General features: G+C 42.7%; 1 protein-coding gene across 1 annotated transcript; it reads left to right on the forward strand.

Annotated features, from left to right (window-relative positions):
* The first annotated feature begins 2,410 nt into the window (after positions 1 to 2,410).
* On the forward strand, positions 2,411 to 26,962 carry HSPH1 (heat shock protein family H (Hsp110) member 1). Its single transcript, XM_064441062.1, has 18 exons — positions 2,411 to 2,689; positions 3,408 to 3,465; positions 6,739 to 6,879; positions 8,270 to 8,392; positions 9,557 to 9,656; positions 13,697 to 13,830; positions 14,328 to 14,572; positions 15,463 to 15,691; positions 16,613 to 16,719; positions 18,034 to 18,167; positions 20,862 to 21,067; positions 21,871 to 21,999; positions 22,753 to 22,890; positions 23,310 to 23,435; positions 23,965 to 24,072; positions 24,169 to 24,288; positions 25,433 to 25,594; positions 26,094 to 26,962. The coding sequence occupies exons 1-18, from the start codon at positions 2,583 to 2,585 to the stop codon at positions 26,289 to 26,291; spliced, it is 2,565 nt and encodes an 854-aa protein (XP_064297132.1). The 5' UTR covers positions 2,411 to 2,582; the 3' UTR covers positions 26,292 to 26,962.
* The last annotated feature ends 45,127 nt before the right edge of the window (positions 26,963 to 72,089 follow it).

Below are 72,089 nucleotides of genomic sequence, written 5' to 3' on the forward strand. Positions count from 1 at the left end.
TCCACGCTGGCAATGTGCAGCACTGGCTACCCTTTCAGAGCAGCCCTCACCTCTGTTTCGGCTGCCCCAGGCCCAGCCTTAGGGACCATCTCGAGCAAGCATCTTACCACTATTACAGACCTCAGCGGTTCTTATCTTCCCTCTACTCCTCCCCTCACCCTCAACACCACTTAAAAGTTTCACGCTGGGAATCCACCTCACAGATGATGCAAGTCACTATCAATATGTCATTCTGCTCTAGTCCAAGCAAGAAAAACTTTATTCCTATACTGGGATCCCAGTTCACTGAAGCCACAGCTCAACCACTACACTACACAACCCTGAACTGCACCATCAGGCAGATGGTGCCAGCAGAGTAATTTCCAAATTCACTGCTGAGCTTAACATTTTTCTCCCTTTAGAGACCAGCTGCAAATCTGGGCAAACGGTCAAGTTTTTCTTATTTCTATTCATGGATAAACAATTTACAGCAATGAGAAAAAGCAAAAGGAATGTTTGGTATCTACTTTTATAATCTATGGTGATACTTAGACTAGGGGGTATGCTGTATTTTTATCATTTGCCACAACAGGATTTTCTAAACAATAGCTGAAAATACTAAGCACCCAGCTTCTTGTCAGATAGGGTGAAGGCTGGCATGCAGATGAACTGGTAATAAAGGGACTGGATTTTCACTTTCAAGCTCTTGGGAAGTATTACCCAGGATGCAAGGACTTTAGACACTCACAAAGGTGGTGGAAGTATTTAGAGCATTTCTGTATCACCCAAGAAAAAGCAGGATATTTAAGCACTTAGGTACTTTGAAGAAATCTACCTCCTCATTTAAAATTGGAAGTGCATGATCAGGAATATTTACCATGTGAAGTAGGGACAGGAAACCTCCTCAACATATATCTTAGCGTTTGGCCAAGCTGTCAGCTCATTCTGAAGGTGTAAGTTACATCCTCAGCAACAGTCACACAGCAGTCTCAAAGGATGTGTCAGCTATGTCGCTCCTTTGAAACAGGCAAGCATTATTTTAGGGGACCAACTCCTCCCCACGTATACTCAGGAGGGGTCAAGATCCCACAGAGAATGTTTCTCAACTCTGAAGCGTAGCTTTAGCAGAGACAGATTGCTACAGCAGAGTATTTATAAAGGGAGGAGGGGCAGAATACTGACATTTCGCCTGTTCCACAGAGGGACACGCAGGACTCTGCATGCAACCATCTCTCCCTGCCCTTCATAACAGCCGGGACCAGAGGGCAGCATGTAACAGATGTACTGCTGACAAGTGAAATCACCACCTGCATACCTGCCGTGCCTCCATATGGAATGCGGGAGGTTAAGTCCTGTCTGTAGCAGGGTATGAGATCCTGAACAGTTAGAGCTAAACAGCTAGGAGGCAACAGGACATTTGTTTTACAGTGGGTTGTGGCATTGGACACAGAGATAAAGGTCCTCTTAAGGACAGCAAGTGATATGTAGCGTTAATATATTTAACCTGCTCAGTTACTTTTTGCTAGCCCTAAGATCACCCAACAGCACAGTGGGAAAACACCTATAACAATGTGATAGTCGACTCTACAAAGGTTTCCCAGTGTATCAGCGAGGATATTGTCACAGAGAGCTGCTTGTCTTCCATTCTCCCACGCGTACAGGCTCAGCAAAATACAAGTTCCTTGAACAGCCGAGCCGAGTTAACACACTGGGACAGCAGAGCACCGCTGCCCTTCACCTGTGCCCCAGCGGATCCCTCCCGCAGCCGCCGGCACCGAGCGCCCTCCGCGCCGCCCCACCCCACCCCGCCGCCATGGCTGGAGCCCTTCCCCCCGCCGGTAAGGCACACGCCACCTAGGCGTACCGCCATTTGCGGCACTTCAAGGAAGCCCCAGCGCCCACAGCGCCATCCCCCCGGCCTTCCAAACGCTTTTTATCGGTCAGGGAGCAACAGCAGAGCTCTGCGCCCGGGAAAGAGGAAACCCCCCGGTTTTCCTGTGGGGAGAACCCCGCTGCCGCCCCTCAGGAGCGCCCAACCAATGCGCAAAGGGGTAGCTGCGGGGGAACGGGCTGGCTGACTGGGGGAGGAAGGCGAGGGGACCCGGGAAGTACGGCCATGAGGTAGCACCAGTACTCGCTGCACAGAGAACCCGTTTAACTGCCGCCAAGAGGCCGCCCGCGCTCGCGCTTCCCGCCCCCGCCCGTTCCCCTCTCAGTCCCGCCCCTTCCCGCCTGGCCCCGCCCCTCCCCCGCCGGCTCTGACAGAGGCAGGCCCAGCCGCGCCCCGCCCCCTCCCCGCGCGGAGCCGGCGGCGTCCGCCGTCGCCATGAGAACGGCTCGCGTCACCGGTCCCCGGCGCCGCTGATTGGTGGGAATTGTTCGAGAATGCCGTCGAAGGCGGAAGCGGAAGCCGCACGTGGAGCCGGTGAGTGGTTGCCGCAGTTTCTGGAAACTTCGTCTCATTGTCATATTTAAAGCGGCGGTGCCGGCTCCGCTCCCCTCCTTCCCCTCCCTCCCGCCTGCGCGCTGAGCCGCCGCGCGGAGCCGTACCGGGGCCGAGCCGAGCCGGGGCAGGGTGGGGGCCTCCCGCTGGCGGCGGGGCCATGGCCGTGGTGGGCTTTGACCTCGGCTTTCAGAGCTGTTACGTCGCCGTGGCGCGAGCCGGCGGCATCGAGACGGTCGCCAACGAGTTCAGCGACCGGTGCACACCGTGAGTGAGGAGGGGGGTGCGGGGGTGCGGGAGCCGGTCAGGGAACTCCGCCGGCGCTGGAAGCTTCCAGGCGGGTGTTGGGAGGGCTGTGCGGGGGCAGCTCGGCCCCCGCTGCCCGCTGCCGCCTCACGGGCCCCCCAGGAGGCTGCTAAGGGGTGCGGGGGGCCGTTGTGGGGCGGCGGGCACCGGCTCGGAAGGGGAGGGCAGCCCACGGTGGAGCGGGTGCTCGGTGGAGGGTGCGGCGGGCTGGGAAAGCCGGGGGTTGGGGGGGGGGGAGGAATCCCCGCCGGGACGGCCGGACTGAGATGGGACGTGGGACACAAACACGCACGGGGGGTCTCTGCGGTCGGGTGAGCTCAGAACGGCCCCAGAGCAGCTCCTCTTTAGCCTTAGGCTGGGTGCAGAGAGCCTCGGGCTCAGAGCAGCAGTTAGTCCTGAAGTTAGGAACAGCCAAACGCAGGATTTAGCCTGGGTGCGAGCTCTGAATTGCGCCCGTGGTGTTTAACCGTTTGGATGAACCATTATGAAAAGCCCTGGATTCGAGCCAAGGCGTTGAGACCGATCAGCCTTATCGTAGCGTCTTAGCACAAGCTGGAAGAGCCGCACTTTCAACAGAAAGGCTTTGGTGTTTTATTTGTAATCGTAGGAAACGCATCCGTGGTAGTCCTCAGCCGCCTTTATCCTCAGCACTGAGTTAATTAGCCGTTTTTCTTTACAGATCAGTGGTTTCGTTTGGATCCAAAAACAGAGCTATTGGTGTCTCGGCTAAAAACCAGGTGGGTCCTTTCCTGACATTTGTGCATAACAGTAAATCGGCCAGTGCCCACTCCTCGAGTACCGGTGGGTGTGGAGAGAGTTGGCTCTCCATAATTAAAACCAAACAACTTCATTTTCCTCGTCAAGCCTTTTATTTTAGAAATGCTGCGCTATGCTGCCATGCTTCTATCAGAGAAATGCAGGATCTTTTTGCTAGAACGTTACTGCTCTCTCTTTCATTAATGGTAGTATTTTCCAGTTGAACACGTTCCTTTTCTGGCAATGTAAGGTCATTGGGTTTCTTTTCCTGATGGCTGTATGTAAGGTTTTCCTTACACTTGAAGGAAAACATTTAAAATGCTGTGTATAGTTTCTCAAAATTAGATGCAAAGGGAGAGTCTTGGCTCAGATTCTTAAAGCTATTTAGGTACTTACTACCTTTGGTTTCACTGAAAGGTAAAATTCCTGTGTCTTTCGGGGGTGTAAGTCCTTAGGGTTGATCTTGTTTTTTGATTGAGGTGCTCTGAAAGATTGAATGTTTTCTTTGTTAAAGTAGCATGTTCAGTTTAAAAGGAGAGCTTAATTCCGACAAATCTTAGAATAACTAAATGTAACTGTTAAATAAACCTTCAGGTATTGGATTGTAGGTTGTTACGTAACTGCTGCTGGTGGAGACAAGCGAGCAGCTTTCGCTGGCCTGTGCACATCTCTGGGTTTCCACGGAGAGAGCACTAAAGGAGACTTTTTTTTCTCGCTGTATTAGCTTGTCTCTTAATTTTGCACAGCCAAGGAAATATTAATAGGTTACATGTTCACAAACACACACACACTTTCAGTTACAGGATAGCATTTGGAGTAAAGTGTATATGCTTGTGGTTTTTTCCTTAAACTTCATTTTACTATTGCTTTTGTTTATATGACTGCTTTTAGTGTTTCAAGTTGGAAACTAGTGTGATTCATCAGTATGCAAAAATGAGTTGTTACTCAAAACAGCAAGTGATCTGAATCCTGTGTGCTCTCGAGTGTGTTTCAGCATTGTTAGATCATTCCAGTAAATGCTTTTGAAAATGTGAAGTAGATTCTGTCTCTCGAATTGCATGTAAAAGCATGTGTGTGCAGTGATGAACACCTGTGACTTCAGTTGCCTTCAGACTAACCTTTATAAAATGTTACTATATTGAGTCTTTTGAGCTTGGCTGTCCTAGCATTTGAAACTGCATTTATTTGCTAGAAGAAAAGAATGTGATACTTAAAATGAAAAAAGATTTCAGAGCACTTATTTCTCTTGCTGTAAGTGGTCCAGTTCGGCTGACCACCTGAGATATATCTAGTGTTTCTTCTGTAAATGTAGGAGTTTCTTGACATGGGCAGCTGAGTGTGATATTTTCGGTGTAGTAGCTACTTAAGGAGTAAAATGATCCCTTTTGCTTGAATGAGTTTTAGTTAAAAAGAAAAAAGAAAAAGCAACAACAAACCACCACGATCAAAGAACCCCAAACAAAAAACCCCACAAAACAATGGATGGGGGGTGGGGGGGAGGGAACCAGACCAGTTTTTGACTGGTGACTTCAACAACGTGATTATAGTTGAGTGCTCATAATACTCAGAGGTGCTCTCTTTAACACTTGAGCAGCTGCTGTTGGATCAAATTTTCAGGGAATTGCTGTTTCTTTTAGGTAAGTCTGGTAGCATTGGAGATGAGAGCAATGTGTTACTTAACAGCCCATAATTCTCAGCTTTCTTAATTGTGACTAAGCAGGAAGATATTAAAACACGCTACAGACCTAATAGCATACAATTACTCTAAAAATATCTTAAGATTGTTCTCTTAGAAAAGGTTCTGAGCGTAATTCTAAATTAGGCTATAAAAACTACCAGAATGTTTGTGCTTTTCTGCTCACTGCATGGTAATTATTTTTACTTCTAGGTTCTTCAGCAATACAGCTGTCAATTACATAGCATTCAAGTACTTTGAAGTTATGGCTATACAAATAAATGAAACCATGCTGGGAAACAATCTCGGACACAGGAACTTAAGTACTCTATTGCATCAAAGTACTGGAGTAGTTCCTGGCGTGTTTTTTTGGCCTGTACCAACTTGTGCTCTTAATTGCTGAGCACTGTTTGGTGATTAAAATAAACCAGGGATGATTCCCAATAAGGACTTTGTGTCTGACATCTTTCTGTCCACACACAGAGCTTTCTGAAATTTATTGTTTAATAGTATGGGTATGGCCTGCTGCTTTGTCAGGGAGCTTTTCTGTTGGAGAATAGTCATAGTTGCATAGTTTTCTAATATAAGGTGTAGCCCAAATTCTTCAATTCCAAGATGGAAAATTTTGCTTGCAATAAGAAATGGATGCTTTCCTTTGAGGGTATTGAATGCTAGAAATCATCCTCTGTGTGCTTATCATATGATGCAGTCTGTTGGTGCCTGTCTAAATCTATTCTGGAGAGAACACACTTCTGTAGTCTCTCTCTAATAGAATGGGATTAATTATACTCTGACATACCTGTGGTATCTCTTTTAGGCCAGTCTAATCTAATTTCTGTTCTGCATTGCATTCCTGATAAAGAATGTTTCTCTAGGTCAGTTGGTTCTGTGGGGAGCTTGCACTGTAGTTCAATATATACTTTTAACTGACCTTGTTTTCAAAAATGAGTCTCATATTCCTTGCTGTTATCTATGCGCTGTATCCTTCTTTAGTCTGGTGCAAGAATTTGAGTGACTGCTAGGTGAACATGAACAGGGAAATGATGTGGGTTGAAAGTAGCTCAGGGGAAAAGAAGTAAGCATTGAAATGTATGAGGAAACTTACTAACTTCAAACTTAGTAACTGTGAAAACAGTTGTTTGCGCTTAATGAAATGTGATTTAAAGCGAAGGTGGTTGGGATTGGAGTGCCAGTTTATGGGCATTGCAAGTACTTGTGAAGCTGGCTCCTATCTTTAATTGTCTGAATTTTGGCTAAATTAAGTGACTAAAATAGTAGGCACTATAGATCCTGTTACTGGTCACCTGATTGCTTCAAGGTTTTAGAGATACTTGTATAGTGCTTATAATACTTTATATATTGTGGTCTGTAAGTATCTGTGTGTCTGACTCATAATCTCCTGTAGTAATGAGCTGATACAAAGTACCAGATAGTAATTACAGGTGTTACAGAAACAGATGTGACAAGTGAGTGAACAGTTGTCTTCAAACTTGGCTGATGCTTGGGGGCATACAGAGTGGCACTGAACATTGCAGGTTGATTAAGAGTGGATTTCTAAATATCCTGTATTTCTTTACAGCAAATTACTCATGCTCACAACACAGTATCTAACTTCAAGAGATTCCATGGCCGTGAGTTTAATGATCCCTTTGTTCAGAAGGAAAAAGAAAAGTTGAGCTATGATTTGGTTCCTATGAAGAATGCTGGAGTTGGAGTAAAGGTAAATTTTCAGTGGACCTTTTTGGGTTTTCTAGCTACATTTAAAAGTGTACTTTTCTGCAGCTAGTCATGGAAGTATGGGTTTCATTTGATTACCCTAAGGGTTTTCTTTAACCTTTCTCTTAAAGAGGAGCTCTTGTATGAATAACAGCTTCATCTTTAAATAGTGGATGTTAACTATGAAATTAAGGTTCGTTTGTGAGTAATTGCTGAAATGTGAGCTTCCCTGTTGGCAAATTGGGCATCCAGCTCAAACATCCCTGCAGAAAAACCGTGAAGATAATGACAAGGTCATATGGTTTTACTTCAAAGTATTAACCTTCCTGTCACTCTTGTGTGGAATGCATTGCAACAGTCTAATAATGTGGCTGCAAATTCCTGATAAAGGAGGAGTTTAGAATAATTGATATGAGTGACATGTTTGTCTTTAGTGGACTGCTGATATAAGTTACTTGCAACAGATGTTCAAAACCAGTTTGTACGACATTGCAGGTTTGACTCTTGCTTATGTTTCAAGGAGTTTGCTGATAAAATGTCAGGTTTCCCTAGAATAGGTGCAGTTAATAACATCATACCCATTTACAGAAGTATATAAAAATATTGATAATGAAGTCCTGCTGGTATAACAGATGATGCAGCTTCACTAATGAAGAGCTGTGCATTTAAGGCTGGGATGCTTAGAGAATGAGAATAATTTTTCTGTTAAAACAAAAATGCTTTATTTTTCCCCAAATTGGACTGATGTAAATAAAAGGTAAGTGCTGTTTTCAAGAATCAGGTGTAACGTGTTCCTTCACTTCATCATTTTTCATTTGTTCTATTACACAAAAATGGTTATTGAAGAATAATTTCTTGGTAAGGGAGCAACAAATAAACTTTTTGCTGAGCATCATCTTAAGCTTTTAGTTGTTTTATGTGCATAGGTGAAGTGTTGTTGCACAGCTCTTCCTTTCAGAGGTTCTTCACATATTTGAGCAGAAGCATAAAAATGTCAGAAGATACTTAGCAAGTAATTCTGGATGACTTTGCTGTTGGCAGCAGTCTGAAAATTGATGGCTATTTTTACTTTTTTTGTCATTATGCTGTGTGACCATATCTAGTTTTAGTCACATTTTAGACTTGTGCCACTTTTAAAATCACTTCCTAGCCATTTTCTTCATCTACAGACTTGATATGGTTCTTGATGTTTTAAGTCTGTGAAAATTGAATTATTGCTTCTGTAGACAGTCAACTGGGAAATTAAATTGTAAAGTGAAGTTCTATAACGAAATAATTAAGCATGTCATGATTGATAGAGTATTACTCAGTAGTGTATCAAAAAAACATTAAATGTAAGTAATTTTTCCTTCAGTTGAAATAATGGATTCATTTTACCTGTTTCTTCTATCCAGGTCATGTACATGGATGAGGAGCATATCTTCAGTGTGGAACAGATTACAGCTATGTTATTGACTAAATTAAAGGAGACTGCAGAGAGTAACCTGAAAAAGCCAGTAGCAGACTGTGTTATTTCTGTAAGTAGTTGTAGTGCGGAGGAACATTATGTCTTTTAACTTCAGCTATTGAGGGCATTTTGTTTCTATTCAAGTAGAGGAGAAAAGAACACTGCGTAAGCAGTTACAAAGGGATTAATTCTAACTAGCTTTAGAGCTTTTGAAAGAAAACCCAGGGCTGCTTCCGTATTCCAGACCCTGACCCACTTTATGAACTCATTCTCATGGAGATGACTGAACTTTAGGACCTAGAACATTTCTGGGATCCAGGTATATACTTTTTTACTGCAGCTTGTTTCCATGACTAAGCATGCTAATTACTCATTAAAGACACCTCTGTCTATCAAAGGTTGCCCTCTGGGAGCTGAAAACCTTAGTTTCTGTCCTTTTCATGTTCATCCTCTCAGTAAGTTAATGTGTTTTTTTCAGTTTATGACTGCACAGAAGATGACCTCAGAGTACAGTGATTCCATTCCAAAGCCTGAGTAGAAAATAACATCTGCCTCTGTTCTCAATGACTCTTAACAAGTCTGTCTCATGTTGCATCTAGAAATGTTTAGTTCTGTTACTATTAGAAGAGCTGCTTTCCAGTACCTGGAAAGTTAGTATCTTCTGATGATGTAGTTTCTGATGCTGAGGACATCAGAGGTTGCCATCCAGTGCCAATACTAGACATCTGTAGCAAATCTTCAACAACATATTGCTTCAGAATCTCTTATCACTTCTGGCCCAAAGCAATTTTGGTCAAAACAGATTCTCTTTAGTTGTTATCCTTTATTTCTTTGCATCTTTCACACCTGTAATATTGCTGTACTTTTTTCCCCCCTCTTTACTTTCTTGGACAGGAATAAATCTACTAATTTCGATTACAGTTATTCCATGTGTCTATCTCCATAATACCCAGTTTCATATTTTGCACAAGTAATTAAGGTTCCGAGCATTTGTAGTGTCTTACTAGTGCGTGCTTATGTAAACTAGCCGATGCTTGTTTAATTCCATCTTGGCTTGACTGCATAGAATATTTGAAGTCTGTTCAGTACAGTAGTTAGATGTTAAAAGACTTGCAGTGAGCCAGTGTACTCAAAGAGGAGGAATAGATACAATTTTTAAATGCATACCTTCAGATAAACAGTGTGATGTCTCATTTTCTGGAAATAACTTGCTATTCTCACCTCTTTTCTTCAGGTTCCATCATTTTTCACAGATGCTGAAAGGAGGTCCGTTCTGGATGCAGCTCAGATTGTTGGATTAAATTGTCTTAGATTAATGAATGACATGACGGCAGGTAAGTAGGGTAAAATAGCATCTTCTGCAAGTGAAAGATGTGATAGAGGGTGCATTTGGTGACTCTTAAGAAGCAGGGCCGACTTGAAAAACCAGACATGAGACATAAATGTTCTAAAAGATTGTTGTTCTTCTGATTTAGTCTTTCATTTTAATGTCTTTTGTGTGAAGGGGTAGAAGAGATGAAGCTTTAATAATAGTTATCTCCCTGAATACTTATTTAGGAGTCTCCACATGTGTCTGGGCAACATGTCCATTTAGTTTACTGTCCACATTTCATGGAAGGTACCTTATGATGCACAGTTGTGGGATTTAGGCACTCTTAAATGTCAACACTTAATAATTTCCAAGGGTTCACACCTTTGCTGATATGTTTGGAACTCTAAAAACACATTGGTGTATTCTTACTTCCTGCATTTTTCTGCTTGCATCTGGTGAGAGAGCATTTGTTCCATGTTTTTAAATGGCATGATAACTAGCGCTTGTTTCCTGGGCATAGAGTTGGGAAGTTGAAGTCTCTACCAGAAGGCAGTTACTGCTTTGCTCCCATTGTCTGCATTAGTTAAGTAACTAGGGAAAAGTTTACTTTGGGAGAATGTTCCAGGTGAGCATTTTTGGTGCATACCAGCTGCATTCATACTTTTGAATTTTATATTTTATTTTTTTAAGGAGTAAAGCAATCTTAAATATGCATTGATGGAGGGGTATCTTAAAATGTTCTTCTGGAATCAGGTTTAGATGAATATCTACATGGTAATGTACAGGATTTCTACTAAATGTAGTTGTTTTATTAGTATTATGATCTTTACATTGAACATCATGTATTTGCACCTAAGGAAAAGCAAATCTGACCCTATCATTACAAAAGCCATAGCTGCATGTTTCTGTCATCTAGCTTTAGCTTAACGCTTTGTTTCTTTAGCAAGAAGTGCCGCAGAGAATGTGTGATAGTGTGAACTCTTGAGCTGGGTGAGTGTGGACCTCACACAGTAGGTAGACTTTGTCCTGTGTGCCTGTATTCTTCTGAATTTCTGGGCTTATACGTCTCCAAGTTGACTGCAGAGAGGAGGAGGAAGGAGGAATATCAACCCTCTAACCTTCAAATTCCATTTTCAAAATGTTTCTGAAGAAACTTTGTATCCATAAAGGAAAAAAAAATTAGTTCAGCACTCAAGAAAAAAAGTTGTTTTTCAACCTTAGCAGTCAAAAACAAAGCCCAACCCCTTTCTATATTGAAGCAGAAGTAATCCTTCACACACAATTCAGAGATGACCTCTCATGATGGGGTGATAGGCCTTGCCGAAAAAGGCACTGTCGCTTCCTTTTTGTTTGGCAGAACAGATCATCCCAGTCTTTGGCCATGCAAGAATTTGAGAGTTTTTGAGAACTTTTTAGTAAGGAACTTTAGAAGCTTTGCCATTGGGATGAACAGTCCTCACAAGAGCAGATAGCTCTTTCATCCCCTCAGCAGCACAAGTAGCCTTTCTTTACTGCGTAGCACACAGCATTTCTAAACTTCTTTTCTTTACCTTGCAAGGCTAATGAGTACTATCTGAGATTTTCTAATTTTTTAAATGTAACAATCTTTGATTATATCTTTGGAGGAGGGGTCCTGAGATACAGTAGGGCAGAGAAGAAAAATAGGTTTGTTTTGTTGTGGGTTTTTTAATGAAAGGCAAATTCTGCTGTGATTTACCAAGTTTTGATCATAAATTTATTTTTAACTTGGAAACAAGGGCAATGTCTTCAGCCTACTAAGAAATACAAACATTATGTGAATGAACAGACCAATAAAAAACTTCAGTCAAATCTAGATCTCAAGGATATAACAGATATATTTTGTGAAATAGAGTTTGTTTTTAATTAATGACTGCTTGTGGGAGGGATTAACAAATGCTGCTATTGGGTTTGTATCATAGAATGTTTAAGGTTGGAAAAGACCCTTAAGATCGAGTCCAACCGCTAACCTGTCACTGCCAAGTCCACCACAGAACCATATCCTCAAGCACCAAGTCTACCCTTCTTTTAAATACCTCCAGGGATGGAGCCTCAACCACTTCCCTGAGCAGCCTGTTCCAGTGTTTGACAACCCTTTCGGTGAAGAAGTTTTTTCTAATGTCCAACGTAAACTTCCCCGGCACAGCTTGAGGCCATTTCCCCTCGTCCTATCGCTTGTTCCTAGGGAGAAGAGACTGACCCCTGCCTTGCTACAACCTCCTTTCAGGTAGTTGTAGAGAGCGATAAGGTCTCCCTGCAGCCTCCTTTTCTCCAGGCTAAACAACCCCAGCTCCCTCAGCCGCTCCTCAAAAGACTTGCTCTCCAGAGCCTCACCAGCCCTTCTCTGGACATGTTCCAGCACCTCGATGTCCTTCTTGTAGTGAGGGGCACAAAACTGAACACAGTATTCAAGGTGTGGCCTCACCAGTGCTGAGTACAGGGGCACGATCAGTTCCTTACTCCTGCTGGCCACACTATTCCTGATACAAGCCAGGATGCTGTTTTGCCGCCTTGGCCGCCTGAGCACACTGCTGGCTCATGTTCAGGCGGCTGTTAACTAATACCCCCAGGTCCTTGTCCGCCAGGCAGCTCTCCAGCCACTCCTCACCAAGCCTGTAGCGCTGCATGGGGTTATTGTGACCAAAGTGCAGGACCCAGCACTTAGCCTTGTTGAATTTCATACCATTGGCTCTGGCCCAATGATCCAGCCTGTCCAGGTCCCTCTGTAGGGCCTTCCTGCCCTCCAGCAGATCGACACTTCCACCCAGCTTGGTGTCATCTGCAAGCTTACAGAGGGTGCACTCAATCCTTTCTTCCAGATCATCAATGAAGATATTAAACAGGACCGTCCCCAACACTGAGCCCTGGGGAACACCACTTGTGACTGGCCACCGACTAGATTTTGACTCCATTCACCACCACTCTGTGCTTGGCCGTCCAGCCAGTTTTTAACCCAGCGCAGAGTGCACTTGTCCAAGCTGTGAGCAGCCCCCAAAGATTCCACACAGATGAGAACAAGCACACTAACTGCAGGGGAAGTTTATTAGACACCAGAATACATAAATCTCAGGTTTCTGACCAGTGGGAAACTTGGCGGTCTTGTTCCAGATGGTCTGCAACTACTACTTTTGCTGTGAGGGAGGGAGTTGGTGTCCCTTTCACCTCAAGTGAGGGGATGTCAGTGTGACTATAAAATATTGCTCTCAGAGCACACATTCCCAGCCTTCCTTACCACCTTCTCTAATGCTCTAATTCTCTTGCCTGATAATCTGTCTAGTTATCTTCATTTGGGGATTTTTTATCCTACACAAATGTACATTCTTGTATATTCTATCTCATGCCAAAATCTTAGCCTTTCCGACATTGCTATGTAGCCAAGACTCACTAGGGTTTTATTTTTTTTTCATTTACTGCATCAGCCTCCTGCCTAGCTTTGACACTGCTATCCATCCAGAATGAATGCTGCTGCAAACTGTTCTGTCCTTTCACTTCATTATCCTGTGTTTATGTGCCCCTCTGGCTTCTGTTTTGCACTTTTGATTCACTTCACAAACTGTCCCTGCCAGATATTCCTTATAGACTGAGGTTCTTCCCTTTTGCAGCCTCTGCTGACCATTTACGCTATTCTCAGACAAAACCTTCATACCTGGGAGATATTCCTTATAAACACAAAACTGAATTTGGGTTTTGTTGTAAAGATGCTCTGTGTTTTTGATTACTATGGATTATTCTGCAAAGCAAAAAGAGTTTTAATAAACAGATCAAAATAGAAAACCCTGAAACAGATCTTGCTTCTTAGTTTTGCACCCTTAAACACTTAAGACAGCACATACATGACTGAGGAGGGATGTTTTGCTTCTCAGAACCTACAACATATGTTAACGAAATAAAGCTTCCATGCGTAGGTAAGACCTTGCATAGATGTATGTCTGGATTTGTCTTGCAGCTCTTGATCCTACAGCTTAATGTTCACAGGGATGTGATGGTATGCGATTGGAGACTTACTAGAGATTGCATTGATAATATCTGGCACTTGTTTTGCAGTGGCTCTGAATTACGGAATTTATAAACAAGACCTTCCAGCTCCTGAAGAGAAGCCACGGATAGTTGTGTTTGTTGATATGGGACATTCTGCATTTCAAGTATCAGCCTGTGCATTCAACAAGAGTAAACTAAAGGTAGTAAGACTAAATGAAAATAAAAAGGTTTGAGGTATTAGAATCAAATAGCCTGTAAACCTGCCTTGTTTTTAAAATTCGAAATAATGTAGTGCATGAGAAGTGGCAACAAATCAAAAGATGAAGATTTTTATCACTGTCCTTCATTTCATTAGGATAGTTTTGAATAGAGGCTGTAAATTCCTTGCAATACACCAATGTATGTTATACGGTACAACTGCTATAATTTAGTTTGTTTTATCTAAACGGCTGTGTGTATGAATTAAAATTGTGAATATTTAGGATTGTTGCTGAGTTAACTTAGTCACTTCCACTGTAAAAGCAAAGAGCAGTTTTTTAGTGATGCCGTTGATTGAAGTACTTAAGCTTGTACATTGGCAGATAGGCTGACTTGTCCCCAACCTCTCTGAAGCAAAGGCCTGCTGATATTGGAAGATTACTATTCTGTTTGATTTTTACTGAGCATAAGACTAAATAACTGTGTTCTTTCAAACCAGGTACTTGGCACAGCATTTGACCCTTTCCTAGGTGGAAGAAACTTTGATGAAAAGCTAGTAGATTACTTTTGTGCAGAAATAAAAGCAAAGTACAAACTGGATCCAAAAGCAAAAGTTCGAGCTCTTCTTCGTCTGTATCAGGAATGTGAGAAGCTGAAGAAACTAATGAGTTCAAATAGCACAGAAATTCCCCTAAATATTGAGTGTTTCATGAATGATACTGATGTATCTGGAAAAATGAACCGGTGAGTTCTGTACAAGACAGGCAGTTGCTTTGGTGGCTGTATTTCTTAAACAAGTGTTTCTTTCCATGTTTGAAAGAAAGTTACTGTGCTAAAATTAAGCACAAGTGCTGAATAACTGTGGTATTTTTTGTAATGCTAGAAAAAATAAGATGTAACATAATGTTTAGCTACCAGAGCAATGTTTCAGTGTAATAATGCATGCATAAGAAGCTTGGATTCTTTTTGTAGAATGACACATTCTTAAAATCATGGATTGATGCATCCAAACCAGACCCAGGGGGGATTGGCTGCATATTTAGGCCTCCTGCATATTTTAGGTAACCTAAATCCTATACTGATAAGATAGCAACAATTGAGGCTTTGTTCCTTTTTTCTGTTCTTATTGTACTGTGGATATTGGCAGAGAAATGGAGGACAGAAATGGGGGATGACTTGGTTATGGCCTGAGTGTAAATGAAGTCTGTGTGTCTGTTTCTTGCACACTCTCACAGGCACAACTTAATTTGTAGTAGCTGTTAGTCCTGTAACTACTGCCAAGAGAGTGGTGGGGTTTTCTTTGTCTTCCCTTCAGTACTTAGGCAACAGTTTTTTCATTGTGAAGGGAATTCAGTTTTCTGTATTCTTATCTGTAACCTCTGCTGAGAGGCAAATACATAGCACCTGCCCAAGCAATATCTTTATCTTATTTAACTACATTGATAGCAGCATAGGAAAATCTCTAAGCAGCTGTTCATGTACTGCCTTTGTATATGGTTGTCACTTCAGCCTAGTCACGGGTTTAGCTTTAAGTCTCTTTGCAGACGTGGTCAGCATCAGTTTGGAAGCAAGAATTCCAGGAAATCTGAGTGGTGATACAGGCGTTCTTTGGTTAATTCAATTTCTTTCCTTAGGTCACAATTTGAAGAATTGTGTGCTGACTTGCTGCAAAGGATAGAGATGCCTCTCCTTTCATTAATGGAACAAACGCAACTGAAAGTAGAAGATGTAACTGCTGTAGAGATTGTGGGAGGAGCAACCCGTATTCCTGCTGTCAAAGAGAGGATTGCTAAATTTTTTGGTAAAGATGTCAGTACAACACTGAATGCAGATGAAGCCATAGCTAGGGGCTGTGCTCTGCAGGTATAGTACTGGCAGCACTTGACAAACATAAAACGTTTGAGCGTGCTTTTTTGCTTGGCTAATTCTTCAGTTATGAGAAATGGCAAAAGTGGTCCATTTTAAAAGGCACAAGGGAACGAACTTACATGTTCACTGGGTGGTCTTATGGGAGTATGCTGTTTAAAAAGTCCAGAGTACTGCTCTGTGGTGCAGTACTTTACTGGAAGTGCTGATGCTGGGTGTATTCTGTAAGTAGTCCACTATTCTTCAAAAGAACAGCATATAGGGATCTTTAATGAGAAAAATGTAAGTTGCTGTCAAGCTGAGGGAAGAGCTATATATCCATAAAGTGTATGAGAAGTATCTATGGAGAGCCCATAACATTGCAAGTTTGCGTTTTCTAGTATTCAACTTTCCATTAATGTGAAACAAACTTATTCTATCTCGCCCCCACTTTTACAGTTTCCAACTAGTGAACTGTATTTTACAAGCAAACCATTCATTCTGCCATTTTCTCCTCCTTTACTTACTCTCTTATTTCACCCTCTCTTCTTTGACTTGTTTCTTTACCCCATCTCACTAAGTGCTAATTGCTTTCCATCACTAGCAACTAGTTGTCTCCAGGGAAAGAAGCAGGACCTGTAAGATAAACACCATTTCTTTTAGTACTAAGTAATGCAGCACTTCCATTCTTTACAGTCATGGTATTTATTTAGTGTTACCTTTTTTCACAAGCTATGGTAAAAACACCACTAATCCAAAGGGTAAATACGCTTCTGTATGAGATTTGTTTTCTTATCATACTCCGCTGAAATCAAGCAACTTGCCTAGCTCTGTTTTAGTAAAGTCAACTCAGTTCTCGTGTTTAAAAATGCTTAGCTGTCTTGGGCAGGTGGAGCAGAGCAGTTAGCCAACTTTAATGCATGTCTGTTTTTTGTTTAGTGTGCAATACTTTCTCCAGCTTTTAAAGTGAGAGAATTCTCTGTGACAGATGCTACACCATTTGCAATATCTCTGTTGTGGAACACAGAAGCAGAGGACACTGAAGGGTAGGTAGCTTAAACTACAGTTCTGTGAAGCTTTTGGCCTTCATAATTCAAGGATGTTCTTGGTTGCATTTAAATAGGAAATTGGCATTCTGATGCAGAAAACCCATAGGCCATGTACCAGAGATGGTTGACAGTGGAGATTGTGTAAAGGCATGCATTGAAATTTTAACCGTAACTCTTCATAGGTTAAGAAATAAAGATTAAAGAAATTGTGATTGAATGAGCTACCAACCAATATCGTGTCTTGCATTGCTCTTACCCAGTTGTCAGGTTTTGGAATACAAAATGAACAACTGCTGGATCCTGATCCCGCTTTCGTTTCCAGCTTTTTTTACTCAAGGTGTTCCTAACACCTGTTTGGATTCATGTTTTAGTAGGAACATTATGCACTATGTAAATATTGTGAGCCTTCATGGATGCTGTTTGTCTGGCTGAAAACAGAAGCAAGAATTTAACTCCTAGAGTTTCATAAGAGAAATTTCTTGCTATTGTATTCTGGCCTTTCTGTTACTAACTCTGCCTGTGGGAAATCCGGTTCTTGTCTAGGATGTAAATGTCTGAGTTTAACTTTTTGGGAAGTTGAGTTCTACAGGGAGCTGTTCATACCTTTGTTATATTCTCTGTAATTCAGCCTTTTCTTTTTTGTCCGTCTTCTGTGGAGATACAGAACCTAGTTGTTCTGTCACATGCTTCTGAGAGAAACCTGTGCGTTCACATTCTAGGTGAAACTCTTATTTTCTCACGTTTAGGTTATTAGATGAGACCCTTCCATAGTTAGGAGACAAAACTTAGTTGGAAATTAGAATCAGACTGGCATAATAGCAGACAGACCTTAGAGGAAGAACATAAAATAAAGCTGGTTGTCTTTCTGTCATATCAAGGAATGAATAATAATCTGGTGTCAGAGCCACAGAAAGTAAATGAGTAGGGAATTAACAGGGCTATAATTAGCCTTAGAGACTGACTGAGGAAGGATGCAAATTATGATTTAAATTATGCTATTCCAAGCTCAGAATAATGTCTTTGCAGGAAACAAATTTTGGAGGTCTGCTGATAGTCTGTCACTGAATTGCCACCTACATCTAAACTTACTTGCTTCTGAGACTCAAAATTAGTGGAATAGGATGATTTCCCATTACAGTACACAACAGTTAACTTTTTTTCTCTTAGAGTAGTGAAGTATCTTTCTTAAAATTGTTCAGAAGGGTAAATGTATCAAAACATGGTGACATTTCTCGAAAGAGTTCTGACCGTAGATCAAAGCCTTTCAGCTCTCATACTCTGCTAAAAGTGATATTTTCCTCTTAATTATAGGGTTCATGAGGTATTCAGCAGAAATCATGCAGCACCCTTTTCCAAGGTTCTTACGTTCTATAGGAAAGGTCCATTTGAGTTAGAAGCTTTTTATTCTGATCCTAATGGAGTCCCATATCCTGAGTCAAAAATTGGTAAGTAAATGTCTGGAAACGGTGTTTTCTCGCATTGTTTGGTCTTAAATCAGTTATGTAACTGTGTTGTGTTACAGTATATTTATATGACATACATTTAGTTTTTTGTGTCTGGAAGACTCAATTTTCAGTTCTCCCATTCCATAGGGAACTGAATTTGGATTTTTTTAAATTTTATTTTTCTAGCTTCTAAAGTTGCTTCAGCCCAATAAAGAAATGAGGGGAAACTATAGGCAAATGCACAGGTCTAGAATAGGGCTATCACTGCAAAAGGTAACTTCTTAATTTTTTGTCATGGTTTAACCCTAGCCAGCAATGAAACCCCACACAGCTGCTCGCTCACTTCCCCCCATCCCCAGTGGGATGGGGAGAAAATCAGAAGAGTAAAAGTGAGAAAACTTGTGTGTTGAGATAAGACCAGTTTAATAATTGAAATATAGTAGTAGTAATAATAAAAATAATATACAAAGCAAATAATGCACAATACAATTGATCACCACCCACTGACTGATGCCCTGTCTGTCCCTGAACAGTATCACTGCCCCCCCCAGCTTTATATACTGAGCATGACGTCATATGGTATGGAATATCCCTTTGGCCAGTTGGGGTCTGCTGTCCCAGCTGTGTCCCCTCCCAGCTTCTTGTGCACCCAGCAGAGCATGGGGAGCTGAAAAAGTCCTTGACTAGTGTAAGCACTACTTAAGACACTGATGTTTTAGTTGTTGCTATCAACATGATTCTTAAAACTAAATCCAAAATGCAGCACTATACCAGCTACTAGGAAGGCAATGAACTCTATCCCAGCTGAAACCAGGACACTTCTAAAGTCTTTTCTGTTTTTTGCTAAAGCAAGCTAGGAATACTTGAAAAACATCTCCTGCTTATAAAAAACAAATGCATCTTGAGTAATTAGTGGTTGTTTTTTCTTATACTTTCTGGGTTTGACATAATGCTGAATAAGTTTTATTCAAGGCAGCCTGAAATAGTGGCAGCTAGAAGACGACAGTATTGATTTGAATTGGCTAGGTAGCATTTATAAGCAGCTCTTTCATCCTTTTTGACAAATTATAATATTAATAGTGTTGACACTTACAAAGAGCTTACGGTGTGGTTAGTTAGAAAAAGATAGTGATAGTAAAGACAGGCCAATTAACTGCTCTTGAGTTCTAAGCATGCAATTAAATGTATGTTTGCATGTAAAATTAAGACAAAGCTATTACTGGCTTTCAAGTAATTGCTTGGTTTTGTTAGAAAGCTCAACTATTTTTTTTCAGAGTGGTAGAAGAAATGACAAATCCTGGTTAAGTATTTGACAATACAGCTGTCCTGCACTTAAAATACAGTATCACCAGAGCTGTAGTGTTAAAGATCAGCTTTACAAATATTCTTAAAATGGGTGGGGAATATATAGGGCAAACACATTTCCATCTGATTTACCAATATTTCAGCTAATACCTAGTTCACTACAAAGTTACCAAAACCTATTATCCTAACAGAAAATGTCAGGTTTTTTCTCTACTTCAAAGTAAATTAGGTGGTTGTTTCACTGAGAGTCACAAAGTTCAAATACCATATGTCATAGAAACCAGCACAATATTTTGTAGCTACAGAAACAACAGACTTCCTTTCATGTTAACTCTTACCAAAAAGACTGATGGTGAGATTTGTGAGTGTTTGGTTTATATGGCTTTAACAGATGGGAAGATATTTAACTGCTCTTCCGCAAACTAGTGAGAACAGAACTGAAAATCAGATGGGTTTCAGCTCACTCATCAATTAACTCTCTGCTCAGAACAGAATTGTTAGTAGTCCTAATGGGTGAGTCAGTAGTTCTGATGAGACTACCAAAAGGGAGGACAGGTCACAACTCCACTATTACAGGATTTATAAGAGAGGGGAGATTATATTCTTTAGCCTGTAAAGCAGGTAAAAGCTTATATGCGTGTGTTTTGGGTCTATTGGTGAAGGAATGGTGTGCGTGAGGATGTGTATATCCAGCCTGTTATTAAATTGGTGACCTTGTACTTTGCAACTATACAAGCATTGTAATCACTAGGTCACTGTTTTGGTGATGTGTATGTAACCATGTAGTAGGCAGGAAAAAGATGTCTGCTCTTAATGTCACGGTGATCTGATTCTTCATATACTCTTAAACTAGTTGCCTGTCTGCTTCTAAGTTTCACAATGTTTGTTTCAAGTATTACAGGAGTTACAGAACAATTACATTCTGCCCTAGAGTAAATGGTAATAGCAGACTTACATGGATGTTAGAAGCTGAAAAGAACACTTTGGCAGTAACTTGTGATAAAAAGACATACCACTTAACACTGGCATTAGACTAAATCTTTGTGCAGTTTTCTTTCATCCCACTATAGCATCACAGATAGCACAAGTAAGGAAAGAGGAGTGGGCTTTTACTTTTTGTATTTACTCTATATCGTGGCAGGAGGACCTACCCTAGAGGATGAAAATAAATGTTCTCCCTTTTTGATTTGTAAGGTAAAGTTGGCTGCAAAGCAGCATACTTCTTGGTTTTTATAGTATTCTTTTCATTTTGGGGACCATGAGATTGGCACAGAGGCTTCATCAAATATTTAGAAAATGTGTCCTCTATGAAAGAGGGAGGTGTTTTCCTGGCTCTGTAATATTACCTATTTAATTCCACTGTGTAAGTATTGATTCTTTTGGTTTCAGGTAGGTATGTTATCCAGAATGTGGCAGCGCAGAAAGATGGAGAGAAGTCTAAAGTCAAAGTCAAAGTCCGTGTCAATACTCATGGCATTTTCAGTGTGTCCACTGCATCCATGGTAGAACCAGTTAAAAGTGAAGAGAGTGAAGATGTCGGTGTTGAGACTGAGGTGGAATCTCAGGACCAGAGACCTGTTGAAAACTCAAGTGATGTAAGTTGTCCTTTCTTGTGTGTGAATGTTCTTACTGATGAAAGTGTGTTCTGCTTTTACATACTCTGGAAGAAAAATACCTTCTTCTAACGAAGTAAAATGACATTAATTTTGAGATGTGTATAGCTGTTGGGATATATAATTTCTTTATAAGAACAGGAGAAAACAAGTGCTATGATGAAAGTGTGTGGACTTCAAAATCAATTACTGGGCAAAGTGCCAAATAGCAGCAGGTGGGTTGCTTGAGGGTGGGGTTGCTTGCAGCTGCCATTGTTAGTGTTCCAAATGGGAAGACTTGGTTTGGATTATTAGTCACCCATGTTCTCTGTGTTTAAAAGGGTTTCTGTGTAATCCTTTGTACAGTTCTGAAACTTCTTGTGGAAAGGAGGGCTGGATTGTTTCCTACAGCATTGAGGCAGAGGGGAACACTGGGGAATAATGCAACGTTGTTATGGTGTATTTGATGTTTTAATAGTTTTCTGAGGGGGAAGAAAACTTCAAAGCTATGACTCAATAAATTAAAAGCCACTTCTTGTAAGAGAAACTGGGTAGCAGGTGCACACATGCACACAAGTGTTATGCTGCAAGCCTGGAACTGGTAGCATTTTCATTAAGTCCTCCTGAACTTTCACCTAGTCTGTATCTCCGTTAGTTAAAGCGTGTGTGTTTCTGCGTGTGCACAGAATGCTTTTTTGTAGGGCACTTTGTGCAGTATGTGCGTCAGAAGTGAAGTGCCCTATAACTTTTATTAAATACAAGTGCACATGCCTTCTACATCCTTTGTGCCTGGGCTTTCATTTCAGAAAAATATCCAGCAAGAGAACAGTGAGGCTGGAACACAGTCCCAGGTACAAACTGATGGTCAGCAAACGTCACAGTCTCCCCCTTCATCAGAACCTCCCTCTGAAGAAAACAAAATCCCAGATGTCAAAGTGAGTGACCCTTTAACTCTGTTGAAAATGTTATGCTATATAATGGGGACTCTAAAATTGGTAACATATTCCAGGATAAAATAAGGAGGTTGGTGCTTGGAACCTTTTTCATTTTTATACCTTTCCTATTGTGAAAAATAATGTATATATCTTGTGATGATTTTCAGACAGTTTGCAAAAGAACTCCTGCAAGAAGTCGTGCTCTACCACATACCTGTCTTTATGCAGTGTTGTACAGCTCATTTGTTTGGGTTGTAGACATTTCAATTTGTTTAACAGCTGTTAGAGGCCAAGCTTATTAGGGCTGCTGAGAGAAGTTGGGATCAGGAATTCATAAACCTAAGAGGAAGTAATCTATGTGAAAAACATATGCCTGCATGGTATTGCTAGCAGTTTGCTCTTTCATCTGTATAAGATGAAAAATGTTTTGGGTTAAAATCTTGCCACTGTCAGCATCACCAATGAAGTGTTAAGCTACAGGTGGGCGCTTTGGAAAACCTGCAAACATACTGTATATCTGAAAAATGTCCTTCCTGTAGCTTGGTACTTACTGTCCATGAAATAAACTGTAAGCAAAGTAGGATAGGAGGTGGAATCCCTGAAGAGAAAGTACCTCACAAGTATATTTTGAAGATTCTGGAAGAACACAGAAAATCTTTGCACATTCTTCCTGTCAATGCTGCTTTTGTCATAGTGCTGATTTATTGGAAGGGAGTCAGGAAAATTATCTTATTTTTCTTCTCTCCAACTCAGACAAATGAGAAGAAGGGTGATCAGCCCCCAGAAGCTAAAAAACCCAAGATAAAAGTGAAGAATGTGGAACTACCTATTGAAGCTAACTTGGTTTGGCAGTTAGGAAAAGATCTCCTCAATATGTATATTGAAACAGAGGTGAGTTAGAGCATGGTTTAGACTGCTTTCTTGATTGCAGTTATTAACCATTCATCTGCTTTTCAAGGCAACCTCTGATCTTTTACTGTAACCCTGGAGTGTGGACTCAAATAATTTACAGTGAGCTAATATATAGTCCAACTCTAACACATAACAAATATTAGTCAGAAATATTGAAGTGTTGTTTATAGTGATAGGATCAGAGCACTGATCCATGGAATGACATCATAGATTAGTTCAAGCTGTTGTAATCTGGAGAAGTGCGTCACATTTCTTCAGCTGAGATCACAGTTCAGCAATGAGAATTCCAGCAGTTACATGAGCCAAGGAAATTGGGAAATTACTGTGTTTTACAGGAGCTGTGCTTTGCAGAATGCTGTTTGTGGTTTTAAATTAAAATATTTTCTGTGATTGTACAGGGTAAGATGATTATGCAAGACAAACTGGAAAAAGAAAGAAATGATGCAAAGAATGCAGTGGAGGAATATGTGTATGAGTTCAGGGACAAGTTGTCTGGACCATATGAAAAGTTTGTTTGTGAAAAGGTAGGTTATGGTTTCAGGAGCTTCTGAAAATACTGATACCAAATACATATTTTGTATTCCTTGGTGAAGCTTTCTCATAGCCATCCTGGAAACAGCTGAACATTGTAACTCGTTTGAATGATGGCTGGGATGGAGCCAGAATTAGGTTCAGGCTTAGCAAATAGTACATATCCCTGAAAATAAGTTTTGTCACAAGTGGAATAAACCTTTGTTTCCAAATAAAGTTGGTGACTAGAAGGGAAAGCTGTGTTGCTGTATCTATAACCAAAAACATGAACTAAAGCCACCCCAAGCATTGGCCTAATCAAACACAAAAGGCTATAAATGCTACCTCTGTTGTAGATGTGTGTGTTCAGAAGCTGGTGTGGTGTAACTGACTTAATTAGGCAAAAGCTGCAGTAGAAATGTAATTTTTATGTAGGAGGCAAAGAATTAAAGTTTATATTTACCAGTGTCCTGTTATTGTGAGACACTGAGTCAAGTGGTGCATATTTTGATGTTTGACATGTTCAATTATATTGATACATAGGATCTGCAGGGATTCTCTGCACTCCTAACAGAGACAGAAGGCTGGCTGTATGAAGAGGGAGAGGATGAAGCTAAGCAGGTGTATGTAGACAAATTAGAGGACTTAAAGGTAGGTCTGTTAGTAGGCCCAAATTGCAAAATTTTCAAATTATCACACAAAACAATGTTAATGAATCCAATAACACACAGGAATTGCTTTTTCTAGAAATTAGGTACTCCAATTGAAATGCGCTATCAAGAAGCAGAAGAACGACCAAAGCTGTTAGAAGAACTGGGACACAGGCTCCAATATTATGCTACAATAGCTGCAGAGTTCAGGAATAAAGTAAGTGGCCTCAAAGTGCCTTTCTTCTACCACATAGTGTTTCAGTGAGGCTCACCAGCTGGCAGAGGCTTAAATTCACTTTCAGATGAGCTGCAATCTGCTCTTATGTAGGTTACAAATTTAACACCGCAAATGTTTCCCAGTACTCAAAAAATCTTGCATAGTGCGTCATATCTTCAGTTGCTTGGTACTTCTGGAAGTTTTCAGGCCAAAAAGGATATTCTTATAAAGAGTGAGGATTAGCCCTTTAAAAGCTAATCTGACTTTTATAGAAGTGTGCTCTTCTAGTTCTTTTGGGAACAAGAATTATGCCATGGTGAGAAGCGTTCACATAAAAGGTACTCAGTATAAACTAAACCATCTAGGTTTTTTAATGTATATCAGTGTTTGGGGTTTTTTGCTATTGATATTTGAAGATTACTTTCTTGATAAGCATTCCTGCCTTTTTGAAAATTTACTCCTTGGGTTTCAACTTCATGAGTTTTAATAGGGCAGCTCACAACACTCAAGCTAATTCAGTTTGAGATTGAGACTTGCATCAGGAACAATTATGTCCTCACAGCTATAGATTACAAACTTGTTATCAAGTGAAGTCCTTCAGTAGTTTTACAGTCTTGAAATAACTAGCATCATTGAAAATAGCGCATTTAAGACCTGAATCCATATTTAGAATTCTTGACTAAAATCATATGTTGTGTTGCTGGGTAGGTCCTTCTCCTGATATCAGTTAATTGTGTAACTGTGGCATTGTAGGGAATGCTCCTAAAATTGAACAACCGATCCTTTCCCTTTCTGTGTACAGCAGAATCGCACTGTCTAAACTACCTTGGGCCCATGTAAGGCCCTCCAGGAAGTGGGTGGTGGCTTTTTTTAGCAATGCTGTTAAGAATGTTATATTTTGTGTGACCTGTTTGTGAAGCCTCTATTACCTTTGCAAATGAGGTTTCTTGTTTGATTATTGGGCAAAGGAAGCTTCATTTTGACATCTGTATTTCTTGTTGCCTCTTGCTGTAACATCTGGCTCGTTGCCAACTTCTATTTATTTTGAAAACCAGTGAAGATTATAAATTGTAAATAATTGGGATGGTGTTGTTGGCATAACTTGACATTAATAACTAATAAAAAATATTTTTTGTTTGGGCAGGATGAGAAATACATCCATATTGATGAAATGGAAATGATGAAAGTAGACAAGTGTGTTAGTGAAGTGGTGGAGTGGATGAATAATGCTGTGAGTGCACAGGCTAAGAAGAGCTTAGATCAGGATCCAGCAGTGCATTCAAGTGAAATTAAGGCAAAACTACAGGTGAGTACCAGAAGAAACTAATTTTAGAGGCTGGTGCTAAAGCTAGATTAATATGTCATCCTCCCTCTCCCACAATTTCATTTTACTGCTCCAGTGTTCTTAAAGGGTAGTTAGAAAGTATGGACAGAAGAAGATTCAGTAGAAAGCAGAGGAGCTATACTATACTGTATGCAATTCTGTGGAGGTTGTTCACGTTTTATGTGTTTTGGTCATGTTAAAGACTCAGGTTATCTTTCAGTGTTACTGGTAGGCACAAAATAATCTTGAAAAAAACCCATTTGAAATCCAGAAGATTAAACTGAAGACCTTTGCCCACAGAACTTCAGAAAGTAGACCAGTTAACTTATTTCAGGGTATAAGAAGTACTTGTCAGTTTGGACTCAGGAAACAAACACAGAAGCAAGTTTTAAATGGTCTTTTGGGCACAGGACTCTTCTCACTAGTGAAGGTAGTGGGTCCTAAATACATGTACTGACCACATCTTTTCCCTTTCTTTTAGGAGTTAAACAACGTGTGTGAGCCTGTTGTTACACAACCAAAACCAAAAGTTGACTCCCCTAAGGAAGAAAACCCATTAAATGAACAAAGTGATTATAAAACTGAAGACGTGGGAGATGACAAAAATTCTGAAATGCCTCAACAAAATGGCGAATGTCATCCGGGTGATCAAAACACCATTAGCATGGACTTGGACTAAACCACTGCACTTGCAGCAAGTTATTTCATCCCATGACAGAAGATATTTTTGCTGTCGTATGTGATGGGGGGTGGGAGTGCTTTGTTTCGGGAACTATTTATATTTTTTTCCTAAGACTTGTCTGGGATATGTTGTATTATGGGAGGAAGAATAGTGATAGTGTTGGTCATGACTATCCTAAAAGGAAAATTGCCTTGGTAACTTTCAGATTCCTGTGGAATTGTGAGTTCATACTAAGCTTCTGTGCAGTATTTAACCATTTGCATCACTAAAGATGAAAAGAAGCCCTTGCTCTGAAATATACTGCTCCTTCAAAAGGTTGTAATTGAAACCTTCGTAGGCATTTGTAGAAGCCAAGGTAGTTTTCTTTCGTCTGGACATCTAATTGGGTATGTCAATAAAAAGCCAGTGTCTGTCCCGTTCATAAGGACTTTCCAGAAGAAATCCTTCAGTTCTAAGGTTTTTGATTATTGCAGTCCAAAGCACTTATCAGATAATAAGATGGTGAAATGTGTTAGTAGCATGCAGAAACACTTACGTTTCATCTCTTGCTAAAAAATACATTTTTCATGTGGGGTACATAAAATGAAGGAAATGCTAATTCTGTTGGTGTTATTGTGAAGCTTTTTAATGAGCTTTAAAATAAAGTTCATTTTACTGATATCACCTGACTTGCTGGGTTTAGCTGTTTTCAGTACTTCTGTTGCCTTTTTCATTTTGTGATGGGCCATGGCATGGAACAGTTGTGAAGTGAGTTGAAAGTAACTCCGCTGCTTAATGAGTTATTTTCTTTGCCCAAAGGGTTGTACACACCTGAAAGAACCTGGAAACTTCAGAGGTGTTAAGGCATAGGACAAAATTCGTAACACACATAGCCCCATAAACTTAGAGACAGTAATCTGCAGTTCGGAATAAGATGCTAACACCTGATTGAACTTAGGCTAGGCTCTGCTGCCTTTTGTTACAGACTGAACTGAAATGGTAGAATCAGATTTCAGCCCATTCTGCCAAGCAAGTGGCTCTGGTTGGACCTTGGTAAGGGTTTTAAGAATTCGTCTCAAATAAATCTCAGTAGTCTATCGAAGAAGCTTATATTTAGGTGCTTGGAGCAGGGGAGGATGCTGAAAGAGATTGTTTGTAGCCTCTGCTTTAGACATCAAATTACACTAGGGAATCAGGCACCTGAAGTACTGAGGGAAGTATTTTTCCTGGAAGCATATTCCAAGGGTGTTCTGTCTACTGGTGTATTGAAGCATAGATGCCATATATAGCATGTGACACCAGATGCTGGAAGACCAGTGTCGCCAAACGCAAGGGTGTTTTGTTTGTGTTTTTTCTTTGGCGGGGGGGGTGTTGGGGTTTTTTGTTGTTTGTAGGTTGTTTGTTTGGTTTTGGTGTTGGGTGTTTTGGGGTTTTTTTTGTTTTGTTTAGTTTTTTCCAGGAGAGTTACTGTGGCTCCAGCAGTGTTTTGTCTGTGACAACAAAACCAAAAGGAGAAAAGAGAAATTAGTCCTCCTGGAGCTACATAAGAGGGGAGTACAGATGAGAGAGAGGACTGGTGCTTTCTAGGGCCAAGTAATCCTTCCTACTCATGGCAAGTGGTTTTTTTCTGGCTGGTGCTTTTTGTAGCACCCTAAGTCTTCTCACAGCCAGGGGCAGGAACAATACTAAATAGGGTGTGTGCAGCTTCCCACAGTAGTGCCCAATTTTCTGCACTGACTATAAGCAACTGGATTATCAAAATGCAGATCCCTGTTACTGCCTGGTCTTTTCCTCTGCTGATCTGTTAGAAAATTGTGTACAGTAGGTAACACTAAGAATACTTCATTCTCCATCCTTTTCCTAGAGCTAAAGAATCAGACCAGACTTCATGTTTGGAGTGTGGAAGAGTGCTTCTGTGTTGGTAACAGTACAGTGGTAGCACCAAGGGTTAAGTTTTTGTAACAAACTACTGCTTGCTTAGATTGTTGCTGAAATGGAAAGTATGGTTCTAGCACCACAAAAGGGGTGAACTTACACTGCAAAATCAGTAGGATGCCATAGCAGGAAGCTGAGTCTGATTAGAGGAAATCTTTGTAGAGACATTTAAGGTAGAATTCTGTCAGAACACCTAGTCATGGATCTACACAAGGCAGCTCTGCTGGCCCTGGAGTGATGGGTTGTCATGTGTTCAGTTATCTCTATGGCAGGTACTGCTCTAGTTTTCCTCTAAAGAACCTTCATAAAAGTATGCACCAAGAACAGATGAATCTGGGTTTTGTTCAGGTTTCTGGAACATTAACTGTTTTGTAATGGTGTGGTAAGTGATCCCTCATGATTAAGTGGCTTATTTAAATTCTTACAGTACTTGTGCTTTAACCTGAGGTAGGGGGCAAAATGAAAGAAATCAGTGATTTAACTTTTCCTCCTCTTCCCTCCCCACAACTTAATGAATTTCTTCTAATTTACCTTTTAACAGACCTGAAAATCACATGTGTGTGTGTTTCCACTTTGATCTCAGCATCAGTCATAGGGAGGTGAAGATGTTCGGGATGGCAGTTTCCTTCATGCTGCAGCATACCAGAACAACACCCAGCAGTGCAAGGCATAGATTGCTGGCCAGTTTAATCTTGCTGCCACAGGCGTGTAGTGGCCTTAGTGTGTCTTAAACTTTTGTGCAACATTTAGTTGGTATCTCTTTTTTTTTCTTCCAAAAGAAAATAACTTAATTACTCTAAACGAAGCTTTTGAAATTCTTTTGGAGTATTTTGGATAGTGTGCATAAAGCCATTACATTTCCTTACAATGTTGTTCTCTAAGTTCATGACTTTACCTAAGTCTTTACAACTGTTTTGCTATAGTGGCATAACTAATAGGGAGAATTTACATCAGTATTCAATGTATTTTTATTTTTGGAGTATGGTTTTATCAAGCTGTGTTCTGAGACTCCCTGGACTCCACTTCTTTCAAAGGTCCCAGAAAAGTGTCCAATAAATACAAACATTTATTTCTTTTTTAGAAATCTCTGCGAAGTATACAAGGAGGTCAGATGCTCACTAAAAATGTGTAACGATGTGAGTGGAAAACACTCAAAAAGTATTTAGATTACCTTATTGGGTCACTATTAACCTCAGTTATGTATATAAATATTCCTTAACTGCCGTTATCTTCCTGACACAAGACTTGTGAATTAATTCTGTCTTTAACGTTTATAAGTTAACACACATCAAATTGCCTGAAATTCAATCTTTCTGTAATTCTGAGTCTTAAATTATTTGATCTTACATTAAAATACATGAGACTTACCAGAATTGTTGTATTTTATTTTGCCATTATGGTTTTTTTGAAAGGTTTAGTGGAACTAAAAATTGTAAAATGATGCACAGTCTGAGAAACTATTTTCTAAAGCCAAATTTTTAGGTATTTTAAGCCACTAAGGGCCTAGCACCACAGAAGGATAAGGACAAAATAAATAATAGAAGCAAATTTAAGATTTTACTTTTTATCTAGTGTATAACCTCTCTCATAAAGATTTGATCTATAATGTTTTGATGGACCAGCAGTGCATTGACTGACTACTCTTACAGTTCAAATGACAGGTATCTTGCCCCTCAGTGAAATGTTCCTTTTATTATTTATTTCTCCTCCCATTTTTGTGATAGGTTTTACTTTCTTTGTGGATGTACGTCATGAAAATGATGGAGCCAAAATAAGATAATATCTCTGGAATACTAAACACTTGCTGCATATATAATGAAATTTTCATTTATCAGATGGTAGTCTAATACATCTCACGCTGAATTTCATCCTTTTGTTCCTTAGCTGTTGTAGGAGATGCAAATACATGCCCTAAGTGCACCGTCTTGTTTCCATTGCTTGTTTCACTGGAGGAGTGTCATGGTTTCAGCTGGGATAGAGTTAATTTTCTTCACTGCAGCTGGCCTAGTGCTGTGCTTTGGACTTAGTATGAAAACAATGTTGAGATAACACACAGATGTTTTGGTTGTTGCTGGGTAGTGCTTGTACTAGTCAAGGACATGTCTAGCCTCCCATGCTCTGCCGGGTGCACAAGAAGCCGGGAGGAGAGGGGGCACAGCTAAGAGTGCGGGTTCAAACTGGTCAAAGGCATATTCCATATCATGTAATGTCGTGCCCAGTATGTTAACTGGGGGTGGGGTGACAGCAATTGTGGCTCAGGGATGGGCAGCGTCGGTTGGTGGGTGGTGAGCGGTTGTATCGTTTGTGTTTCTGTTTTTTTCTTTTTTTTGCTTTTCCATTTTATTATATTATCATTATTATTATTATCATAATAATTATAATTTTATTGTAATTATTAAACTGTGCTTATCTCAACCCACAAGTTCTTTTGCTCCTCTGATTCTCTCCCCTGTCCCAGAGGGGTGGGGGGAGTGAGCGAGTGGCTGCGTGGTGGTTAGTTGCCGACCGAGGCTGAACCACGACAAGGAGGCAAAGTGCAAGCACTGGAGAGCTTGCTGGCTGCATAAAGAAAAGCTGCTGCCTGTGCACAAACATCAGGCTCAGGCGTCCCTGGAGCTTTGGGTTGCTGATCTGAGTTGAGGACTTGCAGGACAGCAGATCCTTCTAGCACCAGGTGAATGGGCAGGGGCTGTAGGTCTACCAGTACTTCATAGGGAACCCAGGGCTGTTTCCAGGAGGCATGCGTGGAAACCTCCGAAGGCTCAGTCTGGACTAAAGGTCCTGGAGCACGGGGGGAACATAGCCATGGGAGGAAGTGCACAAGGAGGACTCATCTCAAAGCTTAGGGTAATACAAGCTGTAAAGCTGGTAGGAAGACTTCAGTTAACTTCTGGGGGGAGGAGGAGCAGGAAGCAGGATCACAACATACACATAACAGAAAGCTCAAACAGGGAAAAAATTGTCACTCTCCTAAACGGGCTGTAAAGGAAGGAAGGACTTCTGAAGGACATTGTCATCTGTGACTGATCTTTGGCTCCAGGCTCTTTATTAATGTGAATTAGGGCTACTGGTTCTCTTAACTCTGTAGACGAGGATACTGGACTGCCAGGTGAGTTACTAAATTTGAGTGGAGGTTTTAACTTCTCTGTTACAGCTGAGCACTTGTTTACCAGGGTATCTACTGCTCTGGTACAGAAATGTATGTGTAGAATGCAAACATTAGCTGTATTTTGTATTTCCCTGTGATTAAGCTACAGCACAGTTCTTTGAAAAATATTCCAAAAATAGATACATGTTTATGTAATCTTCCAAGTCAGATGTTGTTTATTCCATGGACCTTGATCAGTCCCCCAAACTGGTATTGACTTCAGTGGATGTTACTTCAGATAGTTTTCAGCTGACTTTCAAAAGTTGAAAAGGAAACAAAACTGCATAGAAGAAAAAAGGATTTATGCATAAAATTTCCACAGTTTTGGGGCATAATAAAATCTCTTAACATCTACATTTTCAGATTGTGAAGTGTCTTAAAAGCTGACCTCTAGTTCTTCTGGTTGAAGGAAGTAAATTTCAAGTATTGTTTGACCATGTTCTTCCTCCTCAGAATGTAGGATGCATATGCGAAAATAGAAAAAGCCCCAAGGTATTCCCTGTGGAATGAAGAAACCCCATCCTGTCCCTAGTGATTTAAAATACAGATGAAGACTAAAAGAGAAGATGGAAGATTTAAAAGTATAGGTCTAAACACTTAATGCAGTCCATAAATCTGTGCCATAGAGACTCACCCACCCATGGCTCCAGCAGTAGGGTGATTAGGAAAGGCCACGTTGGCTTCCTGCAGGTATTTCTTCCCTGTGCCTCTGCTGTGTGCCATCTGCATGCTTACCCGTTAGCATTACTCACCCATGTGTTCTCAGCCAGACTCCAGAGATGAGCTGTGCCATCTATAGGTGAGGACAGCAGGACTCTCTTCATCCATCACCTCTGATCTATTGAAGCAGAGGCAGAACATCAGGTAGGTGCACACGTGCCTACAAGGAAACCATTGCTAACTTGCACTGCCTGTTGTTAACCTCTACTGTCTGCAATGGCAGGTAGCTTTAAAGATTGACTTCAATGTACAGATGCTCATCCCTCTTAGGATCCTGCTCCAGAGAATGGGGATGAGAAGGATGCCCCAGAGAGAGATTTAGAAAGGCAATCAAGGGATCAGACTACAGAGGGGCCAGGGGCACCAGCCTTCTCTGACTGAGGAGCCGTGACTCCATGTACGGTGCCTGCGCCCAGTGCTAATGCTGTCACCCAGCTACTTCTTTTGAGGGACTGAGGCTCCAGGGAGGATCAGACACATCCAAATGATGCTGAGGTAGGAATGGCACCATGAAATGGCACTTCATGCAATTTGAGAAGCGATGACTGCCAGCAGCCTCTGGACCAGGGAGAGGGCAGAGCTGAGGTTTCCTGTGCTGCCAGTGGGGATTAGTAACCTAAGGACATTGCCACTGAAGAGCAGCTGGCTATAGGCCTGTGTACTTTGTGGATATTTCCACAGCCCGAACTGAGCTACGTAAGTCCATACTTAAAATACATCTGTGTTTATGCATGATTGGTGAGCACACATATATACAGCAAAATAAAGAATAAATCTGTAATATCCCATAGGAACATCCCACAGATATAGGTCAGTAGAGAAGAATGTGTCACTAAATGATGTTGCAAAGGGGCCATGCTTTGCACAGGGCCAAGCACAAAGCCTAGCAAATGAAAGCTAAGTGCCTCAGTAATGCTGTTTCAATGCAACAAAATGTTAAAATAGTTTTCACGCAGAGCATGAAACAGACCCATGTGGGTAAATAGCTCCCACTAAAATGCAAGGATGTGAGTGTTGCAGGATGCTATGCCAAAGTCCTTGCTGAGATTTTGCTTAGTCCTTGCCTCCTACTGAATTCGAAGTAGGTTTGTCAGCATTTAGCCAATGGGCCATTAAATTGTTTTACGTGAAATGCTACACAGGGGCAAACTTAGCTGTGCTGAAAACAAGCCACTGCACTACCAAGGACAGATTTATGAGAATGTACAAGAGGAGAAAAGAGATTAACATCAGGGAGGAGAGGAGATTTTGATTTGTTTGGTTTGGGTTTTTTTATACAGCCACAAATCATAGGCAGGACTTCGTTCATTTAAATCCTTATTTTCTCTTATCGTGTTTGCTCAGACTCATAGACATACATACAACACCTCAAACAATTTATCCACGTAGGAAACAATCCGTATCACATACATTATAGTGGCTTCTGCTCTGGATACCCAAGAGCATAATCCCTGGTACTGTCAGCCTGCGCGGACCCACCGCCATCGGCCCCACAGAGAACCTGCTTGTGGGGAGTGACAGCTGTGTTGCTAAGATGCCACTGTGCTCCAGACCGAGGCGGATATCCAGGCCAGTTTGTGTGATTAACCAGTAATTTACGGTCTGTGATAAAACAGCTTAGGCTGTTTTAATGGACATACACTGCATTGTGCGGGAGCCTGTAACAAACCCAAAGAGGGGATGCGTGGCTGCAGCAGCTCATGAGAGAGAGCATGCTTTTCCTCCCTCCTCTTCAGGTGTGGTTTGTCCGGAGCTGTACGGACAGTGCCAAGGTCGGCTCTGTGTGGTGCGCACATACCGGCGGGCAGACTAACAGGTGTGAGGCTGAGCAGGTTCCAGGAGTAGAAGGAACCCACAGAAAAACAAATGGTGATGGCAAAAGCATTTCTTAGTAATGGTGGAACATGAGTCTTGTTGGGAGAGTAACACGTAGGGGGTGAAATTAGAGTTAGAAGCAGTGATCCCAAACCTTCCTCCACAGATGATCATGCCTACAAGGTGTTTATTTACTAGTGTTCTGTAGCACACTGGCTTTGTCATTTTTATTATTCACCTCAAGTATTCTCTGGCTAATTGTATTCTAAGCAAATGAGCACTTTAATTCAAAACTTTAACATAAAGAAAGGGAGGGATCAATAAAATATCCACATTTAATGAAAAACCCCACTCCAAAACAGTTAAAAAAGATTAGAGCAAGTCTTGTTATCAGGGAAAATCAGAGCTCTCCCACAGGACCGATCACTGTATCATGCCCAGGCCAGAAGTCCTGCAGATTTTGCCACACAGGAGAGGCGTGTTGTGCCATCATGAATTTAAGGGAGTTGTTTTAAGATGCTGAAATTCAATAATCTGCATGTACATGTTCATAGATTAAAAGCAGAGGGAGAGGGAAGATTAGTTATGATGGCAAGCTGAGAAACAGCTAGTTCATGGTTTTCTAAAAAACCCATGAGCATAGTTTTGTGTTTTGTTTTGGGTTTGTTTTATTTTTAAATCACTGTAGAGATAATTTTAAAAACCACCACATACACCACGGAGCCATGACATGTGCTGGGACATGTACCACGTCCTGGTGTTAACTATTGCTTTGAGGCCCGTTGGAAATGGAAGCTGCTGCACCAGGCCCCAGCCCAGCCGTGTGACCCTGTAGAAATACCTCTTGGGTACTGCTTGTGGCTGCAGCTTGGAAAGCAAAAGGAAGAAAGAAATGTGTATGTTCACTGTAAGCCTGCTTAAATGCAAAAGAATTTAAGAATTACTTAAATTATAGAATTCACAATTAATTTTCTGTAACAAATTATGTTAAATGAGTAAAACACATCGTGTTGACCGAGCAAGGTGTTCCTGTTGTCATGTTGAAGTTATAGTAACAAACACCCCCACCTTTGCCTTTTTCTGAAGCAGTTGTAATGCATTTATTAGAGCTGCCTCTTCACAGCCTCACAAATCCGCTGTTGGTAACAGATATCACCAATGATGGCTTTCAGTAGAGCTGGTCAAAGAAAGGTGGAAACATTTTACACTGGAAAACTTGAATCTACTGAAATGGAAAGCAGTCTGCTGAATGATGGCTTTTACTAAGGTTTCACTTTGGGAAGAAACCTTAGTCAAGTCTAGTAAGTCTCTAAATAAGTCTGTTTTAGCATTTTCAGAACAAAACTAGTTTTGTTTTCCTTTAGAAAAACACTTCAAATTACATTTATAAGTAAGATAGGTTCATGGCAGAAGTAACCCTATAAAAGCCAAAGCCAACCATTTCGATCTGTCTTAAATACTTTTCTGATGTCCCTTTTGCAAAGGTTTTTGAAAGCTGGGGTATATTCATTATTTTTCCAACCTGTACTTTCTTCTTCCACCAGCACAGTTGGTGGGAATCGGTGTGTGAAGTTTGTGGCAGACACAGCTGTAGGGCTTGATCCAAACTATAGTGTCACCTCTGTAACCAGCTGAGGTGAGGCGAGTTGGTGGACAGTGGCCATCACGCAGGATATCTTTTTGTGGCCATGGGGCTGGACGGAAGCAAAGAAAAGCCATGAAGGAAACAGTGTTCATCCTCCCCTTTCATTCAGCAGGTTCTTTGCCTTGATCAGACCATACACATAAGCCTGATCCTGCTGCAAGCTTGGTGGCACCTGGTTTCCACCTCCCATCTCAGTTCACAGCCATGCAGTTTTAACTGCCTAGCCCTCCCCAAGTTCAGATTATTTCTAGACCTTATGAAAACTGGTGACTGAGGACTATGCGATGCTAAGATTAAATTAACAGCTTAACACAAAAATCTCATTTTCCTGAATTAAATCAAGACCAAGTATTTATTTGTTGTGCTATGCTGACTTACCCTATGCCGTAACTTACTGGTCTCATTAAATAATGTATTTCAAGTACAGACTCGAGGTGGTTCCTTACTATGTCATCCTGCTAAAGGGCTGAGGTTTCTGAGCACAATGGAGCTCATCCACCGAGTCCTGGACCAAAGAAACTGACAAGGGAGAGGCTGGTTTGGCCACTGCCAGAAGAGGTTTGTCCTTCTGCGCCCCAGACACGTGCTCCCTGCTCTGCTGACGGGAAGGTCAGCACTACGCAGACTACACGGCCCTGCTGGCAAAAGGAGCTGGCCAGAAAATGGGAAATCCATGTCACAGATGGTAAAGAAGTTTCTAATTTTTCCACCCCCAATTTTGGATAAAATTAACTACTTTTTCTTTTAAAGAGCAAGCAAGCAAGAGGGGTGTCCCAGAACAGCCAGCAGCTAATTACGAGCTTTTTCCTTCCCATGGAGTCCTATGCCCAACATTGCCCAGTTTGTTGAAGCCATTTGGTTTCATAAAATTACTATTTTATGACTAAAACCTCTCTTGTGGGAAGATGCCTGCGGGTGCCTCCCTGGAGCTCCAAAGGGAATCCTGGGCCTTGTAAGGAAGGAGCAGGCCCTTAAGGTCAGCGGAAGTAACAAGCATGCTTCCTCTCTGCATTTTAAATCCAACCTTGGTCATTACCACCACAATTTGGCTAGCCAACAAAAGGCAGCTGGATACTTCTCTGATCACTGGCAAATGCAGCTTTACACAGGTTTTTTTTTTCCCAATGAATGGTCCAAGATTCTGTGTTCAGAGGAAATAAAACCTTGTGGTGCTTCTGTAAAGATGTACAGCTATACATCTGTGCTGATATGTAATGCTGAACTCAATGAAATTGCTCCCAGCTCCCAAAGTCAGCCCACAGCCAAGCAACTGGGTGTTTTCCCAGGGGGGCAGAGGGAGCAGGTGGCTAGTGTAACACCACTTCCACTGTGGAAAGATCCCCAAGGATCTGTGTATCTTGGGCACAGTTTTGGATTCAAGCTCAAACAGCAGGTTCTGATTGTGGTAAAGTGATTTTTGCTCTGTTTTATTTTTACTGAGATCTAAACACCGAGTTTGTGTTTTCCTTTAAAGCAACAGCATATTATTTTATGCTAAATAGATCATCTCTTTTAGATGGAGCCTTTCTTCTTACAAAGCACACATTTATTCTGTTGTCCCACCCATAGCCACAATATACCTAGAAGAACATTCAGGACACTCTTTGATTTATCAACATACTTTTCCAAAATTAGAAAGCGATGTGGTTATTTACACATGGTTAGTTCAAATATTCAAACATGAGCAAATTTACCTACTGGTTTCCAAAAGGATGGAATAGTAATAATTTTCTGCTGTGGAATTACTCTTTCTCTTTGAAGCTACAGAACTTTTCATCAACGTAATTGGTCCTATGCTTAGCGCAATAGGCTCTGACTTGGGTGTAATGCTATATTGAAAGTAGCACCTATGTGTTGTTTATGGTGTAGAAGAGCAAGGGCATAGATAACTTATTTTTTTAGACCACCATCTGACTTGCACACACTCTGCAGATGTGCAGACCCAGCCACAGGCAGCCTGAGCCTCCTTGGCCAGGCTGGGCAGCTCCATCTGCTTGCACTACAGATCTGCTTAGGTTTATTTTTGTTCTTTTCTTTCTAGAAGTTGTAATACACATCTCTTTCGGAGGCATACGAATCTGACTAATCCCTCACGAATGTCTCAGGGGAGGAACTTCCCACAGAAAAGCACGGTAACTTGCAGCATAAACTCCCACCCAATGCATCTGGCCCTGGAATAAGGCTCATGCACAGTCAGGGAAGACCTAACTTGCTCCTGCTCACCTCCGCATAAGTGCAGTCACAGATCTCATCACGCTTTCCTTCTGCAGGAAAAAAAAAAAAAGCCCAATCAACTCTCATTTATATCCTTTAAATGTTTTCCAGTCTTCCAGAAACCTGAAAACCACTTACCCCTCTTCAGAGCGTGCAGGCAACACCAGTTATTGTAACTCCCTGTCCTCAGACACCCATCTCTGCCTCCTGCAGCCTAGCACAGGTCTCAAATGCAGCGCTCTTTGCTGCAGGCACCAGCACTAATGCCTCCAGAGATTGAACCAATATAAAAAGAAATGTAGCTTCTTCCACTGCTATCAATTGTCAAAAAGGTGATTGCTGCCCAGTGACCATTGGTGGACTCAAATAACTGCTTTCCTGTTTCAAAATCCCAAACTTCAGCTGTATTTAAAGGAAAAGAAAAAAAAACAGAACCCTGAAAAGTAGGTCGAACTTTCCACTTAAATTCCTACCCCTCATCCCCACCTTCACGCCCCAGCTTTCTTTTCTGTGAGCAAGTAAAAGGCATGTCCTTCGCTCACCTTTACTGAGATCTGAGATATCTTAGCAATGCTACAGTGGAGACCAGAGGATGTGTTTGCATGGGCTTTAGTACTTAAAGTCCCTTTGAATGAATTTAGGATTATAGAATCATAGAATGTCCTGAGTTGGAAGGGAGCCACAAGGATCATTGAGTCCAACTCCTGTCCCTGCACAGGACAACCCCAAATTCATACCACGTCTTTGAGGGTGTTGTCCAAATGCTTCTTGAATATCATCAGGCTTGGCACCGTGACTGCCTCCCTGGGGAGCCTGTTCCAGGGCTCCACCGCCCTCTGGGTGAAGAACCTTTTCCTAATATCCAACCTAAACCTCCCCTGGCACATTTCCCTGCCATTCCCTCAGGTCCTGTCATTGGTCACCAGAGAGAAGAGATCAGTGCCTGCCCCTCCTCCTCCCCTTGTGAGGAAGCTGTAGACGGCGATGAGGTCTCCCCTCAGTCTCCCCTTCTCCAGGCTGAGCAAACAAAGTGACTTTAGCCAGTCCCTGGATTTTGGATCTGGATGTCTAGTACCTGCATTTAAGCAGCTGCTGCTGGGTGGGCACACAGCTGCCCAGGTCGGGCTGCGTCACCCTACACACTGGTGGGAGTCACGGGAGAAATCAACCACCACCTCATTTGCAGGACCTGCCCTGTGCTCAGAGCACATCCCACCCTCTTCAAACGAGGGATGAGAAAGTAGTGTTGCCAGCCATGTTTTAATCCAATATCCAGTGATTACCTACAGTCCCTCCTACAGAAGCTGCCCCTGTTTGTGTGGGAGATGCTCACATGCTTCAGGACTGGAAGTCAAATAGTTTCAGGGTGAAGGACTGAGGCCACCCCATAGGGATGTGAGAGCCCATGAGTGGCGTGTCAGACCCTGGCACCAGTCTGCCTTACTGGCTGTCCTGCCAGATTAGCCCTGAAGGAAACTGCTGGGGCAGTATCCAGCCCAGCTGCTGGGGCTTATTGCCACTTGAGTCATTCATGCAAGGGAAAACCCACCGCAGGCTCTGGGCAGGCACAGTGCGATGGGCACGGGGAGCAGGAGAGGCAGCAGCATAGGTAACAAAGTCATGTTCTTGGGGGAAGCTGATGAGAAGACAACTGGGACGTGCAGCTATATACTGTGTAGAGAGTGGGGTGTTAAACATGCACAGCCTGTGCCCCCCAGGCTCTGAGGGAGGGAGGGACCACTGGCCATGCTGTGCAAGTCCCAGGGAAGGCAGGAACACATGGAGCTGCTCTGCATCATTTCCCTGAAACATCAGCCACACAGGGGAAAGAAAAATGTGGGACTTAAGCAGCTCTGAAAACTGAGATAAGGAGAATAAGGCTTTTAGTCCTTGCAAGCAACGTGCTCCTATCTGCCCCAGTTATGGCACTCCTGGGGTCCTTTCTGAGCTGTGCTTTCATAGGCCTCGCACCTGCCCAACCACAGGCTTCAGGAAGAAAACCACAATGCAAAATGCCCTCCCTCACCCTTTTCCCCCAGCTGTCCCTTTTCTCAATTTTAGGTCGAGAATAGCAAGCCTATCTGCAGTAACATAAAGGGGTTGCGTGCCAGGTACACAGAGGCAAGCAGCTCGCTCGCCCGATTGTCCTTGGGCAAGCTGCAGACCAGCAGCTTTGGTCCTCAGCATCCCAAATGCACAGGGAAACAAGAAAGAAAAAAAGCTCAGGCTGCCTGGGGAGGGCGGTGGGCAGACAAGCAAGAAGTGCTCTGCTATTTCGGAGCGTTTCACTAAGAGGATCTGAGGTAAAGGTACAGAGACAGCTTCAACTCTGGCATTTCCCAGTTCCTGAGTATTTGACTTCAGATTTGTTAATCTTCTAATGCCAGCAAACGGCACATGTTTATTTTCCACAAATTATGTATGAGTTACATATTCAGAAATTAGACAATTTCAGCGAATTTGCATAGAAAGAATCAGAGTATTATATCAGTAGTTTCTACAGACCTCAACAGTAGACACAGAAAATATTTTAGCATCTTCTTCAGATATGTGAAGGTAAAAGATCGGTACTGCATGGCTTCTAAGCATGCATCCACATCGGCTGAAATTTAGGTAAGAACAGCTCCATGTTAAGCAGTTTCTATCAGTGAGTTTCTTATTATGCCAAGTCAAACGCAATGGGTCCAAATCTATTAACACCTGTGTTTTGGAGAGCAAAGCTGCGTGAGTTTTCTCAGGAAGGTTTAACCAGCAACAGCAACTCTTCGCTGAAAGGAAGGCAGAGATACTGCAAGTGTTTCCCTGAAGAAAGTGTCTTTTCCTGCTAGTTAGCATTGCTCCGTGGCTTCGCTGTGCCCCATCTCTGCGTGCTGCCATCTCCCCCGCAGACTCAGCTGGGATCCTGGCATCCCCTGTCTGAGCAGTATCCAGCAGGTTTGTAAGCAGGTTTGCAAGAGCCTTGGTAGCGTACAGTGATGTGGCAGGACCCTGCACAGAGCTGAAAGCCCTGCTCATCCAGGGAGGATCTGTTTTGGCTGGAACAAGTCTGGGACTGGGAGCTTGGGGATGAGGAACAGCTCCAGCCAAGCTGGAAACTGTTGAAAACAGTTTGTGTTTTTGCAAAGCATTTATTTATAGAAGGGATTTTTCTCTGGTGTTTGTATGAGCAAAGCGACTGCACTCTGGGGTGTCTGGCCATACCTGAAGCAATGCAACAGAGCCGTGGTCCTGAGTTCACAGTTGGCAAAGACATCAGTGACTCATTTCCTGCACTGGCAGCAGGGATGTGGTTAGCTGGTGGGAGCTGATCGCCCTCTGCACCCAGCTCTGCACCGGCACACCATGGTGAGGGGTCCCACAGCCCCTGAGTAGTGCCGGTGGTGTACCCTGGAAAAACAGGGAACCTCCTCCAAGCCCCTCCAGTACTGGCCACCTTTCATGAATTTGGCATTATTATCCTGAGTCACTACATTTTCCTCTTTTCCAATTTCAGAAGTAGTTAACTCCTGTCCTTTTTACCATCTCAATGTATTCCTCCTACCATACCCATAAGATTTCTTAATCCTTGATGACAGTTATTGCGTTTCCCATTAACTGACACAGAGGTCTTTTGCTCTTCCCTAATAGTTGAACACAACCCCAGACCCCTGGCTATTTTTTAACCTTTCCTTGAACTTCACCCAGTTTGTTAGCAAACCTTTTCCTAAGGAGCAAGGTGGGCTGAATGCAGCTTTGCTGGTGTCTCTGCACATACTGCTCGTCCCATCGCACAGGCACAAACACACCTCGTGCCAGCGCCTGGGAAGCTCTGGGCAACAGGGAGCAAACAAAAACATCAGAGGGACCAAGTGATATTTTCTAAGAAAAGTTAGAAATTAAAATAAAAGGTAACAATTCTGTCATCTTGCTCCAAAACCAAAATTATTTTCCTAATAGATTGGAAGAGAAGTAATAAAAGCCCAAGACAGCTAGAAACCAGCACCACAGAGAGAGGTGAGGTCCTCTTTCCCCTTCGATAGTTCACCTACCTTTCCATGCAGCCTCTCCAAGCTGAACAGAGGTATATTTACCAAGCCGGGAGGGGTGGCTGATACACCAGAAGGCTGTGCTGCCATCCAACGAGACCTGGACGGGCTGGAGAGCTGGGCCGAGGGGAACCTCATGAAATTCAACAAGAGCAAGTGCAAGGTCCTGCACCTGGGGAGGAACAACCCCAGGCACCAGTACAGGCTGGGGGCTGAACTACTGGAAAGCGGCTCTGCTGAGAAGGACCTGGGAGTGCTGGTGGGCAACAAGCTGACCCTGAGCCAGCAATGTGCCCTTGTGGCTAAGAAGGCCAATGGTATCCTGGGCTGCATTCAAAGGAGTGCGGCCAGCAGACTGAGAGAGGTTATCCTCCCCCTCTACTCTGCCCTAGTGAGACCACATCTGGAGTACTGTGTCCAGTTTTGGGCCCCCCAGTTTAAGAAGGACAGGGAACTGCTTGAGCAAGTCCAGCAGAGAGCTACCAAGATGATCAGGGGGCTGCAGCATCTCTCTTATGAGGAAAGGCTGAGAGACTTGGGTTTTTTCAGCCTGGAGAAGAGAAGACTGAGAGGGAATTTCATCAATACCTATAAAAATCTGAAGGGTGGGTGTCAAGAGGACGGCACTGGACTCTTTTCAGTGGTGCCCAACGACAGGACAAGGGGCAACGGACACAAGCTGGAACACAGGAAGTTCCACCTCAATATGAGAAAAAACTTCTTTCCTGTGAGGGTGACAGAGCAGTGGCACAGGCTGCCCAGGGAGGCTGTGGAGTCCCTTCCCTGGAGACATTCAAAACCCGCCTGGACGCGTCCCTGTGCCCCCTGCTCTGGGTGTGCCTGCTCAAGCAGGGGGTTGGACAAGATGTTCTCCAGAGGTCCCTTCCAACTCCTACTATTCTGTGATTCTGTGATTCTGTGATCTCTGTGAAATATCTGGTATGGCTGCAATCTGCTGCTACCAAGATGATCCCAGAAAATGCTGCCGTAGAGTTTCAGAGCAGAATAATTGTCTGTTACTAACTTTATAACCTTGAATTAAGTACATTCTCCACTTACAATCTACACAGGAAAAATGAACTTGGAGGTTGAAAAGCAATGTGTGTTTATAGTCAGATCATGAAGTAAGAGCATAGTTGTGGTTGTGCCAGTGTCAGCTCTTTTAGATAACCTTATGTCTGCCTGCTGTCTGGTGAAAGGAAACCATAGACAATGTGATATCAGCCTTGCCTGCAGTTAACATATTTAGGCTGAAAAAAACCCAAATCTTCTTGACATTTATTGGGTCTGCAGTGTAGATGGGCCATTAACCTTGTGCACATCCTTCATACTACAGTGATGATAATGTTTGACTAACTCACAGTGTTGCTGTTAAGTAACAACTGTACTTTGCATTGAGGTTACTGGAAGAAAGGTGTTATTCTCACATATTACTACAAGAAGTGATCTGGGGTAACAAAATAGCACCATTTTTTCTTCTAAGTGCCTGAGGACAGAATGACATAGGGGCCTGAATTGGGAAGGGAAAGACTGAACTCCAGAGGTTTCAGGTTTTCAATGTTCCTCATGAAAATAATGATTTTTAAGAGGTATTGCTCATGTGGCTAGGCAGCAAAGAGGATCTGTAAGTAACTGAAACAAAAGGACAGTAGCCTCATCATAACTGTTGGTCTGGAAGACAGTAAGAGATAGCTTAATGAAAAAAAAATTAAAAAGAAATATTGCACCAGCAGTTAATTTGCACTATTCCCAACAATTCAGCTAAGCATAAAGAAAACAAATATATGGGTTTAAAGATCGTTGCTATAGAAACCAGAAGAGATTTTATAGTTGCTTATGAGAGTAAAGGAGGTTCTGATTGATAAGACAATTGCATTCAAATAGTCACTATGGAAACCCAAGGTGACCTGGAGGAGACGTGATTCGTCTCGCTCTGCTCCTGTGGGCAGATGAAGACAGCCTGGGTGGGGGGAGGTCTGGGCTGGGTGATAAAGCTGCAAGGCAGCACAGTGCTCACCATGATGCTAGAGATGCTCAGTGTTTTACATTTCAAAGCTGTGTGAGTGCTGATGTCTATATTGGTGAAATACATTTCTTTACTTACCCTTGAAAGAGGGCTTTTCTCCCACCAAAATCAACAGGAGCTCTGCAATTGTCTTCTTTGGGAGCAGTGCAGATTTTAGAGACCTTCCCACGTCTTCACTCCATCAAAGCAAGGAAGCTCATTTGCACATCTCCCATGGAGCTCAGTGTTCGGCAGCTGCCTGTGCTTTGCTGAAAAGGGGACACGGAGTTGCTGAGCACTTTTTGCCTTCAGTAAAAAGACCTGTGCTTGCACCACGGTCCCAGAAATAGGACAGAAAATGAACTGAATATGAAAGCATTTTTCTTGTAGATTGGTTATTTAAGGCCAAACAAAGTTGGCCAGCCTGCACGACATAACCCAAAAATTAAGTAGCTTGATAATACCTCAGTAACCGCTTAACATTTGTTTTCAATACTCTTTTTTTTTAAGTTATTGATAGAAATCTAGATTAAAGGGCAGAAGCTCAGCACGCCTGGACACAGCTGAAAACAAAAAAGTTATTCCTTATGTCTACTTTTATCTTCTTATCTTGATGAATACAAAGTGTTAATGCCATGGATGTCAGTTCCAGGTATTTGAAAACATACACTAATTCCCCGGTAAGGGTTCAAATGGGGCCAGATCTCCCAAGGCCCCCCAGTTCCTCTGCCAGGCTAGATACACTCTTCTTCTATCTAATTTAGAAAATCTTTGATTCACACTACCCACATACGATCAAATAGTACAGATATTAATAATCAGAGATTTTTATCTTGCGTTATTTCCAGTGAGGTAAAAAGAACTAGTTGGCATTCTCAGGAAAACACCAATATTTCTGAGATTTCACCAAGTTTCTAGTGAAAACATGCAGATAGGAGGAAACGATGTCATCTGGAGAAAACCTGAGGATGCAAGTCCAGACTGCAGGTGTAGAGTACTGAGCAGCGTGGGTTCCTTGCAACTCTCACTCCCCCAGGTTAGCTGCCAAAGCTGATAAGAGTGGCCAGGAAATTAATCCAGCCCAGCTGCAAGGCTGATGTCTTTTCTAACCAGTCTTGATGGGTTTAGAAATTGTCCTCGCATGTAGAAGATGTAGTCGGGCTTGTACAACAGGTAATCAGTAAAAAAACCCTGAACAAACAAAAAAAAGAACCCCAAAAGAGAATACTGCTTCTGCTCCCATCATCAAAGGAAAAGATTAAACCAGAGGCTACTCCTAGAAGTGCAGGTAGCACTGACGCTGTGGTGGGGCTGGAAGCAGGGAGAACTGGTTGGACACACATTATCTTGAAAGAAATTCCTACTGCTTTTAAAGATAAGCAAAATTGTTACCTATTGCTAAAGCTGTTGATCCATGGCTGGAGGTAGAAATCATTGCTTTAATGGAGTCATAACAATTCAGCTACAAAGAATGAGAGAAAGAGAATAATACTGCATAAAAGATGTGCTCACAGGAAGGTGCAGTCTGCCAGGAGAGTTTCTGTTCTGGCTTTGTGTCTGTAGAAAGGAAATACATAGGTAAATAAATACGAACAAGTTAAGCTCTTTGCACAGGAGTGAATGATATAAGTGTGTCACTGAGCCTTTTAATCTCAGCACAGCGCCGCTTACATTCTCCATCACCAAATGACAGAGCAGCTCTGATATATTTTTTATTTTTATATTTCTTAGCCTGTGTAACCCGGTCTCTCTGCACCTTCCAGGAGATGTAAGTCACACTGGGGGAGACAACAGTTGTAGTTGTTCTGAGAAAGTATTCAAGGTGCAAAGGTCTCCCAAAGTGCACAGGGGAACCTGACAGCTTTCTCCCCTCGGCAGTGAGGACGGGTAGCACTTCTTTACCAGTGCTGGGCATGGATTAGGAAGACGATTTTTTGAGAGTGTATCACATTTTTCCTCCAAGCTGAAGCAGTCTCAGAGCATCCCTCCTGGAAGCACATGCTACTCAGTATTCCCTGCAAATCATCCTGGCTCAAACAGGCTCCCCTGGGCCTCAACAACCTGCACCAGAGGCGTAAGCTGTGTCTTACAGGCTGCTTCTGCAAGCTCCACTTTGAAACCTGTCCAAGGAGACAGTACACGTTGCTCTCCTCCTCCCACCTTCCAATTCTGAAGAGAAAAAAACCAAATTATTATGATGGCAGCAAAGCAGCATTTTGAGAAAACAGTCCATGAAAACAACCAAACTCGTAGGGGTTTGAAATCCTAAAGCTCTCAACACTGTGGGATGTGTTTTGCTTCAGCATCCAATCCTTCAGCTCTCTGAAAAGTGACAAGTAGCTGTGAGCCTTATAGCTGTTCCCTGGTAAATACCATAAATAAACTAGCGGATAGTGTAGGGTTTCTCTGAGAAGTGTGTAAAGGCAGTAAGCACCATCTGCTGGCTTCAGCATGAAAAAGGAAACCAGGCATTTTTAATCTGGTTGCACAGCTCTTCAGCTGTTCTGCCTCCAGTTTTAGGGCAAACTCAAAGAAACTGGTGCAACAACATCAAAATGCAGCAACCTGACTGGGGAACCCTAACTAGACCTAGACGGTGTGGGCAACATCAGTTACCCTGAAGACAGAACGAGATAATAGAGGACAAAAAGAAGGAATTTAAATGCAGTGAAAATTCACAATAATTTTGTCAGTGTTCAAACTGAACACCATTAAAGACCTTCATTTCTCACCCGGTTTTGCATTATATTTGAAACATAAATGGTTACCTCCACAGAGGGTACGAGCAAAATATTAACACAGCCTTTAAAAAAAGAAACAGCCAAGAAATGTTTTGCAAAAAATTTGTATGCACAGACTTGTTTTTCCCCCTCAGTCCCTGATCTCAAATAAGGACGTGGGGATTTGGCACAACTATAGCGGGACAGCGTTTTGCAGATGGTTAATTCATGTTGTAGATATTGGTTACCAAAGGACCGGCGATTAAGCCAGTGAGAGCTGAAGGCACACATTGGCTTTGCAAAGCTGCTCAGCAATTTGCACAAATTGAACCCAGAACACCAATAAAAGTAAAGAATACGTGAGAATTGCCAGCTCCCAAACAGCCAGCAAAGCCAGCCCCAGCATTCAGAGCCCCAGCATTCAGAGTAAGGCAGAAAATGCCACATTCACAGTTAATTCATGGGAAGGTCTAATCCTGCAGCACTGGGCCCCAAGACTTGGGCATGTCCCAACGGAGGACATGCAGAGCCCCTGGCCCTTCCACAGCTTGACCCACATGGCAGCGGTGCCTCCTCCATCCAAGACACCTTCTACCCCTGCCACGAGGTCTGCATGGACCTGTCAGGCCAGCATGCAACAGCTCAGGGGAGACAGAGGGCATCTGTGTGCATCAGAGAGGAATTTCCCACTCCATCTCTCCCCAGCCGAGTGCTGGGGTTTGTGCTGGGAAGAGCTGATGGAGGGAGGCTTGCTCAGGTGCACCAGACCTGGCTTCCTCCTCTCTTGCTCAGCCTGAGTGCTGTACACCTTGCTTGTTCTGCCAGGTGGCAAGAAAAAGGGCAAGATACCCATTTTGCTAGCTCTAACCAAGGGTTAATTCTTCCTCAGAAGATGCTTTAATAAGCATTGGGAGCTGTTTCCTCAGACTATGCCTGCAACATGAAAATACTGAGATGTAGTTGTTTTAAGCCTACTTTTGCTTTTGACTGCAAGATGAAGCCCAGTGAGTAGCCTCTTCCTGACTAGGTTTGTCCTGCCAGACATCCATGGGAAATGGTGGCAGTGGTTTGCACAGCAGAAACAAATAGGACATGACTTATCACTCTGCATTGCTGTGATCAAGTCAGTGAACTAAGAATGCAACATCTCTGCTCTCTGGTTAGATTAGAATGAATTCCTTATATCCACAACCTCTGGCTTGTGAGGACAAGATGAATGGCAGGTCTTGAAGGTTCCACTTCAGCACAAATCCCTTAAATGTCTTCCTTTAGTCTCTCTTCTACAAATTAGACAACTTAATGGTAAATGCTGGATATATTCATGTAGCTATAATCCGCTGAGAATGCTTTACTCAGATCATGAACCATTATTTTAATGCTATTGCCAGCACTCAGGTCATCTAATGCATCATTAAGTGCAGCTTGACCCTACCAGTATCTTTAAACATTATCTGTCAACAAAAACCAGCTTCATTAAAGTCTCTGCTAAAACATCCTCATTACTCCACTACTGTAGCTCCACAATAACATGTTCATGCTTTGCAAGGTTTATTGCTTTATCACTCCGCTAACCCAACCTTTGGTTTGGCAAAGGTCCTACCCATATACTTGTTTATAAACAAATAACACTAAGCTTCCCAGAAGCTTAATTGCTTTTGTTTGTAATACTACAGCTTAAACTGGGCAGTCGTTTGTAGGTACTTATTATCTATTCTTGTAGTACCTGGTAATAAACTCTGAAACATCATGTGCAAAATTAACTGCAACATGGCTTGTTAATTATAAAAGGTGCCCTAAAGTACATGTTTCATTTAACAAAATGATTAGCTATAAATATTTTATTGCAACAGCAGGCTGTTCAGTAGGCTACACAGTAGCTAACGGGGACATTTTGTCACATTGGGTCCAACACTGCTTTTTGTCACTTGAAAGGGAGCAGGATTAAACCTGTTCACCCAGCATTTTCTTCAGGTGAATGGCCCCAACTCCTGCAGCAGAAAGCAAAATGCCATTCTCTGGGAGATGTAACACATTTTCCCCCATCCCCAGTGCAAAGCAGGGAGCGGCTAGGCATGAGAAAGCTTTGGGGTCACTGGATAAGCTGGTGACAGCATGGTGTTGTCAATCAGTGTTATCTCCCATTTGTACTGAACATTCCTTCGTGCCAAATATTTCAGAGGCAGGTCCTCAACAGGCATTAGCTACATTTCACATTCACTCACTATCAAGGGCAGGACGCACCCATACACTACCATTTATGTCTGACTTCAAGCCAAATAAACACCCAAGCACATAATGTGAATAGAGTAATAAAATTAAGATTATAATGAAGAGAGACAAAGTGACCTATTTAATGGTATAGTTTTCTACATCCAACGGGACATTGTGGAGAAGCATCATGTAAGACTAATTGCTGTCAAGGCCAGAGGGATCCAACAGGGCAAACGGAATGACTCACGCTGTTGCCAAGAGGAGTCTGCTGTGTCATGACAGTGAATTTCAACACCCACTTAGGTTTGTTCTTGATGAACTTCTAAAAAGCAAGCGAGGAAGTTGCCATCCCCGTGCTCCATGAGAAGAGAAGGTGCTGCTGTCAGGTCTGGACTCTGTGCATGGCTGCCCTCTGATCCCTCCAAGGACCTCAGACACCAAGCAGAGATGGAAGGAGAATATTACGTGACCCCCATGAGACTGAGTGCAGTGTAGATTGCATCCTATGAAATATAATGGAGAATGAAGAGCCATCAAGTCCCACCCACAATGAGCACCTTGCTTGTCACGTATAACACTGGCAAATCAATTATTCTACAATACCCTTTTCTGTTGGTGTGGCTGACCCTTGCCCCATGTCTTCACAACGTACGGCCACATTTGGGCCATATTTGAGGCATGGTGAGGCTCAAGTGGTTTTAGAAGGGTGTCTAGCATGTGGTTATCGCTGAACAGGGAGGGGAGCAGGGACACTGGTGGGGAGCATGCCTTTGGGTCAGTTTGAGCAGGATTAGGATATTAGGATTGTTTTCCTAAATTCTTGCTCAGTTTGAGCAAAACCCCAGAGGAATTTTGGATCCTGTAGCAAGCAAACTGTTGTCTAAAATAGAACAAAAAAGTACATTTTACAGAAGAATTTTAATATGAATATTTGAATCTCATTTAATACTTCCTCTCTTTAATATACTGTAAACCATGACTTAAACCCTACTGATGAATTTCTGAGGCTGCAGTTCTTCCTCCTGTTTTGGGATAAAAGACTTGTTCTTCAAGTGAGAAAAAAAACAAATTAAAAGACGCCGAAGCTGTCCCCCATGCACACTCACCCACTGGATTCTGTTGCAGCAGAGTCTATTTTCATGAAAAGTTTTTCAACTTGCTGGTGACTGTGGGCATGACATGACTTTGAGACAAATATGTTAGGTGAAGAGTAACTGAATCAGTATGCTTTATTTTCATAACAGATTTAAACTCAGCTGGAAATAATAGGGTTTTGCAGTCTCAGTTTTCATATTGGATTCTAGATGAGTATCAGAATTTCAGTAATAACTTTTTTCCCAAATATGGATCAGATTAATCCAATTATGGGTTCATATTACATAAAAATGCCAAATCCATCATGACTGAGCAAAAATGAATGTGGCCCAAATGTCGTTCAGCTCTGTCTGCAGAGTTATCCCACAGTCCTATAGTTTTTACTTAAAAGACAAACAACCTTCCCTACCTCTTTCCATAACTATAAACAAGTACCACTCTTGTAAGAGGCTACCCACAAGTAAGACACAAGGAGAAACTACATATTTAAAACATAGATTTTCTATATCACCTATTTTGAATGCCTAATATTCTGGGTTTCTGAGGAAATTCAGTGGCTTCAACAGCACAGAGGCTGTTGAATGATCTCCTGTCTGCAGGAGCAGGTCCATAGAACAGAGCTACGCTTTAACAAAACATGATCTTGCTGTTCAGGCTTTTTAAAATTGTAGTTCACTTACTGTGCTCTGTGGACTCATGCACTTCATTATCTGCTTGAACTTCTCTACATGCATTGATTTATAACCTTCCTTTCCTAACTCCTGGGAGTGGAAGAAACAACATAACATTGCTGAAAAAGATTATACTTGGTTTGCTCATTCGTTACTGAGTGCGCTAATGTGAGCCTACACTTCTGGACAATTTTCTCCAGAAATGCAATAATTTTCTTAAATCCAGCAAGAGTTCATTATTCCACTAGTTGAAAATTTCTAGCTTTGCATTAGCACCTTGGGCTGGATATTGTCACCTGACTTAAGCAAATCATGACAACTGGGCTTAAATCTTGTGCTTTTTGCAGCGTGGCTATACTATCTAATAAAATGAAAACCTGTTTGGCTACTTTTTAGTCATCTGGATACAGTGGTTTAATTATTGTTGAATAATGAAGGAAAACAAAAGCCAGGAAATAAGCCCAAGGTTTTCTCTGCACTGCAAAACAAATTATGGCAATTTCAGTCTCCTTAGAAATATATTGTTGAGAAAGGAATAGTCTGCAGCATGTGAAAAGTTTATGTAAGTATGGAAGAGTGTTTTAAAAATGCTACGCATCATGTTAAATTCTGGATCTTGTGTTTCACAAATACAACTGTGGGACAATTTTTCCTGCATACCCAAAAGGGGTCCTCTTGCCACTCCCAGGATGGAGATCTCCATCACTCCTTTCTGATGGGCCAGAATGGATGAAGATTTTTGATGCAGAGCTGCATTAAGACATCCTGAGCATCTATTCCCTGGTCTTTAGAAAGGTATAATGTGTTTAGGTGGTCTTTTTGAACAGCAGAGGGTGGCAAGGGGGCTGGGATGGAGATGGCTGGTGGTGTTTGCCATGTGCCAGGGCAGTGGATGGGGCAGCAAAGCAGCATTTCCCCCAAAGCCTCTGCAGGCTTGATGGAGTGTCCCCTTTGGCCTCCTGTGGCTTGCCAGGTGAAGGTGGAGAGCAGCTTTCACACAGTGGCTGGCCATCCGTGAGTGCAGCCCCACGCCCCCACTGCAGCCTCGGCTCCACTGCAGCTAACCCCCTTTGAAAAAGTGAAAATGTGCTTGCCAGGAGACTCTAACCTGAGAGTGGCCATCATGTTCATGTTTTTCCTCTCTCCTGCCATTTCTAAAGCTTGCTGTCAGTTTTGGGCTGATTTTCTTCCTTCTTGCACGTCTTCACCGGCCTCTGACACTTCCTCCTCCCTGGCTGCTTGGGCTTGCTCCTTTCCCTGATCCCTCTGGTCCATTTTTTTTCCCCATGCAGGCCCACATTTCATCTATCTTCTTTTTCTTGAGGCTTAACCTGCTGCAGAGTCTGGCCCACAGAGCAATTCCCATGGAAAAAGTGGAAAAGTCAGGCAAGCATTGTGTCCCCTTCTTGCAGCCCGGCCTTCTGCCCAATCCATGTCACCACCTCACACAGCCCTTGCCTCCTCCTTTCTTTACTGTCCCTTGTGGCATTCAGGGCAGTCTGAGCCACAACTCTATGGGTCAGTTTCAGGACATCACCTAGAAGACAGGGCTGTATATTTATTATTTAAAGGGTCTCAGCACTATTCCCAGAACTTGAACTCAGCCAGCTGGGACATTTTGCCGCTCCACCAGCTCTGATAGCTGCACTGCTCAGCTCAGCAGCCTCCTGCCAACAACTCACAGTGTCGGCAGAGCAGTCAGGGCACTGGTGGCAGGGTGCTTTCTCTGCAGATCCCCCCTCCTTCTGCAGCTGGACTCTTGACTCCACAGCAAACAATTTGCCAAGCTAAAAAACCTGCTCTTTTCATTACTGCCAAAATTCCCATGCTGGATCAGCATCCCAAGCTGGAGCACAGCCAGGAGCACAGGCAGAAACCTCAATCACCCCTGCTCCCCACCACCCACAGCCATGCCAAACAGCCTCCCGGCACATCTCCAGCCTCTCATCTCATGAGCAGCAGCAGAGGAAGGGATGTATTTAGCTGCCTCATTACAAATATTTTGGAGGGCAAGCAAAGGAATAAAGCTGCCTCTTTTGCTGTGCCACAGCCTCCTTTGTGTAGGCTGCCCAGCCTACAGCTGCCTTCCTAAGTGGGCGCCAGGTTTCCTCCTCCAGCAGAAAAGATCTTTCCGTTCTGACAGCTCTTGGCTCCTTCCCTGTTGCAAGCTCCCATAAGCAGCTGGAGACTAATACCGGAGCACAGCTCCCTTTTTCCTTCCTCTTCCTAAGCTGCTTCCTCCTCCAGAACCAGACAGCAGGCATCATGCTGAAGGAGAGTAAATTTATCACCAGCAAAGCACTCATGCCACCAGCAACCACAGGCTGGGCAACTGCTCTGTGCTGGGTAGGCTTTCCTCCCTCCAGCTAAACCTCGTGCTGGTTAAGGAGAGCCCTCTGGCCGAGGCGTTGCGTCTCTCACAACCAGTTGGCACAGTCCTGCCAGCCTTAGAAGATCCAGTCACTGGGAATGTTGTTCTTGGCCCGCTGTGGGCATTTGTTCCCATGCTCAAGTAGAGATAACAATTTCACTGGCAAACCTATACCTGAAATGCAGAATTCAGCCTCTAAAGTTCTTCAAGAGTCATTTGTTGTTCAATGTTGCAAAGTAGCAAAAGAAAGTAGGTATTAAAGAAAAAAGTCACCCACAGCAGTATTAGTCACACTTGCAGTAATGCTGTGCAGTGAATTGTCTAGATGCCTGGAGTGCATGCTCCTGGAAGGGGAAGGTCTGAATTAATTAGCAGACACATTTCATCTTTTCCTCTCAGATTATTTTCTTAAATAAAATTACCATATTTATGCAAACAAGATCCTATTTACACCTATTCCCTAAATAAAAATCTTTCCTGTACCTACTGAAGACAATGAGGATTCAACACTACCTTTTAAGGGAGCATCCTATTTTTAATCCACCAGTGTATCCTCACTGCAAGTTAAATGTCTTCTCATGATGCTACTGGGAGCTCACTACATTCCTTAACTTGTATGTAGTTTCTAGTAAAATCAATTATGGCTATGGAAAAACAAAATATTTTCTGTACCTTTGCAGTCATCCAAGGAAAGTACATTTGTCTATTTTTCCCCTCCCTTTCTTTGGATCAGGCAGACATGGTGTTTGCTGCTCCACGTACTATTATTCATTCAGCAGAATGACAGACAACAGTTTCAAATTTTCACAGAGCTTCCTTCATCAATAATTTACTGCATAAATAATGCTCCTTGAGCAACAGTAATCAACCAGATCTTGAGATGGTAAGAAACGGGATGGAGCAGCACTTTGCTTCATTATCAGTATTCATATTCCTGATGGCATCAGCCAGGGACTGATCCAGAGCTGTGCTGTCATACTATTGTCACTGTACAAACAGCCTAGAGCCAGGGTCTAACTGGGGAGATCCTACAAGAGAGGCAGTAGTGAGAGAGCAGCAAGTGGATCGGCTACAGCAGACGTGTGTATTAAGCACAGGAAGGCTTCGGGAAGGGAGTTTAGGAGAGCAGGAGGTAAGAGGGGTGATACTAGAAGTGATTAAATTCTTCTACCTGCCCTCCCCCTTCCAGAGGCAGTCCCAGCAGGGTTGTACGGACATCTCTGAGTGACCAGAGAGCACAGCCCCAGCAGCTCCACCCGCTGCTCCTGTTAGGAGGGATCTCTAGCTAGCTCCCCCAGCAGCTCGTCCTTTTTGTCCCCACTGCCACATGGGAGGGGAGAGGAAGGGGCATGAGCCCCAGTTCTGATTTCCCAGAGCAGGGCGAGGGAGAGGAATCTCCCCTGCATTGAGAGACCTCAGCTGGACTTGATTTCAACCCCATGTTATAGCCATCCCAGCCTTGGCTCCTTCTCTTGCTGATGTCCTCAGCTGGAGTCGCTGACTGGCTTCCTTACTGCTCTTTCTTGCATGCCCAGACTGTGGAAAAGCCAAAGGACGACCACACAGACTCTCCCACACCAGCAGTGGCAATGCATATTCATACAGCCATCATAATAAGAGCGTGCAATACTTAGCATTTATATTGAGAATTTTGCCTCCTGAGCAGCCGACATAGATTAAAATTCTAATTCTGCTCTTGAATACCGATATCTGCTGCTAGTCTCTTCCTTCCCCCCCCCACCCCCCGCCCCCATCCTGCCTTTCTGAAAGTGAATAAATAACCAGGTGATGAGAGAGAAGGCATTTCTTTATTCAGAGTGATTAGGGTTGTGGAAATCTGCTATTCACACCATGCACGCTCAGGTCCTGCACACAGCCTCAGTATTGTCATTCCCTGAGAAGCAGTTCATGTCGCTGTGTCCTCTCAGAGACCCAGCACTACTCAGAAGATGAATCAGCCAACATTCGTGGACAGAAATTTCCTCCAGTTAATTGAATCCCATGTTTATCCTATGCCTGTCTATCTGCATCTGCTGCCAGAGGTTTCACATCCCATTAGCTTTTCTTTTCTTCTGGCAATCCCATAGGCGCCAGCATCACCACTTCTCTTTCTCAAAGTGTTCCTTCCCACTCACACATTCTTGTATTTTCTCCTCCATCTCCTTGAGGCTGAGCTCAGTCAGGAAAAACACAGTTTTCCCTCAGCTCCACACTCGATGGGGTTCACTGTTGGCTTGTAGCCTGGCTGATGCAGGCAGGTGTCTGGGAATGACTTGCCTGAGCAGCAAACTTCAGTGTGGGCAGCTTATGCTATGAAGATGTAAGGTTTGATTTCTCAGTTGCCTGTTGCAGAGCCAGTAGCTAGGACTATTAGAAGTTTGAATTGCATAGCCTCTTGGATTTGGTTTTGGCTGGCTTATACTCTACCTTCCACCATGCCATAAACAGTGTTTTTTTCCTCATTACTGGGTAATTAGATTCTCCCAAAATGCTAGTGACAGCGATGTGTCTGGCTGCCTGCCTCCTCTTTGTCAAATCCTATTCACAGGAGAGACATTTAGAAGCTGAGGGATGCACACTGCGTTCCTTTCCAGAGGCTCTTTGCAGGGTTGAAATGATGCTGAGCATTTGCACTCTCTGAAACATTCACCATAAGGCCAAGGAATTTATTCCTTTGCTGCCATTTCCATGCCTCCTTCACCAGCCATTCAGGGAGGGGAGAGCCATCCTCCTGGGCTGCTTCCCTGAAGCTGTTGGCAGGAGATGCATCCTGCTGCCTGAGGAGTCCTAGACAAGCTGAGGCACTCGAGGTGCACGGTGTCCTGTGACTCATGCAGCCCAGTCAGCACCCTGCCAGAGCCAGCCACAGGAAAGTGTGATGGGCAGTGGGTGGCAAAGGTGTCTTGCTCCATACCCTTCATTTATTTAGCAGTAGAGAGATAATCTGAGAGAAGCAATAGAAAATCTAAACCTTTGGGAAGGGAATGATGAAGCAGATCACACCCTACATCAGCAGGAGGTGCTGCTGTGCACAGGTCATGTTTTGTCAGCAAAGTTATTTTGAAGCTCTTGGTGCAAGAAGAACATGGATGCAGTTATGGAGATGTTGGATGGAAGGGACCTCTGGAGGTCTCTGGTCCAATCTCCTGCTCAAAGCAGGACTATTACCAAAGCTAGGTCAGGCCAGCCTCACATCGTCTAGCCAAGCCTTGAAAATCTCCAAGGATGGGGATTCCCCTCTCTGGGTAACTCTTGTAGTTTAGCCCCAGTCAGCAACCAAGAACCACACAGCCACTAGCTCACTCCCCTGCCTGGTGGGATCAGGGAGAGATTAAGAAGAATAAAAATGACAAAACACATGGGCTGAGATAAAGATAGTTTAATAGGGAAAGCAAATGCTGCGCCGCAGCACAAGCAAAACAAGGAATTAATTCATTCCTTCCCATGGGCAGGCAGGTGTTCAGCCATCTCCAGGAAAGCAGGGCTCCATCACACTTAACGGTTACTTGGGAAGACAAACCATCATCACTCTGAACGTTCCCCCCTTCCTTCTTCTTCCCCCAGCTTTATATATGCTGAGCATGGCATCATATGGTATGGAATATCCCTTTGGTCAGTTGGGGTCACCTGTCCTGGCTGTGTCCCCTCCCAGCTTCTTGTGCACCTGGCAGAGCACGGGGAGCTGAAAAAGTCCTTGATTAGTGCAAGAACTATTTAGGGACAAGTAGTTCATCTGCACATTATCAACACTGTTTTTAGCACAAACCCAAACCACAGCCCCATACTAGCTACTACAAAGAAAATTAACTCAATCTCAGCCAAAACCAGGACAGTAACTGCTTCAGTAAAAAGTTTACTCTTCTGGTAAACCTTTTGTGTCCTACCTAAAACTCACAGGCCACAACTCATGGCTGTTGTCCTTGTTTTTATTGTCTGGCATTACTAGGAAAAGTTTGACTCCAAGGTCTTTGCAGTAGCCCTTTGGTCAGTTGTAGGCAGTACTAGACAGCTGTTAAATCAGCCCTTAGCTTCCCCTTCTCCAGAGTAAACCAGTTCAGGTCCTTCAAGGTCTTCTCCTGGGTTCTGTGCTCTAGGTCCTGACCACCTTGGTGACCTGCTGAACCCTCTTCAGTTGCTCCATAGCTCTTTTGAACTGGGAGGCACCAAATTGGATAATATCGAATATTATCCTGCGGCGGTTACTCAGATACCAGCTCTCTTCATTCAACTACCTCCTCTTTGCTGCCCTTCCCCCGGAGGAAAGCTCCCTGTAACCACCCATGGAGCCACTTCTGTGCTCTTCTTTCTACTTGTTAGCAACTGTAGCTACACAGCACAGGCACAAAAAAAAAGGTCAGTATGTCCAAAGAGATCACATCTTTTTGCGCAGCTTTACAAACCAATATTACTTTCTCACTACCACCTTGCCCCACTTAAAAAATATTAGGCTGCTCATGTGCCAAGAACCCTCTCTGCCACGTTCACTAACATCATCTGATTTGTGTTTCCTCCTTTACTGTATTACACAGACTTCCTTGTACTCATGTAGTTCATACATACCTATTATATATGCTTCAGCTGTAAACTCCCATGGTGTAACTTCTCATTTTCTGGTTTTGTGGAGTCACTAGCTCAGTGGGAACCTGCTCCAGAGTCAGGGTTCCCAAGTATCACAGCAGCTACTGTTAACAGGAACATGCTTAATACAGAAAGAAACAAGATGTCCTGGTTGATGCTTTCCAGCACGTACTCTAGCTGTGTCTGTGAAAAACACAGATGAAAGCTAATTTAAGGGGAGATGAAAGCTGTGGTATAAAACACAATCCTGGAAAAATTATTTTCAAGTGACAACAATGTTCATGCTGTGAGATTACAGAAAAGAATCAATTTTTCCAGAAGAAGAGTCTGCAATTTCCAGAATTTTAGTAGTCAAACACAGTCTGTAACTGAGAACAATATTCATGTAGCTCAGATCCCTAAAATCAGAAAACAGCTTGTTTTTATCAGGTTCCAGCATGCAGGAAAAAAAAAAAACAACCAACCCCAACCCTATCACTGATACACACTTGAGCAGAGATTACAACTGGCAGAACTCTAATAAACCCTGCCTCCTGTAAACTGTGCCTGTGAGCATCCTTATGCAATTGTGTGATGGAGCAGTGGTCCATATGGCAGGTGGTGTTCCAGGTCACCCAAGAGACCATCCTGCAGTGTATGGCTTGTCAGCATAGCTGAGCTTGAAACAGTGAGGGGGTGCCTGGTTCATGCGTTACTGAGATTTTTTTGTTATCTTTTGCAGTCACAGAGTGAGAATTATTTCTCCTAACACACCAGAAGCGGGGGAGGAAGTGGGGGAAGGCTGTACGTGACTGCCACATTGAGCTGTTAGCATGAAATGCATGAAGAAAGCTACAAGCAGGCCAGAAATTCTTGAGTCCTAAGGTCTTTTCACATCAGGCTGGAATTTGTGTCACATCCACCAGAAGCCAGTTACCGAGGCTGCTGTAACCATGGCTGAGTGGTACCAGGTGATTGTATTTTATCTTTAACAGCCTGTATTACACCACTGCCTTAAGTGCTACACAGAGCTTACAAGATAAAAACAAGGCAAGAGAGTAGGGACAAGTGCCCTGCTGTGGATAAGAAAGATAAAAACAAAAAGGAGAAGAGAGGAAATGTCTGCTGGCAGCAACTAAAGATACTTTGGCCACACAATCCAACCACTTTGACTTGGTAAGTCAGTCAAGCCACAGAAACAGTTGGAAAGGGCCAAGTTCAGCTCCAGATTTGGACACCTTGGCTTTGTGGATGCACAATATGAGCTGGTTGTCTGACCTACTCCTACAGCCGAGTCAATACAGCTATGCCCTGCACCTGGTGCATCACTCCACTGCCTGTAGGGTTTATCGTGTGCTCACCAACAGTTTCCTAATGCGACCTGAGATCCCCTGGGGTGTCCCAGACATTTGTTTGGAAAGGTAGGTATAACAGCAGACCTGAATCAAGACCCCATCAATGCAGGCAGTGAAACCAAGGAACAATTCACCTCATCCCAAAGTGGGCTCCTCTGCTGACCAGCCAAGCACCCTCCTGCTGGGGCTGGCCAGACTGAGCCAGTCTCCAAGGGCTGTAGAGGAAACTTCAACACCCAGCTCACATGGAGCCACCTACACTCAACTATCCAAGCCCAATGCCACTGAGGGACTGTGGAGTTGACTCCTCCCCTGTTTACCCTCTCTTAGCACTCCCCAGCTGCGAGGCAAGGTAACTTAGCCTAGACTGCTCTCAGTGAGACATCTGAACACACATGGTATAGGCTATGAGAGTGGTAATGCACAGTTATGACATATTAGTTAATGGCTTGTCATTTGTTAAATTGCCATTACTTGAGCCTCCATCTGATCTACAAAGGAGAAAGAACCAGGACAAAGACCTGTTCCTGTGAAATTGTTTTCTTCTTCCTGGTTCTGCATCTCTAGTTTTGAACTCTTCATTAGAAGGTCAATATTTGATTAAATAAAGACTAAAATAAATATGCCCTCTATAAAAAACTACATTATCAGCCATGCATGTTCATAACTAGGTCTGCTCTCCCTAGTTCAAGGGAAGCGCTAACTCCTCCAGACATGTTGAAATCCTGCTTTTGTGACACCTCGATTGTCCTGAAGACCTGTCCCTCCCTGCCACAGAGCTGCATTCCTGGGCAATCACAGTGTTGTTCAGATAAACAACTGCCTTGTGATGGATGGTAAAATGTCAAAGCTTTTCTGTATGTCCTGTCCCCGTATGACATTACTGAAACACAACGAACCAGAGATAAAGTAACTTCTGGGACAAAACGATGCTTGTGCGCCACTGTGTCATTATCAACAATTTTATCCTACTAACTAGCATCTAACCTACGCTGTTACCAGGGTGCTTTTGTTTCTATACTCTTCCTTATGTCCCTGAGCCACTCAACCATGGACCCTTCTTTTTACTGTATTTGTCAATTCCCTTCGCTTGACAGCTTCTAGCATATCAGTTTACATTTTTTATGATGTTTTCAATCTGCCCCTTTAAGACACAAACGCACCCACACTATCTGTTCCTACTTCAAAGCTTTCAGTTTCTCTTCCCATTTTCCTTGCTACAGTTCAGACATTTCTTCCGTTTTGACTCTTAACTTCCCTGGAAACCATTGCCATAATGTGGCTGTCCAAGAAGTCTTTGTTCTTCCAGATGTCGTGTAGTGGGGAACAACTTCACTTAGGAACTGCATGTTCTGTCCTGCTTGACAGGCTATTTTGTATTTATAATGACTTCCTTATCTTCTTTGCCTCATGAAAGGATGGACTTCTCAGCCAGAGAATCCTCAAGACACCTGCTTGGTAAGGGGACAAAACCCAACCCCTATACCTGAGACTAGCTGACTTGGTTTTATTTTTGGCCACTCTGGCTTAGGGCTAGCTCTATCTACGGATTCTTCTTGCAAAGGAGTGGCTGGAGTAGTCCCAAAGACAGCCAGGGTACAAGCTATAACTCACTGCTGTAGATAGTCAGGTGCTCTAACCGTCTCTTACTTTGCAACCAGAGGTTGCAGAACCAGGAGGCAGGCAGCCCTTGCTGCATCTCCAGCAGATATATCTCACTAAGCCTGTTCAGTCACATGGAGAACAAACAAAAGAACAACAACAAAACACATTTGAAATTTTAGTCATTGGTTTCTTCTGCTTCCAAATAAGTTGTGCAGTTTTAGCCTCTAAAATTCCTTTCTTGGCTGTTTCTTGTTGCCTGACGAAAAATGGCATGTTTGGGGGGAACAAACAGTAGCTTGCCAGTCACAACTTTTCCAGCAGAAATGTCCTTCCTGAGCCATGCTGTGTCACAGCTGGCCCAGGACAGCCCAGTGGTCACAGGGGCGCATCCTGCTGAGTGGCGCAAGACCAGTTTGGTCACAAGCAGTCAAAACCTGCTCCATTTCCAGCCCTGCCAGGAACGAATGGTCGTGGTATGGAAAAGGGTGGCACATTACGCACAAATACATGTTGGCCTCTTTGTAACCCATCACCTCCAGTGAGTGTCAGAGGAATGTAGTGCCTGGATGACACAGGATAGTCTGTGGCATGGAACCTGTCACAGCTTGATGGATCTTGGTCAGGCTCCGTTGAACACAAAGTCACTGGGGGCACATGGCAGCACATTGTCCATGGATGAGGCCACAATTCTCCGAGTGTTCCTAATTATTGGGTGTGAAAAGAGTTTATAATCATTACCAGTCAAGCATTATTCCCTTATCTGAATGTTGCTAGCCTGAGTTATTCTAACATTTAGTCATTTTTCTGAATTTGTAAAATTAGGCAAGCCTATTGTCACGGTTTAGCCCCAGTTGGCAACCCAGAACCACCCAGCTGCTCACTTGCTCCCACCTCGGTGGGAATGGGGAAAGAATCAGAAGAATAAAAATGAGAAAACTCATGGGCTGAGATAAAGACAGTTTAATAGGGAAAGCAAAAGCTGCATGCAGAAGCAAAGCAAAACAAGGAATTCATTCACTCCTTCCCATGGGCAGGCAGGTGTTCAGCCATCTCCAGGAAAGCAGGGCTCCATCACACTTAACGGTTACTTGGGAAGACAAACCATCATCACTCTGAACGTTCCCCCTTTCCTTCTTCTTCCCCCAGCCTTATATGTGCTGAGCATGGCATCATATGGTATGGAATATCCCTTTGGTCAGTTGGGGTCATCTGTCCTGGCTGTGTCCCCTCCCAGCTTCTTGTGCACCCGGCAGAGCATGGGGAGCTGAAAAAGTCCTTGACCAGTGTAAGCACTATTTAGCAACAACTAAAACATCGCCACATTATCAACACTGTTTTTAGCACAAACCCAAACCACAGCCCCATACTAGCTACTGTGAAGAAAATTAATTCTACCCCAGCTGAAACCAGCACACCTATAAGGAACTGGTACCACAGATGAGGAATGGGTCAGAAGGACCAATTTAAGCTCTGTAAACTACTTGCCACCACTTATCCTTGCCAAGTGTTTACTGCTTCCTTTAAAATGTCCTCCCTTGCCCATGTGTGCAGTTTTCCTGTAAATTTTCTTAGAAACCAGAACAAACTTTCATGTTGCAACTGGTGCTCCAGGGAGAGACTAACTGCAAGAAAACACGCTCCAAAGCAACAGCTGGTCTAACAAAATGAATCCAAAAATGTCATTTCATGCAGAATCTGCATTTATGTGCAAAAATGCACATGCTGAGAGGTGAATGTGTAAGGTCTCACTTTCTTCCTTACAGACATCCTGGAAAGCGCCTAAGCAACTTTAAGACCTGATCTGCCAGTCTCTGGAAATTTGAGGCAGCAGTTGCTGCCCACTGGACCCCTAGGTCTGGCAGGTGGAGACAAGTGCATGGAGCCGGGTGTTGCCACAGCTCTGACCACGCGTCTCCCCACACCTCCCTCCTGTCTCAGCATCGTGCAGGTAGGTGGGGATGCACGGGGCATGCAAGGCACAGGCAGCAGTGTAGCACCACCCACACCATGGCCATCTCTCTGCCCCCAGCATGGCACCCAAATCCTGCCGTGGGGCTGAGCATTCTGGTCCTAGGTTTGGGGAGCATGGTGTGAAGGAGTACAAGGCTCTTCTTGTAGCCCTGAACTACTCAGCATAACAAAATGAAAGCCATAACCCACAGATCTATGCCAGGGAAGACAAATTGCTAAAGAAAATTAGTACAACTTGCTCCCATGGGAATTAATGGTGCTTTTTTTGTGTTAAATTCACTGGGGGAGCTGTAAGAGAGAGATCGTGTTAAAAGAATATTCTCTAGCTACTTATCCATGTGTCTAGTGTACATGGAGAAGCAGTGCTAGTGCTCTAGAGAGTTGCCTGAGGTTTTCTATTAATATATATATATACATAAATATGCATTTATTTCCTTGAATTCTTCAACTTTTAATATAATCATTCTGAATTCAGAGAGTTTTTGTGCCTTGATAAACTACCAGCCTGCGTTTGCATGTTGACTGCCTATGATTAAATTATTTTCTTTGTTAAGAAAAAATGACTACAAAGATCTTCAAAACAGATTCACTACCTTTTACTTAACATTTATTCCACTGCATACTGTCGTCATCACTCATTTGCTGATGGTTATCAAATATTTCCCTGTTTTAATGTGTACTTAGTCTGGAGCAGGAGCTTTTACATTGTTAATGAGCAACTGCTTTTTTTTTTTTTTCTGCAAAATACTTCATTAATTATTTTAGATATATAGAAAAATATTTTACCCTGAAGGTGGCTAAACACTGGCACAGGTTACTCAAAAAAGCTGTAGAATTGTCATCCTTGGAGATATTCAACACTCAACTGGACACATCCCTGAGAAACTTGCTGTACGTAGCTAGACCTGCTCTGAGCAGGGACCAACGTGGATGACCTCCAGAGGTCCCTTCCAACCTGCATAATTCTATGATTTTAAATATATAACTTGAGGGAGATTATTTTTCTAACTGAATAATTTAACACAAGAAAAACAGAAAAGACACAAGTTGTGAGAGTTGCTAGTTTAGGGAATTGAGAGCTCCTGGTGCTGCTGGATGCAGGAGAAGCAGACAGTACATTTAGTCAAGGGGATTTATTTCAATTAAGGAAGAACAGATATGTAAATTTTTCTTTCCATAAAAGAATAAAGTAAACCAAAAAAAGGGCTCTGCTCTGCATAAACTGAATGACAGCTCCTCTTTCTGGTGACAACATATAAGGTGCAATTTCACAACCTCTACCCCTATCACATAAATACAAGTGATGGAACAGGGGGTTTTATTTTCAGTGATTGCATATACCTTAAATAGAGTTTTACTTCTCTCACCAACAGTACCGCTTTATTTTCAAAATTCTGCCTTTAAGCTACAGCCCTAAATTCAAGCCTGGCCTAGCTCCTCGACGACAGCTAGCTGTATAACTACATCTCCCATATGTTATTGACCAGGCGAGAGCTAGAGGCTCTAGAAAGCCCCTGCATGGAGGCTATTTGAGAAGAATATTACTTTGCTCTTGTCTCAGAAACATCTTTTTGTTGAATTAGTCCCAGCCATCATTTAGCTATTCCCAAACCAGATGGCTCCAGGAGATTTTTCTTAAACAGTCATCATTAATTGATCTGCTGCCATGGGCTGAGGCCAGGAGCCAACCGATAGCCTCACACGGCCCCGTGGGGCTGGATTTCCTGGTCAGGCCACCTGTGCATTTCCAGGGTCTCTCCACACATGATATGCCATAGAGGAGCTGGGAGTGCTTGTCAGGCACATTTACCTGCTTTACAGATGACAGCCTTGATATCCTCCTCTCTGGAAGCTACCAGCATAAGACCAAGCTTTCCAGGGTGAAATCCATTTTAATTTTTCCTTTATAATGCAGGTAACACCCATTTAACCGCTCTTTGGCTGTTACAATGTTGTAACTATGACTAAGAACAATCTCCATCACACAAACCTAAGCCTTCCTCTTGCTTGTAGGAGAGCATTTAGCTTTCTTAGTCAGATCATCCCATCCGTGTGAGGCCCAAATACAGTGCACATAATTTCCTTATAATCCTTAATGATGATAGCTTGTTTAATGCTCAACCGAACCAAGCACAGGATAGTCTTCCTTGCCAGATGTATCAGCAAAAAATACAAATTATGGGTAGAAAAACATTGATGAGCTTCCAAAAAATCAAGTTAAGTTGGTGCAGCTGATGAAGAAACTCACTTCCTAAATTCTTATAGTCTTTTTAGGGAGCTTTCTTTTTAGGAGCCAGCTGGAGGCATGATGCAATTATTTCATTCACCGAAGCCTTTGCAGGATCAGCCTTGGGCTTCATGTTTCACATGGAAGAAATCTGACTACTGTCGTGGTTTAGCCCCAGTCAGGAACCAAGCCCCACGCAGCCGCTCACTCACTCCCCCCTGGTGGGACGGGGGAGAGAATCGGAAGAGTAAAAGTGAAAGCTCATGGGTTGAGATAAAGACAGTTTAACAGGTAAAGCAAAAGCTGCACGCGGAAGCAAAGCACAACAAGGAATTCATTCACTCCTTCCCATGGGCAGGCAGGTGCTCAGCCATCTCCAGGAAAGCAGGGCTCCATCACGTGTAACGGTTACTTGGGAAGACAAACGCCATCACTCCCAATGTCCCCCCTTCCTTCTTCTTCCCCCAGCTTTATATACTGAGCATGATGTCATATGGTATGGAATATCCCGTTGGTCAGTTGGGGTCAGCTGTCCTGGCTGTGCCCCCTCCCAGCTTCTTGTGCACCCGGCAGAACATGGGGAGCTGAAAAAGTCCTTGACCAGTGTAACTGCTACTTAGCAACAACTAAAACATCTCCACATTATCACCGCTGTTTCCAGCAAAACTCCAAAACACAGCCCCATGCTAGCTACTACGACGAAATTTAACTCTATCCCAGCTGAAACCAGGACACTACTGACAGAGAAAAGATTACTGGAAAAAGATATGGACATGAGCTCCAAAAATGACCATGGTTTAGGCAGTACTTGTGAAGAGGTCAGCCTCAAACTGTCTGGAACGGGGTTTTAGGAGAAATCACAAAATATCCAGTCTTTGCTAAAATTCAGATTATAAAAAAATCACATTAATCACTATAGCAGCAAGTGGAGGAAGAAAAAGATTTCAATACAATAAGACATTGCGTTGTATAGCAAAATAACTGCATGTCCTTATGTTTGCTGTGAAAATTGATGGGAGAAAATGACACGATCATGGCCAAAAACTAAAGTTATGCATCTGAGGCAGCGTACCTGGCAGGCATGTCACCCTCTCCCCCCAAAACATCCACTGCTCTGTCCCTAGGTCCGGCAAGCTGCCCAAGGCAGCCCCGCAGGGGCAGATGGGCACCCTGGTGCAGGGGAAAGATGGGGCTGAGCACTGCCCATGGGGCAGAGGGAGACTTTGAGCACTCTGTTCCCAGGCAGCAATGGAAATTGTAAAAATAGGTCTTTGCACATTTCTCGGTTCATTATAAAGAAACTCTTTCCCTTCTTCTGAAACTGCAGTGTTGTTCTGAAGGAAATGAGTGGAAACTTTCTTTACAAAATAGTAGGCAGTAGAAAGTGCCATGATTTGTGACAGCATTCTGACTTTTGATTTATGTTACAAAGCATGTAATCAGATCTGCTGTTTACCAGTGACTACACATGCTGAGGAACTTACCTGATTCTGGCTGGACATGGCATCTGATTTCTGCAAAGCTGATGCTCTCTCAGTGTAAATGTTCTCTTTATAAGGTAACAGCCAAGTATTACATTTCTGCTTATATTTTTGGATAAGAAGAAGAATCCTTATCACAAAGCTTTATCTGCAGATCTGGAAGTCCACATATCTTGCTAAAAACATGCCAGCTGAATTTTGGTACTAAACTATAATCCCTGCTTCAGAATAGACGGATTATATTTGAGGGCAAGAGGTGCAAAAACTTGATTGTTTACTATTGGCAGGTTAAAAAAAATTTAACTCTGACCTTGGGGCTGAAGTATCATTTCAGTTACTAGATTTAAATATCTGTATGGATACAAAAGCACAAATGGAATCACCTCAAACTAATATCAAAGTAAGAGAGCAGAAAGCTTGTCCAATATGAAACTTCTCAGTGTCATGCATTAACCAAATAGCATAAAACCCCAGAAGCATCTGCTATAAACTGTATTTGTCTGTTACTACAATGGTTCAGGGAAAGTAATGGTGTGGCAGGGTGAGGAGAGCGCTCCCTTTCAAGTAAAGCACCCAAAAGCAATTTCTTCTCTTGTAGACATCAGAAGCCCTTGCAGATTTGGGACTTTGAGGAACAGATAAGGCTACTTACAGTCTCTTCTACACACTTTCCTTCAGTCCCTGTGCACCACTCTTCATTTCACAGCTCTTCAGTGTGATCACACGCAGCATAATGTTTCCATGTGAATAATTTACAAACTAAAAGCACTCAAGAAGGGTATGACAACATTTGCAAAGCTACAGATGCAAAGATAGTTTTCACTAGGCTGTTGCAAGGTACATTTTTGTTGAAGCTTATTTCTGCAGGAAAGTACATCCATCATTAAATAGCTACTTCAGATATAAATCAGTTTAGAGAACTATGAAGTGTATTTTTATGCTTTGTTTGGATCTCCAAATCTGAGTTATTATTTGCTTAAATCTTAAGAACATGGGAAAAATAGCTGGCAAAAAGTGTGTAAAGTAACTCCAGGTCAAGCAGTCAGCATTCACAACTACCAGCAAATGGCAATAGTGTTAGAGGGGAATGTATTACCGTAGCCCAAATGATCAACACAACACACTCTTATTGGGACAGTTAACACCAAATGAGCACTTAATTTTTAATCAAAAGAGTTTTAATTACAATGAGAAAAAAGACAGAATAGAAAATACATGCTGTTTAAGGAGATATTTTTTATTTTGCCATTTGTAAAGACTACTAATGGTCTGCTTAAGATGATTTCTCTGCAGACTTCATACTTGCCATAGCTGGTATTAGAGCCCTATTAAAGAAAACTTCACTATACTTCTATCAGCTATTATTTTGGAACAGAACATTTTTTCTAGTTTTGAGTAAGTTTTTTTTTAAAAAAGGGGACCATATTTTATTAAAAGGAAAGCAACATATAATGGAGTTTCTGTTATCAAAGCAACCCCTCAGCTAAAGTCACACAGAAATGGAGAGGCTTAAAATGTCATTTAAGGATACAGCACAATTCTTTCCAATCATCATTACAAGAGCTAGGTAGCTGAATAAAAGGCATTTGATGAAGCTGTTGTCCAGCTTTATCCACCAGTCTTTGAAAATCTTGACAATACTGTTAATTTCTGTTCCTCACTCTTGGGACCTTATTGAGATGTAATGGACTAAGGATTTATCCTCTATAGCCAAAGGAAAATGGAAAAAACGCTTCTCCCATTAGAAAGCAAGTTCCTCGTCCTTGTAGATACAAGGAAAATCCTGAAAGTATGATCCAGATTACTTAAGAAGCAAATAGATTTTCAGATTGAATGATTTGGAAGAAATCAATTTTGATCCATTATTATGATTTTTGGAAGGTAATTTATGCTGTGGAACAGGTTACACTGTCAATACCAGATTTATTTTTAGCTAATCCCATCATTCTTTGCAAAAAAGAAAATAATCTGAAATGAGTAAAGCATAAGAAAACTTTCTGGTTTTCCCCTCTCAATAAACAAGATGCCAAAATTAGTCAAGTAAGCAATGCTGTTACCCATAAAAGATAACAGGGAGAAGAAAATGCTTGATGACCGAGGCAATTTAATATAATCCTATCTGTTGCATTTTACTTGCAGCTTATAGTCTAGTATGAAAAAAGCTTCAACGACCTCTCTCTATCGCTCCTGCACAGACTGGTATTAAAACCGAACAAAACAAAACACAGAGAAAGCTTCTAAAAATGCAGATTCTAAAATAATCTTCTGCATCTTCTCACTTTGAAACAAATGATACTGATCATTTAATGCCCTGTATCATTTGTTCAACATTTTTCCAGCCAGGTACGAACATTTCATGACAAAGAGTGACTATTAGAATGGTATCGTTTCTACAAAAGAAGAAAAATAAAGATTCTTGCCCATAAAATGCAGATGTGGTGCTACACCTACACCTTTCATTGTCAAACCTGTAAAAATGAAATTGATAAAACACACATTTCCTGTGCAACACTTTCAGAGTGTCTCATTTTCAGTAATTCCTCATCATTCCCCTGGAAGACCTATTTTTCAATGCAAGAAAAGTTTTCAAGGAGAAGACAAAACCCAAAAATAACCTTGATTCTTGGAGAAATCAGCTTTGTCTATTAATCTTATCTAAGGTATGATAACCCTCTTAATGAGACAGACTTTTTAAAAAAAAATGCCTTTTGAATGGTTGTAGAGTATTGACTCCTTTAAGAAGAGTATGTTAATGGCATGGGGTTACTCAGCAAGGAAACCGAGCCTGTAAAAACTCCAGTAATTATAACTCACACTTCTTGGCTACTTGGCTGTGAGTCTGTGGTTTTCTGGAATTAAAATATCAATGTAATATATTGCATTTGTATGTGCAGGTAATGGGTTGCATGTTTAGGTGTATTGAAGGGATGCTCTCAGCTGCAGGATCCATGAGTGCCCATCACAGTCACATCCTGGCTCCATGATGGCGCAAGCCCCATTGCCTTCCAACAAGTCCTGGCCAAAGGCACTATGGCACCTCGCTGCAAGTCTCTGACTTTAATGATGGAAGACCCAGACCTCAGAGCACTCTTCGTCCCCACGGCATGACTTCAGGAAATGAATTCCATTTAAAAAGTTATTTAGAACTCGGTGTTGTAGGTTACAACCACGGGCCTGGCATCACTCTGTACATCTGCTGGGATAATAATGGTAGATTTAAAACACAGCCTGCCAGCCTCCCTCCCTTACAACTCCTAACAGAAGTCACTTTTTGTAACACAAAGGTGCCACTGCAGGACATGGGACAGAGAAGAGAAAGCTGGGAACGGGTGGTGAAGCACAGGTTGCACACACATTTGCATGAGCAGAAAATCTCTCTGGCCACACTATTGCACTCCAGCTGCCAAAGGTAGGATCCATCCCAGGGAAAGGAAGGAAGCTTTTTTCCTTTGAAAGTTTGGGAACTTACTGCTTTCAAGAAACTGCTGCTGTGTTTGTACCATGCAGGATATAGATACACTGGCTTTTTATCTAGAGTTCTGTACCAGTCTCATCTATGAAAAAGGCAGAGACTGAAAAGCAAGCAAACCCACCAGTTATAAGTTGCATATAAAAGTGTTATTTCTTAACAGACTGATAAAAACAAATCAACACCAGCACCCCCAACAACTCCGTCCCTCTAACTAGGATCCTAGTCCCAAACATAAGTCCAGAAGTACATCATTAGGGGTCTGATGTTCAGAAGTGCTAAGAAGCCACGAATTCCACTGTCAGAGATATGTAACAGCTTTGAAGATTAAGCTACTTGTATTTAAGTACTTTAATGGAGATTTAGCAGTCTAACTTTATGAAATCCACTTTGGATGTTTCATTTATGTACCAAGGGCAAACACTATCCCATTTTCAGGAAGAGACAAGCCCAGACAGCAAAGTCTTGAAGCTCATCCCCTGAGCTGAGCAGATGGGGTGGCCCATGCAGGGCCCTTGGCTGCTCCCAGGCATGGGGCTGCCTGCATGCAACTGTACAGCTGCAGGAAGCAAGGGGTCAGCTCGGCATTCACCAGGAGACAGGAGAACAGCTCACCAAGGAAAAGGGGCACCCAAGATGCCAGTGACAGCCCTGCAATCTGAACAGGTTGCAGCCAAGGTGCTCTGTTTCCCTCTACTGGTAAAATTTTAAGTGATTTTTAAAAAATGTTTGTTTTCTGCTGGAGGTGTCCCAGGGCCAACGTGTGCTGCTTTACTCGGGAGCCCTGCTAGGGCCTCCATCTTTCTTCTCAAATATCCCCCTCAGCTGAGTCCTCCTTTGCTGACCTCTGTCATACAACCATGCCTGTTTAATGCTGTTGACTTCAGCAGTTGGTCAGGAATTTAAATTATTAAGAATTATTTCAAGGCGGTTTATGAGTATGTGGAAAGGCTTCATTGATTTCTCAGCATGAAAGCAATACCACAACACTGAAGCTATTCTAGACAACTTAACAGGTTTTTTAATGAATTGCTGCTATTTGCTTGTGTTCAAAAGCCAGAACAGGGGTTCTGTTGTTGGAAAGTCTCAAGATTACGAGCTGGTAAGAAGATGCAGTAATTGTATACATTGCACTGAGTGCACTATCTAGGTATTTTAATTGCTCAGCTAGACCACATGTCCCGCAGCCAGCTCCAGTAAGACTTCGTGCAGGATCCTCTATTCGCAGTTGCCAGAGAAAACATTGGTGTTCACATCCATTAGTGGGCTCTAGAAGTATGCAAAATTAATTTGAGAAGGAGCTTTCTGAGCTTTCAAAGACAGCATCTTAAAGAGACATGTGTTTCCCAGCTCACAAACTTCTGCTGTCTTAGAGCCTTTCAGGTTTTTTTCTTCCCTTCCACACAACCTCCCTGAACCCAGAGGTTTCCCATGTACTAGCTAAGTGAGTGCAATTTTGATATGTGATAGCCATAGCAGGGGTGGTGTTTTAAACTCAGACTACATCCAAATTTATCCATATGTAATAAAAACAAGTGGAGAATTTTAACTCCAGGAAAATGGATTTATGTCTATATTTACTCCAGTGCTGCCAATGCTTTCTTGAAATGTCCGGTAGCTCATGCTCAGATTCTTCAATTTATTATGACTAATAGATTACTGAGCTATTGAACATGTCTTGGCACAAAGTATGTTGTAACCAACTTCAGAAGAACCTTTGGCAAACTGGCAGGTGACTTGAATACAACTCTAGCTAATACCATGTGGGTCTTACAGTGAATAGGAATTGAAATTACAGTTTAAGAAAATAATGGGAGAAGGAGGGGAAATTGAGTGTTCTGGATGCAAGTTAGTCTGCAAATGCCTAAACACCTAATTACAACTTTCTTGATCATTTATGAACATATTTCTGTTACAGCAGTAGCTGGAGTTTTTTAGAGATACCTTTATAACTTTTGTGTGCCTGCTGAAATGATAAAAATGTAACATAGGTTTTAGGTTCTGCTGATCAGACTCTTTTGGCTTTCACATCAATTTGTAGTTACTTTAGTTTTTCTTTTTAATTTAATTGGAATCTATATTCTAGGAGTGCAAATTACCAGCCCAGGCGAAACAGCAGTTTAATCAAAAAAGGAGAGTATTTAGCAATGAGCAACATATGCTTCACTGCAGCAGCTCTAATGCCATCCCAGGAGCCCCATGGCCAGGGGCCGGTGGTGGTGGGGTGGGAAGCCTGCAGTCTCCATACGTGCACAGGCATCCTTCGTACCTGGAGTCACCTCCAGAGGTTGCCCGTTGACAGGCAGGCTGGAGCACACTGCTTTTGCAGCCCTCACAAAGGACCAGGGTTACTCTCAATTCATTCAATTCACTCAATTTGGGCTACTCTCAATTTCACACCTAATATTTCTAGAAGAAAACTGTTCCAGGACCATATCGTTCTGACAGCTATTGCTCCAGTTTCTGGCCTTGTTCGTGATCAGTTTTAAACTGAATAGTTCTGCGCTGCTGAAGTTAGGTGCGATTGAATTTTGTCTGCCTGCATTGCCCCAAACACCCCACTTTTTGAATGCACA

The sequence above is a fragment of the Phalacrocorax carbo genome, chromosome 1 (genome assembly GCF_963921805.1).
Source record: "Phalacrocorax carbo chromosome 1, bPhaCar2.1, whole genome shotgun sequence".
Taxonomy (NCBI): domain Eukaryota; kingdom Metazoa; phylum Chordata; class Aves; order Suliformes; family Phalacrocoracidae; genus Phalacrocorax; species Phalacrocorax carbo.

What these genes read in the sequence shown, in the direction of transcription:
- HSPH1 (XM_064441062.1), top strand. Translation starts at nt 2,583, where the DNA reads ATGGCCGTGGTGGGCTTTGACCTCGGCTTTCAGAGCTGTTACGTCGCC. An exon ending in CTGTTGAAAACTCAAGTGAT is followed by an intron (nt 21,068 to 21,870) that starts GTAAGTTGTCCT and finishes CTTTCATTTCAG; the next exon opens with AAAAATATCCAGCAAGAGAA. An exon ending in CTGCAGAGTTCAGGAATAAA is followed by an intron (nt 24,289 to 25,432) that starts GTAAGTGGCCTC and finishes TTGTTTGGGCAG; the next exon opens with GATGAGAAATACATCCATAT.